The sequence below is a fragment of the Perna viridis genome, chromosome 7 (assembly GCF_037379345.1).
Source record: "Perna viridis isolate PV_CMFRI_1.1 ecotype Kerala chromosome 7, ASM3737934v1, whole genome shotgun sequence".
Lineage (NCBI taxonomy): Eukaryota > Metazoa > Mollusca > Bivalvia > Mytilida > Mytilidae > Perna > Perna viridis.
Window position 1 is genome coordinate 29,420,795 of NC_142451.1, and position 52,356 is coordinate 29,473,150.

The 52,356-nt window shown below is 32.2% G+C and overlaps 4 protein-coding genes across 7 annotated transcripts; 3 read left to right on the top strand and 1 right to left on the bottom strand.

The window, feature by feature from the left end:
- Positions 1-1,213: 1,213 nt before the first annotated feature.
- Positions 1,214-19,484, top strand: LOC148612185 (rab-like protein 6). Of its 2 annotated transcripts, XM_088593415.1 has the most exons (16): positions 1,214-1,350; positions 3,945-4,092; positions 4,634-4,740; positions 5,451-5,576; positions 7,376-7,473; positions 8,141-8,281; positions 9,227-9,332; positions 10,195-10,298; positions 12,502-12,608; positions 13,039-13,296; positions 13,946-14,084; positions 14,830-15,463; positions 15,930-15,959; positions 17,389-17,431; positions 17,774-17,832; positions 18,808-19,484. In XM_088593415.1, exons 2-16 carry the CDS (start codon positions 3,969-3,971, stop codon positions 18,958-18,960), a joined length of 2,229 nt encoding a protein of 742 aa, XP_088449541.1. In that variant the 5' UTR covers positions 1,214-1,350; positions 3,945-3,968; the 3' UTR covers positions 18,961-19,484. The 2 variants fall into 2 exon arrangements, with proteins under 2 accessions (XP_088449541.1, XP_088449542.1); XM_088593416.1 differs by lacking the exon at positions 15,930-15,959.
- A 5,620-nt stretch (positions 19,485-25,104) lies between these two features.
- Positions 25,105-51,555, top strand: LOC148612186 (uncharacterized). Of its 3 annotated transcripts, none has more exons than XM_088593417.1 (7): positions 25,105-25,138; positions 39,529-40,146; positions 42,015-42,095; positions 45,646-45,904; positions 46,271-46,372; positions 47,304-47,444; positions 48,072-51,555. In XM_088593417.1, the coding sequence occupies exons 1-7, from the start codon at positions 25,120-25,122 to the stop codon at positions 48,826-48,828; spliced, it is 1,977 nt and encodes a 658-aa protein (XP_088449543.1). In that variant the 5' UTR covers positions 25,105-25,119; the 3' UTR covers positions 48,829-51,555. The 3 variants fall into 3 exon arrangements, with proteins under 3 accessions (XP_088449543.1, XP_088449544.1, XP_088449545.1); XM_088593418.1 differs by lacking the exon at positions 25,105-25,138 and adding an exon at positions 37,983-38,107; XM_088593419.1 differs by lacking the exon at positions 25,105-25,138 and adding an exon at positions 38,398-38,554.
- LOC148612187 (uncharacterized) lies at positions 26,152-31,039 on the top strand. Its single transcript, XM_088593414.1, has one exon. It carries the CDS (start codon positions 26,281-26,283, stop codon positions 28,693-28,695), a length of 2,415 nt encoding a protein of 804 aa, XP_088449540.1. The 5' UTR covers positions 26,152-26,280; the 3' UTR covers positions 28,696-31,039.
- Positions 31,511-44,864, bottom strand: LOC148612188 (E3 ubiquitin-protein ligase CCNB1IP1-like). Its single transcript, XM_088593421.1, has 11 exons — positions 44,481-44,864; positions 43,239-43,254; positions 42,731-42,790; positions 42,331-42,401; positions 41,816-41,890; positions 40,715-40,829; positions 36,524-36,544; positions 35,530-35,621; positions 34,867-34,978; positions 33,836-33,883; positions 31,511-31,742 (listed from the first exon to the last, which is right to left on the bottom strand). The coding sequence occupies exons 1-11, from the start codon at positions 44,541-44,543 to the stop codon at positions 31,645-31,647; spliced, it is 771 nt and encodes a 256-aa protein (XP_088449547.1). The 5' UTR covers positions 44,544-44,864; the 3' UTR covers positions 31,511-31,644.
- Positions 51,556-52,356: the final 801 nt, after the last annotated feature.

Genomic DNA, 52,356 nt, shown 5'->3' on the forward strand with positions numbered 1-52,356 from the left:
ACTTTATACCTACAGACTTTATCTCAGCTTTGTCGGGCGAGTATTTTTTTAACGATTTTGATCAAGCTGGTGATTAACGGATATTTACATTGTACAAAGCTGAAATATATACAATTACTTTGTTATATAACCAGGAACCAGGTTAATAAAACTAGTATAAGACAGTGTTCAAAACGTCGTGGATTCTATTCATCGGTAACCATATCCCTGCAAACTAAGTTTAGAGGGTATACATGATTGTTTCCTTCTATTCGTCCGTCTGTCCGTTCGCAAGACTGCCCATACATTCTGTAAGCACAACTCCTAACTGCTCTATAGATTTTAAATATGAAATCTTGAAGAAAGAGATGGGCATCATAAGAGGATATGATTATGATAACAATAATTGCCGGATGCTGCAACCAACAGTTGTCAATTCACGTAAAGAATTTTTAAATAACATGTGCATGTACACCTCTTACGAAAACTATTCAACGGATTGGAATAAATCTAAATTTAAAAGAAAGATAAGGTGTCATTTGCTAGATGAAGAAAGATAATTATTGCTGAATACATACAAATTCTATGACAAGCCATTTTAGAACCGACACCCCCCCCCCCCACACACACACACACATTTATAGATATTGGTATACATAATTGAATTATAGATATTGGTATACATAATTGAATTATGCACGTGTTGATAAAAATCTATTCACCAGTTGATAACAATTGATATATGGAGAATTAAGTCCACAATGACCTGCAATAAAGACCTAACTATTTTAGGTGTGCATGTTCTTTTAAAAAGCACAACTCGCAAACCACTCAATGGATTTTAATGAAATCTTATTAGAAGGTTATTTAATCAGTGTCTGTTACACGGAAGATTTTTACCATCATCTTGCATATATAAATCCTTGTATAGACATATATTTTTTCAATTATTTATTAGTGCTTGAAATAATGTAAAAATAACAAATTTAAATCATTTTAACATAATTTTGACATAAGATTTTGTATGGTAAATTACAAACATTATAGATATAGGAATCGTTTGGGTACAGCATGTATAAATAATCAAAATCGTTAAGGGATAATTAATTTGTTCAAGGATGTGGGGATAGTTTCTGTGGGTTTCTGGTAACCAATGCGAGGCTAGCTAGCTGAACACGGAACTTCCACGCAATTAAACGGGAATTTAGTCTATAATTACAAACAAAACTAAGTTTCCGGTATTGATATTTGCCAAGTTGAAACACTGAGAAATCATCCCCTGGAGAAACATATCTGTAATTGTAAGACGAGACTACAATGTCAGCACACGATGATTGAAACTATAATGCAAATATAAGAAGACAATCAATTGTAAGAAATTTCGGCTCTGTATCGTGTTTTAACTAGAGACTAGAGTTATTCGTTGATGTCTAGGATCATCTTCACCACTATAGTTCTTGTTTTTGTACACACCTTTGAACCTTTAGCTTTGCGACTTTGTAGATAAGTCAGTAACTTCTTCTGTTGCCTGTGGTTAAGTAAAGCTAATGTGACTTTTTTTTACCCTTGAACTGGACTGACTAGCTCTTCTGGTCAGAGATGGGTTTCAAATGCGAGGAAGGGAATGGTCGTACACAATGTAAGTGCAAGCAAAGTCAGAAGAAAAAGTATCTGGTTCCCTTTTCAACAAATAAGACTTCATGCCATTAATCATTTCACCAATTTTTTTTAAGGATTTTTTCATCAATAATAAGTGAGAAATGGCAAAGAGCATTCCAAATATTTGTAAAATTATTGGAAGAACTGTTCCAGGTTTGGCTTAGATTGCAGGGTTTTATCAGGATCCTTCCAACCTGAAGTATTTTTGAAACATAACGTAGACTTCTTTTAAACATTTTGTCCAACCTGCATTTATACAATGCTGAAGCTTTAATGTACCCATATGTACATGTAGTGTTTTGCTTGGTCAAAAGGTTCTCATGTGTCAGTATGATGAATTTTTAGACATATTTCAATAAATTTAAGGGTGAGATTTGCTCGCTTATTATTTTCAAAGTAATTGATTAAATTACAATTACTTTACCAAATGTACAATTAAATTAAATCAATTGATTAAATTTATGATTACATTGGTAAAGTAAATATATTTACACTGTGGTTTTTTTTTCACATCTTTAGGCACAGTAAAATAATCCAGAAAGGACATGGTCTTATCCCTGTTATGCACATGAACTATTGCCAAAGTTTTTTTTTCTTTTAAACATATGAATTCTGTTTTGAACTGTGAACATTAAATCAGAATATCCAATTAAGATTTTTTTGTTAAATAAACAATCTACCCCATCATGTGCAAGTGGCTAAAATCAATGTTGAAGACTCCAGAGTTAGAAATAGTAGCCTGCCCGCCTGCCTGAGACTAGCTATTTTTTGGCAGGGCTGGCTGATTTAAGCAAAAATCTATATAACCATATAGTAAATATATTGAAAAATTGTATTCAGTACTGGCTAGAATTTAATTGAGTCTCCTATCCTGTAAGAAGACTTGACAGTCTTGTTAAATCATATTCTGGATTCAGAAACTGATTTACTTGTACCTGATAAAAGAATTTTTCCTATTTCCCAAACAATGTTTATTTCAATCAGGTAGTGACTGAAATACTTTAAAGTGCTAGAATTGACAAATTGACTTTTGTTTACACTTATCCAATTGCCATGTGACTTTTTTGGGGGAAAATTGGTAAATAAATAGAAAAGAAAATTGCTTGTAAAAAAGCATGCATGATAATGAAATACTGACATTGATGTACATGTACACGTGTAAGCATAGTAGACCCAATTGATAATAAAACCATTACTTGTAATGCTCCTTTAAGAAGTGTATAAAAGACTTAAAGCAACCAGCTTCAAACAGAAAAAAATAAGTGATACGCAAAATTATGAAAAATATAATAACTGCTATTAGGTAATAGAAAAAACCATACATCCATCGTACAGTTCAGAGACTTTATACATGTATCTACATGTATCATATTCTTTTAGTACATGTACATTATGTCTACTGACAGCTCTTACTGAACATCAATCTCATCAGAAGTCTGACCAAATATTCAGTCAAGTTGGCACTCATGCTTAGTTCATAACCATTAGCAATGTTTGGTATTTCTTTGGTATAGTGCAGAAAAAACTTGTCACTTGCACCAGGCTGGACTTTATTCCAAAATCCCATATACAGTAACATGTAAGGCAAGTTATTTGGATGGCAGTACCCTTATCTTAGAATGTTCTGATTTGTCTTCATGCATATACATACATGTACAATGTACATGTGAATTATGTAATTAATATGAGTTAGGTGTAACCTGTAAGAGGACGAAGTTGAACATATTGATATTAAAAACAAAATAATGCTGTTTACAGTTTTACAGCTAGGATTTATTTTCTTCATAATTTAACAAAACCTTAAAGTGCAAGTTGAAAACATTTTAATGTTGTTAGTTAAAGATATGAAACTAAAAAAGATCTTTGCTTTGTATTACTCTTGGTATTACAAGTTTAATTTCCTGTCAGACTGTTATTATCGTAACTGTCAATGGACAATTTTTAAAAGTTGTGTTTACCACAGATTTGAAATTATGTAGATTATACATGAATTATTTCTTGTACTTTAAAATTGTATACATTATTTTGATAAGTCTGATTAAAGATAATATCTTCAGCAAAAGACGTTTGTAGTGGTATTGTAAGAGCTAATTTAGTCTAGTGACAAACTGGGAATTTTTCGTGCCGTTTTTTTGCCTCTGTAATAGAGATCAACCTACTTTCACAGTTTTGAACTTATGATTGTTCCACAAATAGAATTAAAATTTTTACGAAAATAATATTCATGACAGTTAAATTTTTTGCATTACAGGTCCAAACGCTGTTTACAGTAGACATGTCTTAGATATTTTCATGTCTACTTTCAGTAATAAATGCAGTGAAAAAAGAAAATGTCAATATTCAAGAAACTCCTTGGGAACCAGGATGCCCCTGCACAGAAAGCAACACCAGCTGGACTCCAAACAATGGGAGCACAGCTTCAAAGGAGGTTTGCAAGAGGTGTCCAGTACAACAGTAAGGATCAATACACATTTAGATTTTTATCTCTGCTTTGTATATACATGTACATTGTATTTATACCTATGAAAGTGTCTGAAATAAAAAAAAAGAGACATGTATTAGAAAAACGTGTACACCCTATAAGTTAAGATGACTGCAGTTTGATTAGTCAAATGAACCTTTTAATCTCCATTCAACATATTGATTAAGATTTACTTAGTGTAGATTAAGTAAATCTGTCAAGAAATAAGTACAAGTTTTGAATGTTGAACTCAGGGAGAATACTGGAAGTTATTTAAAGGGAAATCAAGGGAACCAGGATTTTAACAGTAATCAAAAGGTATATTATCAAAGGATGGACCAGGTGCTTTGGTAGGGTAAGCGTCATTTGGTTTTCGAGAAACACCTGCTGAGTAGTTCATAAAATGTTATGTCTGTGGTAAATGAAGAAGGAGAGGAAACGTGCAAGTTAAACAGAGGTATAAAATCCTTATTAATCTTTAGAACATTCAAAATGTAGTGCTTAAATAATGAATTTTCTATGATTAACTTTCAGTGAAGATAGTTATAAGAGGTGACAGGAACGTGGGGAAGACATGTCTATTTCATCGTCTACAAGGTGAAAAGTTCAAAGAGGAGTATATGCCAACAGATGAAATTCAGGTATGAGCACTCTTTTTTAACATAACAAAACATATTTGGGCTTGCATTAAGGGACATACAATGGTTAGTTTCACTAACTAGTACATATAATAGTTAGTGGATTAGCTTCATTACATAATATTTGTTAACAGATTCACTTGAAATTTTGTAGGTTTTTTTTTTAATTAAAAGAAAAATTTTACTTTGAAGAGTTGTTTACATGTATATGACATTGATAATTTACATAAGCTCTATTAGTACATGTATGCCCTGAGAAGTTTTTTCAAATGTATGACTTTTTTTAATTTTGAAAAAGAAAATGCAGTACCAGTACATATTTTTATATGGACAGAACATCAGTGATGTCCTATATATGTACATTGTAGAGTGTAAGACCAGAACTATGTATGAATGGCTAAAAAATATTTTGACAGAAGTGACAAAATGCTTCTATACGGAAGGAGGCAATTGCGGAAGGGCAGAGACACTGTTTTGTCTTTGACTACTTCAATAGATATGCTTTTATATCTATGTATTTATTCAATAGTAATTTGGAAATTATTGGCTGTGTAGAAGTGTATTAAGCTTTCCCAGAACAAAGTCTCACACATTCTCCTCACTGAATGAGACTTTGCCCATAGCAACATGGCAGTGCACCGTAAACACTGAATGAGTTCTGTCAATCATGGGCATAGCCTAAAATCATATTACAAGTAGATGTATTCTTGTAGGTAGCTAATATCCAGTGGAATTATAAAACAACAGACGATGTAGTAAAAGTGGAAATATGGGATGTCGTGGATAAAGGAAAGAAAAGGAAGAAATCGGAAGGACTCAAACTGGATAATAATGCTAAGGTTTGAATTTAGAAAGATAAATATTACAATGGAACCTGTCTAATCCAACAGCTCAATATTCTGAACTCCTTTTGACTGATACTTTAATGGTATTACAGTTGATCTTTGATGTCATGTCAAATACTACTTCTCAGCTTCAATCAGTTTTACACTAATTCATGTAAGGAAGCATTAGGTATTATATGTCAATAGAATATGTAAGGGTACCACTACAAAAATGACAAGGCACATCAAAAATTCATTTTATCAGAAATTTATACACCATGATTATGTCAGTGTTCATTGTGACTTTTTTTAACTTTTGCTTCATGTCGTTTCTATTCTACAATATGTACTAGAGACACTGTCAGTTGATCATTAAACATGAAATTATGTAGCTCATTGATCAGTAAATATGTAAATAGCTAAAGTATAACAACAATAAAAAAAATAGATTTATCAATTTAAACATGAAAGTCATATATTAAACTGTACACATACGCATTGTCTTTGAAATTTATAATGAACTGTAAATAAGGCAGTTAATGCTTGCATTTACTATGGCTTTTTTATAATTTTTGCAACAGTATTTTAAAAAATATATATATTAATTTTCCTTCATTAAAGAGTAGTTTAAATCATTTTTTACCACTCGATATGGTAGAATTAAAATTCAACATGTGAGCTTTAGCGAGCATGTTGAAATCTTAAATTCATCATTGAGACTGGATAATAATTTAAATCAAGAATAGGCTTAAGGAAAATCAGTTTCTCCTATGAAATCTATAGAAACCTTGGAAAGTGTTAAATGATGGCGGAACTCTCCCTGAAAAAGTCACATGCATTTTTAATCACAGGCTTAGAATTGGAAAATAATTTTCCTTATTCATTATAATGACAAAAATTTATCATTTCACAGTGACTTAGTCATATGCCTTTTGAGTCAACAAGTTGTATTTTTGGATTTTTCATTTATCCAAAAAAATTATGTCACCAGTTCATAACTGGAACTTCCCTACTGTTTCTGAACACTACACAAAAATATAGTCCAAATGTAATTCTTTTATATTATTTATTACATCTTTCATAACCTGTTAATATGTTTCTGGCAATTATTCGGCTCAATAATATTCTATTATTTCTGCAAATAAAATTAAGATCTAGTCTTCAAAATTGAACAGAAGTTTTTAGGGACTCCTTTTTGGATGTTTAGTAATAAATTAGCTTTTACGGAATGAAGTTCTTGTAGTAAAGTGTCAAGAAGCATTATATATACTTAGCATGTTCCATTTAATACAATTATCAGTCCAATCTCCATCTTATCATCAATATTTTATGATAAATAAACAGGAAGTGAAGAGCAGTAATTTTAACCAAGTAAAATTGGCAAGAAGATTTAAATTGATAAAAAGTGTCTAGTTTTAAAAATCATATATTGATTCTTAAGCTGAAATTAGTTCCATTTGAGTATATTAAAGTGTAGGATAATACTCTGTTTAAGTACTTTTGAATGTGATTGCAAATTAATTTTGGACAGGTTTAAAAAAATTGGGAAAAGGGTAAAAAAGAACAAAATTTGTAAATGTGTGGGTGGAGTTGGATACTGTTTAACTTTTGATTACAGTTTTTATGTTAGAAATATGTGATTGACATTCCGTTTATACATATTACAAAAAAAAGCAGTTCTAAATAATATGGGAAATGCAACTGTATGATTGTAGTTGTATTTTACATCACAAAATCTTTTAAAGTTTGTTCATGCTACAGTTTTCACAAGAATCCAAACCCCCTGTGCTGACTGCACTTTGATTTTACCACAGGAGCCACCTCCAGAAGAGCCGTGTTTAGATGCAGAATTTATGGATGTGTACAAAGGTTGTCACGGTGTTATTATGGTGTATGATATTACTAAACAGTGGTATGATGTTGTTCTTATAATGTCTGATATAAGAGAGTCAAGTATTTAATCTGGAAAAAAGTAACGTCTTATAAAGCTGAAAATAGAAAACATTGCATTTTTGTCCTCCAATATAACAAAGATGATGGGATAAGTTTTCCTGAGTTATTTACTTATACATTAAATCCTGGGCATGTATAGACAATTGCAGTGCACTAACTTCTCATAAAATTGATTTATGGATGAGACTTGGAACTGCGGGAAAATGCCAGGCTGTTCATTTTTAATTTTATGTGTGTGTCTTTAATGCAACAAAATTTAAACGGAAAATGAAGCGGACAATGTCCTTGCAACTTCAAAACATTGTAAAGTTTTTAATGTCCCAACAGAAAGTTATATTCAGTCAGTGACTATATATCACTTGTAAATACATGTATATGGTCAATGGATTTTGACTGCTCAAATAGAACAGTTGCAGTATATATTATAATGAGATGGCACAATCCAGTCTCTATGCACTTTCTGGATATTTGAGTATCGTTAATCTTACTCTGATAGTCACTCATTTAATAGGAGAAATAAATAGTGATATAATTGAAGAGGGATGTGCTGGTTAGCAACTTAAAAAAAGATGTTTTTCTTGAAATCAAAATTATATAATTTTTACATTATATCCTTTCTTGCACAGGACCTTTACCTACATTGAAAGAGAGGTAGAGAAAGTTCCAGAGCACATTCCAGTTTTAGTTCTTGGTAACCATAGAGATATGGGACACCATCGGACAGTTGCAGAAGACAAGGCCCGCTATTTCTGTCATCATTATGACAGGTTGGTTAAAATGTTGTATTATTTCAAAGCAATGTCTCTAATGAGTTTTGAAACATTCTACAATGGGCAAACTATTTTTTGTGGGGTTTTTAATTTTTGTGTTTTTTTATGGTTCATTCAACTACAGATTAATAGTCCTATTGCAAACGTGAAATTTCCATTAAAGACAGTAATTACAAGCTCAAAATTTAAATACCCATTAACTAATGCAAACTTCAGAAACCAAGGAGGTTTTCACTAAAGAAAAAAAAAGTCACAGAACTGATACATTGAAATACAACCATTTAGGGAACAAAAACACAATTTGACTTTTTATTATAGAATACTGTAAATTTAAAAATTATTGCAATGTTTTCATTATTGCAAAAATGTGACTTGTTTGTTATTGCAATGACTAAAATTTGCAACAAGGAATTGTTGTTATTTCTGAAACTGGAATTTTATTGGTATGTTAAATATATCATTGAATTTGATCTTTAAAGTCAAAATCCTAATCAGATATGTAGATTTTAGTTTCTAAATTAACATTATCATATCTGGTATTTGTGATATGATGTATAGCAGTACAGGTACCAGGCAATTACATTGCAATAGATATCAATTATTTGACACAAAAAAAAAACACTTCCCTGCAAATGAAAACAAAACTTATCAAGCAAGATCAGCATTTTAATCATGAAATAAGGCCCCTTTGTTCAAACTATTACATACTTTTATGAGTTACTTTGAAGCATGAAGATATCAGATATCAAATTTATTAAAGTACCGGTATGAATATGATAGTGGAGTACATTATGTATAAGATGATAGAAGCTCCTTTTATCCATGAAATCTGATTTCAGTAAACAAGAGACTACGATTTATTAGAAAATTAAAAACATACATGTATAGTGTGGTAGTATTATTTTTCATGCTTTTATCTTAGTACATTTAATATAATTGCAGACCAGAAGGTTCAGCACAGGTTAGATATGCAGAGTCTTCCATGTGTAATGGTTTTGGTCTGAGATATCTTCACAAATTCTTCAATCTTCCATATCTTCAGTTACAGGTACTCCATGTCGTTGCACTATGCAGTATTTTATTAATATCTCACTATATATTAGAATATAGACACCATTGGAAGTTAATCGCTCACAGATATTATCAATTTCATTCTTATATGAATTGTTATGTTTCAGCCATTCCAATGTTCGCAGTATTATGAACTTTTTATGGAATCAAGACTCATCTTTATAACATTTTTATTTCTCTTATCCAACAAAGATTTTCAGATTGATAAATTAACTTAGTGATCTTGAATTGGATAGGTAGGGTAGCAGGAAACAGACATATTATTTTTTGGCCTTACCTGTATTTACTTTGACATACTGTAAACTTTTTGGATGGACTAATTGCCCTTATATGTTAGTTCTTGCTTTGACAAATAGGGAACATTTGTAATGCTACATTTTTATATGCCCTCAGGATCCTGTTTTAAATTTGAAGGTTTTAAGTAGCAGTCTTTATAAAAATCAGACAGGAGGTGATTATGCATGTCGAAAACCCACCAAATTCAGTTTAATTTCTTTTTCAGAATCAGTTACTGACCACTTAACCAGTGATAGTTTTTCATTTGGGTGTTGCGCTTCTGAGATAAAATGCATATAGATTGTACATGAAATTGGCACTCAGAAAGAGTTATCTTTCTTAATTTGGTTCCATTTGGCTGATTTCAGTGAGAGATGAATGTATGATTTTCTAAAATGTGTAGATTTGAATGGAGAAATGATTATCATTATGTGAAAGTATAACATATGTAGACTGAAAAAGCATCATTTGTTTGGTGGGTTCCTCTTCACCATGAATCACTTTACCATTAGCAATGTCTGAATTTTATGTTGACTGGTACTTAATCTGTTTAAATTTTGTAGAGAGAATCTTTGCTCAAACAACTAGAAGTTAATGCTGTGGACATGTCATCAACATTAGAAGAGTTAGATATCCATGAAGAATCAGAGGAACAAAACTATGATGTGTAAGAAAGATTTTTAACAAGAATAAGTTTCTTTTACCATTTAGAGGATTTCCAGTTTTCCAAATCTGGATTTTTCTATGATGATTCTTTTTGACTGTTTATTATATCCCCACTTGAAAAATAGGAGTATATAGTGAACATGGTGTCTGTTCGCCCATTCGTCCATCCCCTGTTCTAATCTGCAACTCCTCTGTAACTGCTGTTTGGAATTTGATTAAACTTTAACAGATTCTTTATTACATAATGCTATTGTGACCTCCTGTTTTGTTTTCCCTTCTGAATGACTTTTGGGGCTTCCTGATGCAAAATATGGACTTTGTCATCTGTTGACAAAAGGGGGAACTCTCTTCTAATCCGCAACTTCTCTGAAACCGCTGAATGAAATTAGATGCAACTTTTAAAGATTTATTATTACATAATGCCATTGTGCACCACATCTTTTTTTTCCCCATCTGAATGACTTTTTGGGTTTCCTGATGCAAGATGTGGACTTGGTCATTTTCAATCAAGGGGGATTCTCTTCTTATTCGCAACTTTTCTGAAAACCGCTAAATGGAATTTGATGAAAATTTCACAGATTCTTTATTTTGTGAAGTCAATGTTCACCTTCAATTTTGTTTTCCCATCTGAATGTTTAAATCACCTGTGGGGTACTCTATATGGTTTCTGGATAGGGAAGCAGGGGGTATCACTAAGTGAGCTTTGCTCACAGTTTTTCTAGTTTACATCTGATTATACCAGTTTCTTTGTAAAATTGTCCTTGTTTTATTAATTATGTAGTTTGTCAATTTAATAGTGGCTCTTTGGTCATTTAATTGTCTAAATATTTTTTTAGGATATTAATGTTTTTCCGACACAGTCGGTATTGAGTTCGCAATGACATCATGTGACATTCATGATGCTTAACCATAGCAACCTAATCAATGTAGCTTACAACCTTGCATTTCATTGGACAACTGTGATTGCAACCATGAAATTTAAGGCTCCATGGGGGGCATCGGTGTCCTTGATATTTTCGATCACTTTTATTTATTGAGTTATCTTTTATAATTTGAATAATTGGAAACAGTTTACTTGTTGAACCAATAAAATATTTGAGTTTTTAATCAGTTTTGGGTATTAAAGCGAGAATATGCATCAGCTATCTTTTTTAAAGATAGTACTTGTTATTTATACACTGTCGTAGTGATCAGCAATATTTTTTTCTTCTAATCAAAATATGATTGGTTAGCGATTGTATTCTGAAGTGACAGTAAATGTAGAAATAACTATTGTCAGATTATTTTTGCTTTGTTTATGATCAAGAAATATCGGTAAAAATATCCTCAATACAAATAGTTATTTTAATTTTTATTTGAGAGAACTTATTGAAAAAGTTCCATTAAAGCAAAACCTCTCCCCCCTCCCCCCCACCGCCATATTTCAAAAATGATACATCACAGATTTTTTTCCATCACTATTGAATGAATAATTTCTCTAGAAAGTCAAGGAACATTTTAAATAATGCAGATACATGTAATTAAGAGTGAAAGATCACACTATGTTTTAGTTAACACTACAGTTGAACCCATAAATATTCAGATTACAGTTATATAAACAGGTTTTTATAGCTTCCGTCCAAAGAATATGATAACTGACTATTGCCACACAAAAATGATGATAGATGTGTGCTTTTTTTATACCCCTGCTCTGAAAGAGTATACCTTTGTCCTTGTTTCGGTAACACCTTTTTCTGTCAGTTTTCTCAGCAACTACTTATCACAGCAGCTTGAAATGTTAACACATTCTTCCTGTAGGTATGCCATATCATGGGATATTTTTTTTTGGAAAAATTGGACAACAAATTCCTGTTTACCAGAGACATCATCAACAAATTCCTGTTTACCAGAGACATCGTTTATTTTTTTACTTTATATTTTTTGCAAGTTTAAATTTTCATCAGACTACTCATCATATAGTGGGATTCATTTTTGGAAAAATTTGACAACAACTTTCTGTTTACCAAGAACTTTGTTTATTTTCTTTATATCGTGAATGAAAGCAAGGGATATCACTAGTGAGCCATCACTCACAGATTTATTGTTTGTTATATTTAATTGATATTGTAATATGGGTAGTTTTAAGAACCTCTGAAAGAAGCAAGGAAGGGTCTGAGAACTAAGTTAAAAACAAGTAATTATTTTAGTTAGTCTTACTTTAACAGGTTCATAGACAACATTAGCAATAAGCGTAAGCAGGAAAAGGGGGATGGAGCTGAGCCATCAACATCTAATCACAAACATGAAGTTGTTGCCGAAAAAGTTGTAAAAGGTAAGTATTTAAATTTCATTTAATTTTGATTTATGAAAGAAATAAAAGGATGCTGTTTGTAGCTTTTATAGTACTGTAAATATGGAAAATGTTGGGTCAGCTTCTTTGTAGGTTATCTACTTTTCAACAGTCTTAACTTTCAATTGTTTGAAGAAAATATTAGCATTACAAGTGTCACCATGAGAATAGCCAAATCAAACTTTGGTGAAAGTTTCTTAGGGTAAAGTCTTAGGTCTATTCTAGTTAGACATGTGAGGGATGGAGGGGTTAAGACACATATATTTTTTATTTAGTTTTGTGCAATATTCCAATATAGAAACTTTATATATATTCAGTTCTGAAAAGGTATTTTATTAACCCCTATCATGGCTAAATTTTCAATGAAAAAAATGGACAGTTTTACTGAAATGAAATGTCCCATCATTTTCAGTGCCAAAATCAATATCTATGCCAGCCCTTCAACATACATCTATACCAGTAACTGCAAGTAAATCAGAATCTAATACACCAGCGATACCCGAAGCTACCCCACCAGCCAGCATACCAAATGAGAAGCTTTCCAAGCCTGTTCAAGAGCCACCAGCTCCAAAGCCAATCCATAAACCTCAGGAACCAGAGCAGAAACAAGGCTTCTTCTCTAGGCTCTTCAAAAGTAAAGAACAACCTGTGGAAAGTAAAGTTGCTAAAGGTACATAAAGAATTTACTGAATGCTTATTTCACAAGGTATACAAAAGTGATAATTGATAAGATGAACATACTGTTGTCTGCACTGTAAATTCTGAGACATGTTTTATTTTGATTATTTGAAAAAAAATTTAGTAGATGATTTTGACTTCATTGCACCATAAATTGTTAAAAAAAAAGTTCTGTTTTGTTTTTGTTTTTGTTTGTTTTTTTTGTAGTTTCCCAATTAATCTGCTTTCATATAGTTTTGAATTCAGGATTGTTAGTAGAACTATATAAATTATTCACAACAACTTTATTTTCACCTAACAGGTCTAACTGAGAACCAAAAAATGAAAAATTGAACTGCTACGAACATTTTACAAAGGGCAGTGTTTAGAAAACAGTCTTTGCCATCTAAATTTCAGATACAAGCCCCTACTATTAATCTGAAAAGGATTTTTTATAAAGGATACATTGGCTTGGAAGCAAAATTTTTGCAAGCCTGCTGCTATTTTTACCAGCATTGGCTGGTGGGCTGGTCCCAGTTTCAAAGACTGAGAAAATGAGAATGTTTTCCCTTCATCACAATGATAAGTTGTATCACATTATAGCTGAAATATTTCTGCTCGGACATTAAACCCCAACAAACAAACAAACAAACATATTTCAGAGGCAGTAAAAGAGGATGTCCCAGTTACAAGTGTGGATGAGTTCATTCCAGATGGAGGGGACATTGATGCTAGTTTTCTGGATGATTCCAAAGATACGAAAGATCCAGGAAAGATAAAAAATACGGAAGACAGTGATAGGTTTATATCTCTTTAACCTGTTATTATCATAGAAAATACACTATTAAAATATCATCTACAAACACCCACCAAGAACTTTATCAGTCATCTAAAAATTGCACAGACTGATACTGTACTGATTAAATGATCAAAATGTGTTCCATTCATTAAGGCACACACCATTTTCTTCTCGAGAGGAGGGGGCTGGGATTTTATGTTGAATTAGAAAAAAAAATATTGCACGAGCTCTAAAGTAATGCTTTTTTTTCCAGCTGCAGCCGAAGTCAGAAATTTTTATTTGAAAATATCTACATTGTGAAGTTATGGGGGAAATACACTGAATCATACTATTTTTCTGTCCATGGCTGAGAAATAAAAAAATCTTTTGCTCAAATTTGGAATCATTTAATTTTATCAACCCCCTCTCTTTATAAAAATGGTCTAGAGATTTAAAAATGCCTTAGAGATTTGAAAAAAAAAACATGCATAACAGAAAACAACTTGTGAAAAAAAATAGATTATGAAAAAATTGTTAAAATTATGGGCTTGGTTAGGATGGTCAATAAGCATGCAGGTCAGTCATAATGATGGTGTACAATCATGTGAAAATAGAGTTGGTTTAAAGTTTGTGGCTAAAATGGTAGTAAAAATGATGTTTGATTAAATTACACAGATCTTAATTTTCACTATTGGGTAAGATTGGGATGACTGTAAGATTCAAATGGTATAATGTTATGCATATATGTATTTGAGTTTCTGTTTCCAGTGAAGAGGAAGGAAACCCTATGGTGGCAGGGTTTCAGGACGATTTTGATTCAGATGATGATTTCACACAAACTCAGCATCCTCAAGTCGCTAGTGATGACAGTGACTTAGACAATGATAGTGATTTAGTACCTTCTAAATCGAATGTTCAAAGGACTGTAAGTTCTGATTCAAGTGGGAAGCTTTCCATTGATTCAGATCAAAAACATTCTACTAACTCAGATTTTAAACATACAACAGAATCAGTCAGCAAGCATTCTAGTGATAAAGAACCAAAAGTTAATGAAATTCAGGATAGTGATTCAGATGATGACATTCCAGTAACTAAAGATGAATCAGATAATAAAGGAGAAACTCAAAACACACAAGTTGCAGTGGCTTTAGACAACTCTGACGTAGATGACAATGAAAATATTGAAGTGGCTGTAATAGCTGATGTTTCTGACATTGAAGAAGATGATGCTCAGCCAACAGTGACTGTTGCCGTGGATGAAGATATCAGTGAAGATGAAGGGACCAATAAGGTTGTTGATAATGTAGTTGAAGATGTTTTGTCTGATCCTGCTGTAAATGGGGAATCCAATATTGCTCAACAGCCTGACTTTGGTGATTGGTTGGATGAGTTAGAAAAAAAGGTCAGTTATTTCCTAGGTTGGTGAAATCGTCACTGGACAACTCATTTGGTTTTCAACGTAGTCAATATTCTTGAGCAAAAGGAATGAAATTTCATTATCATAATCAACTATTCAAGAGTAAGAGGCATTCTAAGGAAATCAAAGCATATTATGGTTCCGAGAAATAGAGAAATGGATTGTTTTGTTTGTAAAGTATTCATTCTGTATTAGATTCTCAATCAATGCAAATTGTAAAAAAAATTGATCATCAACCATATGAACTGATATTCAATTCATTTTATTTATCTGTATGAATGTAGTGTAGACTATTAAATGATAGACGATAACTTAAAAACTATTTAGAGGTACATGTATGGTTTATAGTATAGTTCAAATGACAAAAATATTTTTCAAATCTGTTTAGTCAGAAACATGCAATTCCTTTGTATATGTACTGTATTTTAATAGTTATTATGATTTTAATCAGAAACAACTTGCAAAAATGGAATCAGACTTGGTAAATATGCTAAATGTGGGAAATATGGGACATTGGGAACTAATTAGTTAATTATAATGGGGAAAAAGCAGATAGGGTTAATTACATTGGCATGTAGTTAACTTTATACAGACTTTTCATATTTTCATTAAGTGGACAAATATAATGAAGGAAAAAAATAAATTACAGTAATTTTTGTTTTTGTTTTTTTTTTCCAATCCTATTCGACTTCTCTTTTTTGTTGAAGAAAAGATTTATTGAAATAGAGAGTATGGAAATACTAACTGCATGTATTGTAGCAAAGCCTGGTCGTATCAATTACTAATCAATTCCAACCAATTTTAACAGTTTATTAGTAAATTAGAAAAACACATTAGTTAGATCAAGACATGACTACTGGTCAAAAAGTAGTTCTCACTCTCAGATTTTTCCTTCCAGTAGATTTTTTGTCATCTCCTGTACAAAAAATGTACAAATTTGAATAAAATTAGCTGGCACGTCTGTAAGAATATATTCAGTTATGAAAATGGTGAGGTCTACTTTATGGAGAATAGAGATATGACCAATTAGCTGAAATAAGCACTCCTTTTCATTTACCTCCAAAACTTAATTGATCATGTTAACAGCGAAAGATCTGGTGGTGCCAAATTTGGTTTTGTTATGTTTTGGTTTTTTTTCGGGGGGGGGGGGAAATATTGAAATAAAAGTTAAAACCAAATTTTAAATTCCTAATGACATGTGAATTTTCCCTGCTAATTATAGATATAATCGGATAACTTACTTTAATTCAACATTCAACATTCAATCTATGGTTTTACTGTTGCCAACATATTTTGCAGTACTTAAAGAGTACTTGGTAGGGCTACCAAGTTGTCTATAAAATTTTCTTCTTCTTATAACTTGGAATAATCGAGTGAACCAAACGAAATTTTACTAGTATATTTGAACCATTTGTCAAGACCTTGATGTTATGCCTTTTTCCTTTCCAGCACCATCCATTGCAGTACACTGCTAAACAGTAGTTGGCCAGCTTTAATGAATAATTGTTTACTTCACTGAACATTTTAAAATCATATACTGAATTATCTGTTGAAAATAAGATTAGTTTTAAACTATACACAATGAGATTTAGTTCTTTCACTACCACATAATTTTAAAGCATGTTGTGAGTTGCTTAGGGTTTATGTTATTAATAATATGTAGCGTGCATAATTAGAAGATACATGCATGTTGGTACATGTGTAAATATAGTAATGTAAAAAAAGACAGTAGTGGAAATATTAGAAGGTACATTTTTGTATATATATTTTGATATACTTATATATACTTGTATATTTATTTCCTTTGGTTTCAATTAGATAAAATATCTTATCTTATAATTACACTAATGCATCCCATGTTCTTAATGGTACAGTATGTTAATATTGATGTTTTTTTTTAACCTTTTTAGAGTGCTGTGGATGAGAGCAAAAGTCATAAATCAAAAGTCAAAAGTAAGTACATTTACACTAGTCTGTAGACAGGGGTTAGACAGTAACCTAGGAATGAGGGAATGGAAAGCTGGTTTAAGGGGGGGTCACAATAAGTTAGAATAGATTTCTGACTGTCCCTATTGATCCCTTTCTTATGGAAACAAAATTTATATTGGACTTAAGAATTGACTCTTTTTTCCAATGATGTCAGTCAAATCCAAATGTTATAATTTACACAAAACTAATAATTTATTTAAAGCCATACAGTTTTTAGGGTATTTGATTTTATTCTAGCTCCCACTTGCAAACGTAGGTATTTTATTGCTACTTCAAATAATAAAAAATCAAATGATATTTTGATAGGTGAGATATCAGGCACTGAGTCAACTAAGAAAAAGAAAAAGAAGAAAAAAGAGGACTCGGTAAGTAGTCTTCAGAAGGTGCGACCAGGAAAATGTTCATGAGGTTTTCATATTCATTTTTTTGTCCATCTGTCCGTCTGTCCATCCGTCATCAACACTTCAGACAATAACTCAAAAACACTTTCACCAACTTTTATGAAACTTTGGTGAATTGTTCATATCTATTGTGAGTATTGATGTAAGCTCCCTTTCGATTTTTATCAATTTCAGATTTTTTCGTTTGCATGTTATGAATTTTTGTACTTAAAAAAGGGTGAATTTTCAAGTTTTCGGGCAATAAGTGAATAACTCAAAAACACTTTCACCTACTTAAATGAAACTTTGGTGAATTGTTCATATCTATTGAAGTAAGCTCCCTCTCGATTTGTATAAATGTCAAATTTTACTTTTCCGTGTTACAAAGTTTTACTCTTAAAAAAAAAGGCAAAAACAGCAAAGGAAATTTATTTGTTGAAAAATTGTTGAAAACAGACCTTTTGTTATGATAGTGCCAAATTTTTTGTGCATTTTTTATTTACTTTTTTTTGAGGGGTGGGGGTGGGGGTGGGTATTTGACAGAGCTCACAGTATATTTAGTTGATCATATACATTCATTAAAAGCATAAGGACAATTACCATGCGCTTAAAGCACAGCTCTTTATTTTATGATAAACTATGAAAAGTAGAACATGTAGCATGAAGAATCTTAAACAGTAAGCTCTGTTACAAATTCAGAAAAAAAATATAGATTTATAGTTTAGTGAATGATGTGATTGACCGTCAGTAATTCCAAAATATTAAAAACAGATAATTCTAATAAGCATCATGGCAGTAGTCAACTTCATCTGTATTTCACAAAAAGACTGTTATTATTCAAAACCACTAGATATTGAACATAATTATTGTGGAAGAATTTGTGAACAATGTGGTTATCCTTTATTTTTAAATATCAGTAGTCCTTATGCTCTTTACCTTTCACAAATAGCATAATTTTAGGGTGATGAAGAAAAGAAGAAGACAAAGAAAAAGGACAAAAGTAGAACAAAGAAGGAGAAAAAGAAAAAGAAAAAAGATACAGATGAAGAAGATTTAGAAAACTTTTTAAATGATGTGCCCTCAAAACCAAGTGCTGGCTATGAATCTTTGTGATACAAAAGTTGACATTATTGACATTATCAACAATGAAAACTTCTTTTTGTGTAAACATTGGAAAAGATTTTCATTTGTTCAGGATCAACTTGAAAAACATATGTTGAGGATTAAGAACATTTTACAACAAGCATGAAAAACATAAAAAAGCATTTTATAATTTTTGTTTTTCACTTGTGAAAAGAGTATGTTTTCTTATGATTTTTGAAACCATCTTTCATATGTTTTACATGCTCATAAACATATTTCCATACTGGTCCTAAACATATGTTGCTATTTCTCCAGTATACCTTAGGTAAAGATTGGGATTAATTACAATTTAAGGTACTTACAGTAACCTTGATGTATTTCATATGGTGCAATAGTAATTATTTTATCGTTCAGTAAACTTTTTTTCCAAAATGAATGTGAATATTTAACAAAGAATGAAACATTATTATATAGATAGTAGCAATTTACCAAATGTTCCCAATGTAGTAAAAATTTAAGATAATTCACACTGTAAAATAAAGTCAGTAATTTCACTCTCGGACTTTCTCCTGCAAAAACGTCACAACACAAATATCAACCTGCCATTCACAAACTTTAAAATTCATGTTGAAAGTAGCAATGAATAATGGAGGAAATCTATATAATAAATAGGATAATCAATTGGTTATCGTGAATAACCAAAATATGGTCATGGGTGCAAAAGAACACCCAGATTTAAAGATTGCGGAACTTAATTATTAAACATTTAAGACTACCTACCAGTATGTTTTATGTGCTCGTTTTGTGATGGACACATTATGGTATGCCACTGTCTGTCCAACTGTCCATATATTATACAATTATTATTATTATTATACAACCCTCAAAGTCTTTTGGAGTCTTTATTGAAAAGTTGTTTTTGGTAAAATGTTTATCTTCATGAAAGGAACTTCATTTATTTTTTTTTCTGATTTTTCACTTTAGAGTTGTTTAAGTTTAAATACCAATGACAGGGAGTGGTCATATCATGTACTTAGTGCAGTAGTTTATCATGCAACTGATATGAAAGAAGACAGTATTAGTAACTTGTTACTGTATAGGTATATGATGATGTATAACATATCAATTATCACCAAAACAGAATTGAGAAGACAAGGGTATTTAAATTAGCCATAGTTTTGAACCTGTAATGCCCCAACTGAAATTTAAGAGCTGTATATTATAGTATTATTGCGTGTGATTTTCCATATTGGCTTAGATATTAGTCCTAGGCTAGCAATATTGGATTGAGGCATAGCCAAAGTCCAATATGGCTAGCCGAGGACCAATAACTCAGTCAATATGGAAAACCTTATGCAATTATACCTTTATTGACTAACTAGTCCAAAACCTTGTATTGGCCAAGCCAATATGGATTTTAACTAGTCCAATATGACATATTGGACGGCTATGTCCCATATTGACAGAATTTAGTATATTGTATTGTATTGGCAGTTTTGATCATATTTACGCCAATATTCGAACGTTAGTCAATAAAACATTTTAAAGAATGACCCTTGCAATTTTTTTTTAATTTACTTTTTGGTAACTTCCCAAACCAGTTACACAGTTACCTGGTTTTACGGTTTATTTTCATGTAATATAATAAGGTACGACTTATAAAATATCACCAAAACATTGTGTAATCTTGATCCTTGTTTTGGTATCTTCCAAGCCTTCCGTAACACAGTTACCTGGTCATGTATTTTTTTTTTCATGTTCATTCAAAATTTAATCCATAGATTGATTTATTTTGTCTTTTTGCATGTTTTGTGCAGAAAATAAAGATCCAGGGGAGTGTTCCAGAGTTTGAAAACCCCCTTTTTGAAAAGTTTTGTTAATTTTATGCAAAATGTGGGTAAAAATGAAAAGATTATAGCTTGGTACGACCCTTTATAAATTTTTGAATCACCACTCTTGCCCCTTTTTAGCTCACCTGGCCAAAGGCCACGTGAGCTATTGCCGTCACTTTTTCAATAACTGAAATGATCCATATTATTAGGACTACAAAAGTGTTTAGACTCCTTGTAAGAGTTATTGCCCTTGAAAGGGGAAAAATGACTGTTTTTTTAATAGTTTTCAGTCAATATCTTGAAAATTATGATAGATTAGAAAAAACTTTCAATTGTTGAAAAGATCTTGTGATAGTCCTACCAAAGACTTCTTTAGTCAAAATTGTTGGACAACTTCTTGTTTAATTTATTGCCTTGGAAAGGCAAAATGCAAGAAGGTGAGCGATTCAGGCTCCCTTTTATAAATTGCTAGATTGACAGCAGGGTAACTCTCAGTCATCTCAGCCATTTCATCACTGTTGATGTTTTTTTTACTACTGTCTTCTGTTACAGATTTAATTGTGAGTTCTAGTCAGTCTTGCACTTGGATGTTTTTTTGCCAGGCTAATTTAAGGAGGTAGACCTAGGGTAAGGAACATAACTCTTGAAATCAGCGATATGTGTGTATCATATTCAACTTCACCAAGGCCTATCAGGCATTCATATGAAACAGAATGAAATCAATCCATTACTTTGATGCTTACTTTAGATTCATTTCAAATGCTGAATACAAAAGTTCCCATGATTTGTAAGAGTTGTCTCTCTTTCCCTTGGTATATCTCCTTAAGTAGGCACTCATCATCACTGTTAAATATTTACTACTGATATCTTTTCTTTCATAATCTCCAAAATTTTTGTGATTATATGAATGAATTATCTGTGGATTTTAAAACCTCTGCCAGATTTCTCCCCCAATCTAGTTTTTTTTTATTAGAAAATAATAAGGGCTATTCTAGGAAAAAGTGAATGGGAGGGTTGGACTGCACATTTTATTGTACCTCACCACCTATAGAATTTAAATTAAATGTTCATAACAAAATATTTCCAAGTATGTTTTGAAATACCCCCATCCATGCACTTTTTAAAAGATGCTGTTCAACCCCACCCCAAACATTTTTCCTGAATTAGCCCTTGTCAAATCTTGAATGCGTAGAGAGTTTCTGTAAGTTAGAAAGTGATGAGAATAATTTAGTTAGTGTAATAACAGGGGTAAAAAGGCATATGATGCAGAATGAGGTGTAATGATAGTGTGAAATATTAGGAAATAGTATTGAGAGGAAGGTAAAAAATCTAAGGTATATACTGTACTAGGTAAAGGTTAGTTATAGGACCAAAATTGAAATACTGTTTGTTTTCCCAATCCTGTTTGACCCTGGTGTTAAAATGGAGTGACTCCAAACAAATATTGCCATTACTAAATAAACTAAGTCAATTATTATTTTATTCATTTCCAGTTTTACAGCTTGCCAGAGTGACTGCCATTGTTCCTACTTCCATAAAGCTAAAGTTATTGCTCTACCTGCAGGTATTAGCACTTGGCTAGGTGTGGTGGGATTGGAGAAACAAACAATATATTGATTTTGGCCAAATATGTGATAATTTTAACTTTTTAAAAGTTTTGATGTAGATTATGGGCTACTCATAATGACAATTTTGTTGTTGTTTATGTATGAAGGAAAATGTGTTGTATATATTGCTATCATTTCTTTTGGTGTAATATAATAATTATGATTCACAAAACTTTTCTCATAATTCTGGTCTCAAGATGTGTGTTTTATTAGACTATAGACATAGTAATAGTGTGAATGTGAAATTTCAGAAGGAAAAAGGTTTTTTAAAATTTATGAAATAGATTAGCAAGTGGATGCAAATAGCATATGTGGAGCCTTGTCATTCTAGTAAATGTATGATAGTATGATTTTGCCTATTAGGGACAGAGCTATTTGCATTCATATCACATTTATGCACTGTATATATGTTCATATATGGCTGTCTTGACCAACAGGGTTATGTGAGACTTCCCATAACACATGCTGTGCATCTGCATTAAAAGTTCAAATAATCAAATCCTGGCTGCATGTGTCACCCATGACAAAAAGATTTTGAGCCATTCATCTCGACAGAGGATATATGTCTATAGGATGTCACTGCACTCATTCCTATTATATATTATATCCTGTTAGTGATTTAGTTGACCTGAGTTAGTTGTTTAAAGATGTTTTGAATTTTATAGTGTAAGTTTAGTAAGAATCAGACAAAATGGGAAAAATCAGAAACATGCATGTCAAAATCCCATCGATCAGAAACATGCATGTCAAAACCCCACTTATCTGACACTATAATTTCACTCAAGGATGCTTTCTGTATTTGAAAAGATCATTATTTGATCTCTGCATCATTGGACTTGCATGTAAATTTTTCAGTAGAATGTTAGAAAAATGAGGTTTTGACAGAGTTATCTGTCCTGTAAATGTTCATTTACAGTTCATTTCATTGAAATTATATCTCAATGCACCAACATGATATGGAAAATGTTGTCCCTTTTCCTTGATTCTGATGGTGCAAATAGTCAAATTACACTAACAAATATATGGTTTTTTTTCATACCATGTTTCACTCACTGCCTGATTCTTACAAAGACGGACACTTAATTGGAAGTCATTCTAATTGAAGTGAATGTGCTAATTGTTTTGTATGTCTGTTTGTTTTCTGTTATATTCTTGTTTAAGTACCATTCCTTTTAGGAGACAGACAGAATAAAAAAATGGCATGTAAAATTTTTACACAATATTTTTAAAGAATGTTTCTAATTTTCAAACAGGTATATGAAATAATATGGTCTGCGAGAGTTTATATTTATATAGTGGTTTATAAAAAGTGTAGACTCGCCCAAAACCATGTTAATTCATATAAACTGTTCAAAAATTAGAAACATTCCTTTTAATTTAATTTCTAATGGGTTCAAATACAAATATTAAGCACTTGTCTTTTATCAAGATGTCATTTTTATGGTCATTAATTAAAACAAGGAGGTAGAGCAGTTGACATTAGAATATTTGAATGAAAGATTAACTGTGCCATTTTCTGCCTGTTTCTTATAATGAGTAGTACTTTATTGTTATGGTTGTATGTTGGTTATATATGTGTCAATTATCAGAAGAATATGCTTATTTATTATCATGATGCAACTGATTGAGTATTGCAATAATTAAAATTATAATACTAAAAAAGTGATTGCCTTATATATATATAAAAACAAGCTGGGATTCCCCTTTAATCATTAAAAAATTTGCAAAAGAATACTTGAATTTTCTCTTATCAGACATGGGGGTTCAAATTTACTGTAGAGAATAGGAGGCCCTGGTCCTTTCTAAGTTTGAAATCAATGTCCCAGCTGATGAAATTCAAAAGTTCCCAATGAAATATCAATGAAAATGGCTGAAGTCCAGGAAATAATGGAAATATGAAATTACAAAGGTCGTAGGACAAAAATTGAGGGTCCAAGACCTGCAAATTTGCCATTTCAGATTTTATAAATTAAAAAAAAACAACTTGAAATAGAATTAGAAATCACAGTAAAAAAGAAAGAGACAGGCATATATTAAACGCACATGAAATATTTATCGCAATGCTTATTGGTCATCATCATTATTTTTTTTAATTCTTTAACAGGTTTTTGACATTAGCATAAAAAATAAAAACCATTAAAATAAATTTTCAGTCCATAAATATCGGGAAATGTAGGAAATTAATTAGCAATTAACAGAGAAGATGATCCACTGTTTGATTTTGTAAATTAATGTTGCTAAAATTATTCAAAAGTTATTTCTGTTCGATTCCATGCAGTGATTTCTGAATTGCATGAAACAAATCTTTTGTACCACAAGGCTTTCTAGAGAGAAGAAAACTCACTGCAAGTTTTGTTCAGGATTAATGAGTTCACAAGTGGTAAAACAGCAGTACAACTATTAGACTATTTTCAATGAACTGAAAAGTGTTTTATTGCTTTAAAAAAAACTACCAAATTGTAGCACGATACCCCAACTCAACCATTTCAGTCAAAGCTGGGAAAAGGAGACACAGTGCAAGTCATCATGCAGAAGTAATATACCAAATACTTAAGCATTTCCTGTAATAGAAGCTGAGAAGTCCGTTACAAAAATATCCATCATGCAGCAACTAAAAAACTACAAACTCATTTGGTAAACAGGAAGAAATTGAGCGTCGAACCTGAAAGTCATCATGTAAAACTGAGCAATGTACCTAATATCTAAGCACCCATCCAGTAGAAGCTGAGGATTCTGTTACAAAAAGTGTAATGGACGGACTGACAGAAGGTAAAGGTGATTGCAGTATATAGCCACCACTTGGTATAAAAAGAATACTTGGGGAGTGTGGCAAGCCAGAGTGGACAGAAAGAAGTGTTTTCTATTATAAAAAATGATTTTTTTTAAATATTACAAATTCATTTTTTAATATAACAAATTTGATTTCTGATATTACAAAACCGTTTTTTAATATTATAAAATCATTTTTAAATATTAAAAATTGATTTTCTAATATTAGAAAATGGATTTTTTGTATTAAATTACGATTTTTTTTAATATTAGAAAATCATTTTGTAATATTAAAAAATGTGACTGATATTGCAATACAGCAAAGTGATTTTTTAATAATACAAATTCAATTTGTAATATTACTAAATGTGTGTAATTTTGTAATATTACTAAATCAGGAATTTGTAATATTAGGAAATGAATTTTCAATATTACAAAATGATTTTTAATATCACAAAATGAATTTCTAATACTACAAAATGAATTTCTAATATAAAAAAGTATTTTCTAATATTAAAAAAAAATGATTTTATAATATTAAAAAAATATATATATATATCTTCTAATACTACAAAATATTGATCTTTGTCCACTTTGGCTTGCCATAGGGGAGCGAATATTAGATTAGCTGCGAAACGAAGCTCTAACTATTTTTTTTGTATTTTTGAAACGTTAAATCGCAAAATCAAAGAAAAAATATCAAGAGCTTCGATTTCGCAGCTAATATTAGATGTAATATAAGTCCCTTTATTTATTCATTCAACCTCACCAATCGACGAGTGTCAACCTCACAAAAAAGTTCGCGTAAAAATTTTGTGAAAACTGAGGTAAATAAGCATATGTGGCAAGAAATGTTTGAACGAAATTATCTGGACTATCATAAGTAATGATTAGTTTATTGGGCTGCCAGAGGTTGATTCTGGTTGATAAAACAGGCTTTGAAAAAGGGTTCCTTTATTTTTTAATCTATTTATTTTCGGATTTATTTTCCGCGTTGTGTTTGGATATTATCGTAGTTGTATTTACTTCCTACTCGGGGGTTTCCCAAGTTGCTCAGCTCTTACTAATCGTATCGGAAATAGAAGTTGATCCCACTTATTTTCAAACATGTAAACAAATTAGAACGTAATACTGTGAAAAGGATGAATTTATTCTTAAAGAATGGTAAGAAACTTTCGTCCTTATCAAATATACATCTGAAGGACTTTTTAATACCATCAGTTGGTTGTATCGAAATAGATCATGAAGTAGAACCTGCCATTTGGTTTAAAACATTGATTATCGATTCTCTTTTGATTGATTGTGACATTAGAAATGTGTATTGGAGAGAAAAGTCTGCTTCGAATTCCTTTTCAAATGAAAGTAGCTCTGAACTTGAAATTGAATCTACAAGAATTGTCCCTCGGATGACGAGGGCGGTGTACGACGAGGGCGACTGTGAGGATTTCGAACTGTTTGATGCTGTGATCAAGTTATTATCAAGATTTGAAAGTAAGTCTTCGAGTGAAACGGAGAGGGCACAGGAAATTCTGCGTATTCTCCACTTGTATGTTCTCCCTGAAGTCGTTTTGAAAATCAGCGACGTTGCTTTACTTCATGATGCCTTGGACGATGTTGAAATTCGTTTAAGTAAGTTGTCGGAGGAAATTCAAAGCAAAGACCGTGGCATTTATTTAACTGAAACTTCACTCAGGAACCAACGGGACAAGCTATTTATATCTGAAGATTTTGAAAGTGAAATTCATCTAAGTATGTGTAACGTCGACTTCTTGCATGAAGTTTTGTGCGATGTCGAAAAAGATATCGAATCTTTTAACTATGAACTCGAGTCCAAACAGGCTGAGGTTGAACGACTAAGGAATGCTGTAACAGAAGAAGGGAAGCGAAATCTTCAAATGATGCGTAAATCAAGAGATACATTATTTGATGAAATAGAAAAATATCAATGTGTGCGCGAAGCTATTAAAAACGTTACAACCAGGATTCCAATTGGTAGATCCAAAAGAAAAAAGAAAGCGAAACCAAATGTTTTCCACGAGATCTATTTAGAACTGAAAGGGAGATTAGCAAAAGAGAAGCAACTTGTCAAAACGTGTTGTGATCAGAAATTGAAGATAACTTCAGTTCGAGAAGCTATTTCTCAAGTTTGTGAAGAACTTTTACATACTGGAGAAAGTTGTGGTTTTGTACGTTCCCTCGAAGGCAATGGCACGTCCACAGATGTCCTTGGACAGGAGCCGAAAACTAAACCATCAAATTGGCAAACATTAGAAGATAAGATAAAAGCATTACTGTATGATGGTCTTTCTGGTCCATCTGATACTTTCAGGTCATTTAGCGATTCAATCAAGACTAAGATCAGTGCGTTCATCTTGGAAAACGAACTCTTTACCAAATCAAAAGATCAAGAGGAAACTCGTCTGAAGGGTGGAGACGACATTGATGAATTCGTCAACATATCATATCTTGAAAGTATATCCCTTCAGCACGAAGCAAGCGGAGACTCAGTAGATGTAAGCTGTAGGATTTCTAGTGGGTATAGGCCCTTCACGCATGCTATCAAGGACGACATTCTCAATCATATTGCTGATCAAAGCAAATGGTTGCTTGAGTCGATCGAAATGGACTCTCACAAGGAGAAAGGAAAGGTTGTGAATGTAGAATTACCCCATAAGATTTGGATGTGTTATGAATCTCACTTGTATAACCAAATTTTCAAACCACTATCGGATTTGTATTATATGTCTTATGTTGATGTTGCCAAAAGGTTGTACGATTTCGTTTCGACACAGGAGCTTCAAGATTTAGAGATTGACGAACCCTGGCTAAATGATGACTATACGCCGACTCAAAAGGGACGCATAGCAAATGGCGCCAAACATGACTTTGCTAAAAAGGCAGCATCTTTAAAATCTTTGAAATCCGGTTTAAGTATTACTTTAGGTCGTATGACATTAGACGAATTATACCAGTCTGCGAAGAGAGATTGTGATGATATTCCATCTTTTCTTGACTGTCCGTTCGACACAGACGATACAGACAGCGACGAATCAAATGATGGATACCATGCTGCATCGTTGACCACTTCACCCCCGCACGTTAATGGCGAGGTGGGGTCAAGTCTTTCCGACGTTCATGTCGACGTTAGTGTTGACTTAACTAACGAACTTCCAAAAGTGAAGGAAGTTTTGCAGCCGGCATGTCTAGAGTTAGAAAATTGTATTCAGACAGCCCCCGTTGTAGAAAAAATGAAACACTTGACGAAAACATATAAATTGGTTAATCGAACTGTAGGGAAACTAAAGAAAAGGCGGCGCAATTCTTCAATAGAGAGCATGGTTTGCTGTGATGAAATATTGTCGGCTTCCATAGTGTTACTTACCTTGATCAATGGTGATCAATTTATACAGTTATATGCACATATGAATTTGATGATAGACCTGATGCCATCATTTTTGACCGGAAGTTTGCAAGACTGTTCTTTGACAAACTTTTACAGTGCTTTTCAGTACTTACTTGATAAGCAAACGATGTCTGTTAACAGGGTCAGTCGGTAGAAAACAGGTTTTAATAGTTTATCTTTATAGAATTCCTATTCTAATTAAGAACTTTATTAGATTTGGAAACTTATTTATTCAAAAATCTTTCTGTAAATTATGACGAGGCGTGAGAACAAGAGGGCACATGTCCCACATTTTCGGTTTCACTTAAATAATTTGCTTTTCATTCTTTTTATTGTACAATCTTTTCTTCGCCTTCTGTCAGAAATATACAATGTACATGTTTCAGAGCATGATGTGGGTATTTAGACCTTTCATGAAATGTGTAATGTACGGTCGGGCCACAACGATCTGCCGACTAACTGTTTTATCATATCAGTACCTAGACCACAAATGCGTATATTTTGACGAAATTTGTAATTGATTCAAAATTACGTGTTAAGAATATTTTTTATCTTTACTTGAAGTAGAGAATAAATTAACAATTTATATGAAAAATGAAGTAGCGTAATATTTAGGGGTGGACAGGGGTATATTTGTCCTTTTTACTGGCCCTTTACCCTTTCCACCGTCCGAAAATTCAATGTTAAGACGTGTTCAAGTTTGGCGTTGATTGCTGGACAATCTTATGGTCTTCCTAGTAAATGTAGAATTTAAAAAAAAAAGATTATTGTATGGTAATTTATTGTTTGAAGGATATTGATTTTATTGATCTGATCGATTCTCAGACATACATTTTAATCATGCGAGTTTTATGGGAAAAGACGTGTATGGTTTTTTCCAAAATCTGTATAGTCTGGAACATGCATGCATACATGTATATAAATTTTACTTTTAGTACTCCGTCTAATTTCCATAAACTATGATAGTATGTGTACACAGGTTTATTTTTCAGTGATGAATCTTGATCTTCATTGTACAACACAAATAATTTGGTTTATATGTTTACTTAGGTAACAAAGTATTCAGATTACATAACTGACAAGTATTAATGGGACACAGTTTAAGTATATTTATTGATTATAAATTCTGTAGAACGTTCAAAGTCTCACTTCGCGTACAACATATAACGAAAATGGTTAACTACGAGCCACATATAAAGTGTCACGATTGCACTGAAATTAATAGGAAATTAAGTTAATGCACTTGTACTAAGGAAATAGCCTGTTAAGTTTCATTTAATCACAATAACAAGCGATTCGCTGACCCGATCCAATCATGTACACGGTTGTACATGTATGAAAGCATTGGTTTGGATCATATGAACGGAATCTTCTTCCCTAGCTTATGATATCCGTTTTCATACAACGAAGGTTGAGATAGGTATCAGTTTTATAGCTACTATCACTCATGTTCTTCCTGGTAAAAAGGAAATGGACATAATGTTTATTTTATACATGTATTTGTATGATACATTTACATTGTAAGTACGTCAAGTTAAAAAATAACTTCCCGTGTATCAGGTTCTGTTTGATTTGTTGGTATGTTTGTGTACATTGACACTTTCAGTCTAAGAATTTAGACCTGATACGTTGATCCACAGTATGGTGTTGTTTCACCACCCTAAGGTTTTGCGCTAGTCATTATGGTACACCAGTGTCCGTCTGTTCGTTTTTACATCGTTCGATGATCCTATCAATGCTGCGAGGTTTTTTTTCTGATTTTTTGTTAGAAAAAAAGTCTGAATGGAATATAATTACTTTTTATTGTCCTTTTCTTCAGGTACATGTACATGTACGTGTATGGAAAACACGATATTTTTGGGTGGGCGTCTCGCTGTTAACCCTAACATGGAATACAAAAAAATGTAATTCTAGTCAGATACTCCGAGCTCGATAGTTCTGTTAATCCTAAATGTATTTCTTGATAATACCCGGTATACTTCGTGCTGTTTGCTACATAATTGTACCTGCCATTTGAAGAAAATTATAATTCTGGGGAGTGGTTTTAAGTTTTAATTACGGTCATTCAAAGTGTTTGTGATTAGACGTCCACTTACTAAAATTTTGTAAAGAATGAAAAGTGACTGTTACGGCATTGTGTTTTCTCTCTCATGGTCCAAGGCATTCCAGTATTAGTCTCAAGGAAAGACTTAATTTTTAAGGCATTTAACCCTTAAATGTTGCTTTCTATACAGATGAAGAAAACCTGTTGTTGATTTTTCACAGTGACTGATATGTACATGTATATGACATTAACCTTTGTGGTTATAGACACTTTTTTTGTGGGTGCAATTGTTGATTGTTAAGAACAAATTTGTCAAATAGTTAATAAGAAAATGTTTATAGATATTTATTTTGTTAAAAATTTGTAGTGTAATAGAGAATTCCTTTTTACATTTTTGTTATTTGACTGGTTCAGCAGACGAATGTTGTTGAAACAATAAAAGTATCGCTATGGTTGTATTGATTTCTGTCGATGGCATGGCTTCATCTGCTTCTTTTTTTTCGAAATATTTTCATGGGTACCTATCACGTTACCATGCAGTACACCATTGAACATTACAAAAAAAAGGTAATTGAAGTTAGGGCCTAACATAATATGTTAGTTTGACTTTCCCCTACTCAGAACTCAGAAGTAGGCATAAATCTTATTTTATGGACAGACACCAAAACCTATTATAGTCACATAAAACACTACCATTTGTGAATACTAGATATTTAAATCAAAGGAAGAAAATAAACTAATGAAATAAAATTTTGTTGTTAAAGTACGGGACAGGAAACAAGTGTTTTTTTTTATTTAGGCCTACCAAACAGTGGCACATCATGGATGCTCTAAAACTGAGTTAAGTTCTCTGTATCCACAGAAAGATTCCAATTGTAAAAGACAACGCGAAGTGTTTTCACGATAAAGCTGAAAGAAATGAAAATTGGAAAGCATCTAGTATGTATTTGTAAAATGTTGGCATCAATCCTTAAAAATGTTAAGTCAGCAAATTTACTGCAGTCTTGTGTTTGGTGACTTCTGATAGGTCCATAGTAAAATGTCTCTATTTCTGTAAATTCACTTGCTAGGAGTTCCAAGAAGCAGTGTAAATTTACTTTGCAGAACTCTGTCAGGAGTTGCCGATGGACAGTTGGTAGGACGCATCACAAAGTTTTCTATACAAAAAATCATGAAAACTGATGGTGAAGACAGTTCCATAATAGTTCTTTAAAAAAACTTAATATTGCATAGAAAGCTATGGGAAAACAAAACAAGAGGCTCCTGGAAGCCTGAATCGCTCAACTGATTCAAAGGCAATAACTCTTAACAAGAATTCGTCCTACAGCTTCGACCCAATAGATTTGTATAGGCCCTATTGTTAAGATCATTTCTTCATCGATTTTTTTTATATCTATTATGGTTTTCAAGATAGTGGTTAAAAAATTGCAAAAAGCGTCAAGGGCAATAACTGTAACAAGCAGCCGTCCTACAAATTCAACTCGACGGAGACTTTTGTGGGTCTTACCACGTATTTCTATTGATGAAATGTAAGGGTCATTATATCAATAGAAATAACTGTACACTCAAAATTGACTTAATGGAGAAAACTGTAGGTCTTGTAATTCTGCGTCTGGACAGAGACCTATAGTTACATGTCTATGGTCTGGAGTATGTTTTTAAATTCATACTATATCTCTTTGAGTTTTTTAAGATATAGACAAAGTAAAGCAATTCACCCCATGTTCTTTGTATAACTATGACGACCATTTTATTTTGACTCCGAGACTATCAGCATGTAGGATACATTTTAGATACCAAATACTCTTATAAAGATGGTGACTGTGATTACAGAAGAGACTATTTTATCTTAGTTTCCGCTATATAGATGACGTACTATCGTTAAACAATCCTAGTTTCGAGGACTTGATACATCGCACCTACCCCCAAAGAGCTTGAGATAAAGATACTACAGACACTGTGAAGTCAGCCTCATATCTTGACCTACACTTAGAGATAGATGGTAAAAGAAAGCTATTGACCAAACTTTACGACAAACGTGATGACTTTTCTTTCAGCATTGTCAACTTTCCTTTCATCTGTGGCAACATCCCTTCAGCACCTGCGTATGGAGTTTTCATATCACAATTCATACCTTATACTAGAGCTTGTCGTAGCTACGCAGATTTTTTGTATCGCGCTAGACTTCTTACAGTTAAGCTTCTGGAACAGGGCCATGTTGCTACAAAATTGAAGTCATCACTACAGAAGTTTTATGGTCGCCATCATGAACTCGTGGATCGTTATGATGTATCCATCTGAATCATGAAAACTGATTTGTTCATCCTGTCATAGTTTTACTTTCGTCTACCCCGAACTTGACTTTTTTATGAGCAACTCGACCGATGTTTCTAGAAAAGCAGAGAACGCTTACCTTACCGGTGCACCTGGTCCATACTCCCAGTTTTTAGTGAAGTCCGAGTTGCTCATTTGCTTTTTTTTTACTTTGTATGTATTATTTTAGTTACTTAATGTTCTTTGTTGTGTATGTCTGTTTTCCATGTTTGGTCTTTGTCCCTGGATTGCTTTCCTTTGATTTTCGCTAGAACCTTGGTTCCCTTGATTACTCTTTTAAAGGTCAAGTGACGACATAAGCTATGTGGACCATTGGTCAAAATTAGCTAAAAGTTGACTCATTCATGGCAGTATACTGTATGTATAAAAAGTTTCATCATCAACCTAGCACTTGGGGGAACGGAATTCCAACCTCTTACGTTGTAGGAGTAAATGTAAATGTGTACAAATGGGATTTTGCCATTGTCATACAAACGAATACTAATTATAAACTATTGTACAAACATTGTAAGTAGATGTTAAGTGAAAAAAACTCTATGAATATCCGTGTGGTGTCGTATAGATGGGTAAAGGTCAGAGATTTACAGCGAAAACTGTCTAAAACAAATCCTTATTGAACTGTAAATTTTGTTTGATTTAGACAGGTGTTCTGTTTACCAAGGTTCAAAGTTCATTTGAACAAGGTTCAAAGTTCATTTGAACTGATATGGAAAGACTAGGTTTATTCAGGACTTGATTTAAACTGAGTTCACTCTATATGCATGTTTGCCCTGAAGTATTTTCAGTATATAAGTTAAAGAAACAAAACTGAAATGCAGTTAACACTGAGGTGAATATATAAAATGCTGGTAAAGTGACTATAATAGATGGGATTCTTCTTTGACATTATATCGAGGCTTGACCAATTAGAACTTACTCTGAACAGGAGATGAAGACCTGCTGTTTGGTCCTTTTTGGAAGACCCCTGAAAGAAAAAAAAAGACAAAACTTTTTAATCTCGGATGTTTGTAAGTCGCTAATACTGTTGGCGAGTTCTTGCACACGTCATTTCAGAACTTTACATTTGCACATGATTTGCATAATTTTATATTTCTATACCGCATTATGCTGCTAATCGGTGCCGTAAAACCATCAATTCTAGCTTCATACGAGATCAAAATGTACATGTGTTCTACTGTGTTTTTGCTTGTATGAGAACGGGAAGTTTATATTAAAAGATGAATTGATGGCTTAGCATGAACTTAATGTACTATTACTCAGTCTCCGATTCAGACACAGAGGCTCGTTAAAGGTTAAAACATTATTAGGGCCCGATATCTATATATAAGCGATCCAAAGATCGCAAAAATTTGACAGAAACTTGTGGAACGAAAAATCCAGGTAACCAGTTGTTTTGATCGAGAAACTTTCGGGTCATCAGAATAAGGAAAGAGTAATTATATCAAGAGAACCAAGATTCTAGCAGTAGTCACCCGCTTTGAGAGCATATCGCATCGGTGCCATTTTGGATGTTGAAAGCCAGCAAAAATCAGGCATTGAATATTTGACGATTAGCGACCCTGAAGACCTGTCTTTGCTTTTTCTTTACTGTCATTATACTTATTTAAATGGATTTTGTATTCAATCTTTTTTTTTAAGGAATGGATATTGCTATTGTACTGCTACATAAATGATGACAACTTGTTTTACCCATCAAAATGTCCTGAATAAAACACACGTCTTACGAAACTCACGTTTCAAAAATGTACAACACCAATAATAGCTTTTACAAACAAATCAAACCTTCATGTAAGAGTGTGTGTTACTATGAAAATTTGTTATCTTCTAGACTAATCAACTTCGCGAAGCAAGTGCTTTAGAATCTGTAATTATGTGAAAAGCGTAGTTTGCAGTTAAGCTTTAATAAAAGTGCTTTCGGGACTTCACGACCGAGCTCTCCAAGCTTACCATCTCCTGAAGATAGAGGCAGAGTAAAATTTCTAGGAATGTCTTGTCTTCCATCCCCATTTTCAAAAACGAAAGATGATATACTGCGTCTCCTTAAAGTCTCATAATTGGTCTGAAAAAAAAATTTACCTTATAGCCTGATTAACTTTATCTTTTAAAAAATGTCACATATTTTGTCTTAATTAAGTTCAATTTTACAAAATATACAAAATACATATCATTTAATGATACATTTTATACAGCTAAACTGATGCTAATTGGCAAGTCACGTGAATGAATTTTTTATAAGATCAATACAATTTGAACTAAGTATTTTCATATATTCCAATATAGTTTCTCCCGTAAAAAATCTACATGCCAATTAAAATATTACACATTTGCCATCCTGCCCAGCAATCTGATTTTTTTTTATAAATAAAAGTTATCCTAAAGAGAATATATATAATAACATAAAGAGCCTTGAAAGCTTTCGGAAAGCTTAGGAAAAAGTATGTCAGAAAAGGGGAAGGTGGACCTTAAATAGAAAAATGTGTAAGACTACCATTACCATATCAACAAAAAATTGAAACAAACAAATAACCATCGTTTATTACCCCATCTTTGCATCTCATGAAAAAAACAACAGAAAAATTAATGTGAAAGAAAGCGGTATAGAGTAATTACCTGAAGTTTCTGATACTGTCTACTCTTTTGGACTAGCTTTTCCGATACTTCGTGATATTTCTTTGATGTAGATTCTAAGCTCTTCTTGGAATCTATACAAAAACCATAATATTTGGTGACTTCTTGAATATTTCAATAAAATTTAAATAAAAGAGACCCTATCAGTAGGTGTGCTTGGTGGACGCATTTATCTCCTAAATTAGTATTTCAAAATATTTAACTTAATCGTGTATAGTTTTACAAGTATATGGGATCATGGTATATATATATTTTCACTTTATATTTATTTTAACCGATAGTTGATATCTATTCTTCTTTAACTGTCTGAAACTACAAGCAACTGATGTCACCTCAACATCGGACATCGAATGTCATCCTAGTAATGTAAATACATGAACTAGTAAATATATATGTACTTTACTCCAGTTACTTAGCTAAAGTTATCTCAGTACAAAACTAGAGCCCTATGTATTAAACACAGTTCGTGTCATGTAAAAACATAGACTATATTCCCTTACACAACATTAAAAACTACTTCACTGACTACAAATAAAAAAAAATCAGATACCTTTTTCCACTTGGACTCGGCGCATACATTTTAAGTTCCCCTATTTTCACAAGAAACATCTTTTTGGTCAAAGGCGCATATTAGTATTTTGGACCGGCACGAATTGGAATATTTTTTTTTGCAGCGCACGCGGTGATTCTATGAGCGCGACAAATTGTTTACGTAGTCATGCCCAACTAATTACCGTTAAATATCATGTTCTATTTTATCGTTCTATGAAGTGCCTTTTAAAGAACGGTTAGCGTTCGCGCGGTACGTCTAATCTGCGAACCTTAGCTAAAAACGCACATTTTTGAAATACAGAAACTTTTTGTTTTTATATTATATTATATATATACCCATTGCTCGCCACATAATTATATAGAGAGAATATCCGTTCTCTGGTCTAATAATTCAGTTTGCGCTAGTAAAATTACGCATACGTACCTGAGTAGAGCTTCTTCAGCGCTGTGTAATTTAGTTAAAGATATATTTTACGAATATTGAACTAGACGTCAGACCCAACATCCACCCACCCCATGGCCAATCATGAAGAGTAGTATCTCATCTATAGACATTATATCACAGTTTCGCCGCGGATTTCTATGTAAATAAAATGCCAAAAGGTGAAAAGTTGACAGTAGTGCGCTCCCGGGAAGAGAGTTACTCCGCTAAAAAGAGTATATATGTTTCCATTACGTTGGTCAAACCCGAACTTGTTCAAGACCCTGAAATTAATAAAATAATCCCTAGATAGTGACATTCAATGTTTTAAGGTCGGTGACATTCAATGGTAAATTAGTGTTATTTACAGAAGGTGATTTGTAAGTGATCCTGAGCATGACAAGTGATTTATTACATGAACAACGAACAGTTTATCATATTACGGAGAACCACTATTTTTAGAATACATTCCCACCTGCTTAATTAAATTTATATATTTGTATATTTGCAGTTTTCTAAAATCATTGTAATCACTGTATTTTTTTTTTCTATCCGAGAGGGTCTGTGATTGGTAAATAAAACTAACTTATCTCAACTTATACATTGGCGAGTCTAGAGGGGTTCAGGACCCCCACACTGCCTTTTAATTGGAAAATTTGTCATTTTCATGTGTAAAATCAACAAAAAATGGCAAATAATGACCTAACACTCTCCTTTTTCTAATGAACCTCGGCTGGTAGCCCCCTTTTCAAAGTGTCTGGATCGGGCCCTGCGTAAATACTCCACCATGGTAAAGCAATCGTGTTCTAGACAAGAGTAAAAATTGCAATCATGACAGGTAATTTGGGAAAAATGGGCCACGTGATATGGGCCCTGCTTTGGCATATACTTTGAACTACCCTTTTCTGATGGAAGTTATACTAAAGTTATACTAAACCCCCTCTACCCTGTGAGTTAGCCTCTGTTCCGCATACACTTGTTCTATCAATGATGGGGCTTAACTATCCACAAGTACCCCTAAAAATCTTTTTTAGGAAGTAAAGCCCGTCATTGGTAGAAATCTGTTCCCCCTTTTTTTCACCTCGCTACAACGGAAGTTCAACGGTCTATTTCACCCACGTGAATTGTATTTTTGATGAAGGTTAATCGTTATCATATCCGATCAACTATGTACACTGTTAATACATGTCTTCTCTAACAATGACATACAGTGTGGTAGGCACTTAATCATTGTGTGACAGATCTATTTTTAGCATATGCCAACTTATCACATATCTCTGACAAGACCATGTGACTCAGAAGGGGTAATCAGTGGGGTAAGCGTCTAGTTCAAGAAATGGTGACTCCTTAGGCCAAATACAAAAACGGCTCTAAAATATTTTAGTATAACATTTAAAATGTTCAATTTCATATATGAAAGTAAAAGTTATTTCACTTCATCATTTTAAGTTCTTCTACGGTAAATTGAATTAAGTTTATTGAAGATGAACTATGGAGAACCTCAAATTATCTATAGCACAGTTATTTCACTTGTCAACAAGAAAAAAATCATATTTGCTATAATTCAAGGTTATATTACTTGAAAAGGTAAGAAAGTAAGATTTTTAACTGTTTAGAAATAGTCAATATGATGAGCTTTCAATATATTAAACTAAAAACGGAAGTAATTTATTGTTTCCTGAGGTGATTGTACATGAAATCTATACATGTCCATAATCACTGTGGTCACGGCACAATGAATTCTATAAACAATTTGCAAAATGTGTCATGTTTCCATTTTGTATAGCTATTTAATAATTATACATTTTTTTTATATGGTTGCTAATTGTATTTTTTATTACAGTTTAGTAATGGAGAAATATGTAGTTCTGTTTTTGAGGATCTAGAAGGGGGAAATTCTAATACACTTGACCGACTAAAAGATTATTGCAAAAATCCGAACTCCTGAAATAAAATTCCTAGTCTTCTTTTAGGAAGCTACTATATTTTCAATGATTTTGGAGTGGCAGATCCAAAATTGAAACAGGGAAGAGGGTAATTTGCAGTTTTTTTTCTACTTCTCAAATTGTAATCTATTTCATGATTTTTTTTCTTCAATAATAAATAATTGCTTTAAAACGCTCATGTCTCATTGTTCTTTAAACTTTTACAGTGTAAATTGCTGTATTGTCATTATATGGAAGGAATGACTAATATTTTTTGGTCTATGAAAATTGACCTCAATTACATGGTGTGCACACTAAATAACCTGTATGGCAGTTTATTTTCAAGTGTGCATCACAGGCATTGAGATTATTTCAAATAGACCAAGAAAACAGTCATTCCATATAATTTAATTTTAGTATCAAAATTTAATGTGAAAATGATCAAAAAAGCTTGACTATCTCACAGTCACATATTAATTTGGGTCAATAAGATCAAGGACCAATTTTTTTTGTTATTCAATCAGAAATTAAATCATCACATTATAACTCAACCTTATTTTATAAAAAAAAATGCTAAAATTCAATATAAACAGAACTCTTCATTCTTAAGCACCCTCTCTAGCCTTCTTGATTAAAAACAAAACGAAACGCTAGTGTTCAGTGCTCTTAAAGTTGATTACATTTTAATCAAGTGCATAACAATTTAATTTATTTCTATATTTAGAGTACATGTAATAATCACTTCTAAGAAAAGTAATGTAAATGCATTATTAAAGAATACTACAAAATATAATGCAATACAAAGTTAGAAATAAAAATCATTTTAGTTGGCTAGTTTTTGTTGGTAAATTAATGACTAATAAAAAAAAACATAAAAAAACCTTGACTGCAACCCCCTTAAAGGAGAATATACCAAAGAATTTCAATTCTCGTTTTTTTTTTTACTGCATTTTCATGTAACATGTACATGTATATCCCTTTCCACTTAGATAATCAGGTATTATCAATCATATGTAACAGTAGTGTTCTATGTTAATACAGTCATTATGTATATGTAAAAAAATCACCATTTGTATATTTCAGGGACAAAAAAAATAACAGCAAAAATGAACAAAGATCTTCACAAATCACCCATTAGAAGCCAGGAAAAAAATTATGTTACCATTCAACCAAAAGCCACAAAATCAGAAATGTATGTGAACTCAACAGGACAAATAGTCCAGAATGCAATTAAAGCCTATCCTGTTGGGTTATATCAGCATAAAGATCCAGAAGAAAGCATCATTCGAAGGACAAGGTCTTTAATACCACAATCAGTAAAATGTCAAATTGTTCAGATGGCACAAGACAATCCTAGAATAACTCAGGGTGATATAGCACAAATGTTTGGCATTGATAGAACCACAGTCTCCAAAATTTTAAAAAGAAGACACAAGTTTTTGGAGGAATCTAAAGAGGGAATACAAGAAACAGAGACCATACCACCTAAGATTACAAAATTGGATGACGTTTTGAACCAACACATATGCAGTTACATGGAGACATGGTATGTTGATGCTAAGAAAAGGAACAAGTTTATCACACAATCAATGGTAAAAGATGAGGCAAATACAGTAGCCAGAGGATATGGAGCAACAAGTCTTTCCCTTAGCGATGATTGGTTTAGAGACTTCTTTAACCGACATGGTGTAAGAGAACCAGGTACTATTTTTTTTAACACATCACTACTGAAAAATTTACACAATGCCTCCCAAAAGGCAAACATTGAATGTATCTTTGAATGTCAGAAGATATTATATAAAAAAAAAATGCAAAGAAGGACTTATGATCTAAATGATACTTTTTTTACAATATGCATTGAATCTTTGTATCATCTTGGGTAGCAATAGCATATGTACAGTTTGGATAGACAAATAGCTAAAATATATTTACCATTAAGATGCAGTTGATATCCTCAGTTTACAGACTTCTTGAAACACTGCTTAAATCTCTGACAGTCTGATATTTGGACCAAAAGGCTTAAAATATCAGACAGACAAAAATATTTGGTCACACAAGGGACACTGTTCATATATGCCTTTATTTTTGTGACATAATTAAAAGAAAATTTTAAACTGGCCTTCATACTAACCATCAATTCTCCAGATGTCAGTCCATTCCAAATATTTATATGCCAGGATTGATTGACTGGCTTACAGTTTCAAGAAGTCTTGTTTTCGCCACATACCAACCCTTATTGCTCTTTCCTTACTACAGCACAAAAGGATACAAGATATTTCTGATTGTGTTTGTGACACTATTTGCTCATAGTACTGTTCCAACTGTGCACATCTGTCCTTCACCTTTTCTGCAACATGTTCCAAGTAGGTGTTCTCTTGATGAGTCTGTATTAAAAAGAAATCAATAAGTAATTGTTGAAGGCTAAAAACCACGAATTCCACTTCCCATAGGCTTCTATGCTAATTTCACAATATTCAATGGCTTCTCTGGACTTTACCTTAACTTTAACCTGCAGAGGACTATATATCAGCATGATTCTACATATGTCAGCTCACAATCCTCAGAATGGCATTTTGGGTTAGCAGACTTGCAGTGCAGTACTGGTCACCGGAAGTGAAGTGTCTATAAATAGCATGGGAAATCCCAGTGTTTTCACAAGATAGGGGTATATTTAGAAATCATTATGGAGATTAGGCTTCACATCACAAGAAGCAAAATGCACCTATAAAATGTACAGAAATGTTTTTCCTTTCAGAAACTGTTTAAATTTTTTAAATGAGCTGAGAACTTTTTTCACAGCATTATGAGGAACAGGGGTAATTTCTGCGTAGGACTATTTTTGCCTACGTTCCAAATGCTCATTGGTTGAATTGGTGGTCTGTAACCTGAAGTAAACTTCAGAATATATCATATCTTGTATATTGTAACTGTGGGCTATTTCTGACAAACTGCTGCAATCAGCATTTCAAAGTGCCATTCACCATTATTTTGAAAATGATCTGATTTTCATGCATCCTTCAAAACCCTCCCGACAGAAAACCTACACCTGGCTTGTTTAATGCAGGATCTGACATCAAAGGTTGTCCTATTTGCCGGGACGAGTAAAATTACCAATTGATTGAACAAGTTCAATTTAACTATACTTGCCCATTGGACAACCAAATTTTATGCATTTACTTAGCTTCTAAATTAGGAGAATAGAATTTCACCATTATGTCGGATATGATAAGGCTCACAAAATGTTACAGTAATGTCATACTTCGCTTTGTTGTATACTTTTTGTCCTCTTTTATCAATTGTAACAACATAACATATCAAGGGAAATAGAAAATACATGTACAATATACCTTTTTGTTTATACCTTGCATACCTGATAAGTCCAAAACGACAAAGATCTACTACATATTTCCATGATAACCTCAGGTTTTTGACCAGCAATAACCATCTGAAAGCAAGTGTTATTTATAAGTAATGTCAAGTATAATACTCTTTTAAGTTTCGATTTACTTAGTGTACTTCTTGAAAGGATATATTTAAAAATGAACAAAATTATGTTTATATTTTTGTAGACATAGAAGACCTTGTGAAGAAAGAGTTTGAGGATCCAAGCTCTTCTGATGATCTAATATTAATAGAACCACAAACTGATGGTAAGCATCCAATCTGATTGGTCAAAGAGAGACAACTCTACTTTTGTAGTTGTTTCCTTAATAGGTTGTGCAAACTGATCATACTAGTACACTGTACTACAGGGACATTTTTAAAAGTGTTTTGAGGTGTAATTTTCGGGTGGTATTGTTAGTTAAAAACTATACTTTCATCACAGAGAGTGATGGATCAATTGAATATCATTTTTTTAATATGACTGATTATATATTGGCTTACAGACTTGTACTGTTCAGATGGTTGGAGGTCAATTCTTATAATGTCTAAACTTGTGGAAAGCTTTGTTTCACCTAAAACAAAAACATATTTCTGCGTGGTTTTAAAAACCTGCCCTATCCATTAAAAATTGATAAAAATGCTAACAGAAAATGTAAAGATTTTTTTGAATGTATAAAAGAAAAATGTTGAAATTTATGGTTTAAGCCTATAGATGAAAAAGGTTTTGGCACCAACTGAAAATACAAGATAAAATGTCTATATGTGAGTTGTTTAAAAAAAATGTGTTCAGGTTTTTCATGTAATGGAAATTTGGTTTCAATTTTGAGACAAATTATTTCATTTCAACAGTGTGATAAATTGTTCACGACTAATGATGGTCCTTATATTTACATGTACTTACATGCAGGACATTTGTAGCATTTATTGAATTCTCTTGTACCATCATCATCACAAAATATATCTGTATGGATTTAAGGAAAACAGCAATGCATGCTTTAATGATGAGGACAGAATATTATTTTTTTTACATGCTAGAACTTGTTAATGTTTTAAGAAAGGGTACTGGTAATTATACCCAATGCAACAAATGCTTTTGTGATCAAGCCATTAAAGATTTGTTTTGGTAACTTAGTATGCAATCAATTACACCTTAACATTAAGTACAAGCTAATTTATTCTCTATCCATATTTTTCCCTGTTGCACATATTTAACAAAGTATGATTATATTCTACCAGTAAACACCAAAGGATTATGACAGCAATTTTGTTCCTCTATCCACAAACAGAGTTTGTTCCTAAAGACCCCCGGCAGAAAAAAATATACCCTATCCACAAAAAAAAAAATAGAATCCACTTTCACTCTGGTATTCTAAGTGACAAGTTTTTCTCTTTACCATCATATAGGATACGTGAACATGATGTAACCTAAAAAATGGGAAAAAAATGCTTGATCATTTATACAATGTTATATACTTAATGATGTTAATCTAATGCATCCAGATGCTGACACTAACTAAAATTACTTTAAACAGTGAGTAGTTTAAAAACCACAGGCTACATGGTTATTGTGCTAATATTGACCCAGGATATTGCATATTAGCAAGAGAAGTCAGAATTTTTTTTTTTGTTTAGACAAAATAAAATGAAAAAAAAAAATCTTTTTCACTGTAATTGATTCAAATTTTCCTTAATGTTTCAAAATGACAGATGATTGAAATCTTGCAAAGTGATTCAAGTTTGATTTTCATTTTGGCTTAACCCCTTAAACATCTATTTTTACAAAAAAGTTGTGTTAGGGGGTTGATGACAATACTTGCAAATCTTAGCATCTCATTCAAGATTGTGGATTACAAACTTTTGACAATGATGTAATCTAAACTAGTTGATTTGAAACTTACCTGAATTAGAATGAAAAATAATTTCACATTTTAAAAATATATTATTACAGTACATGTATCACAGGAATGCATACTTTATCATAACAACTGTACATGTAGTTGCTAGTAAATATTATTTCTTCTATATAAGCAGTCAAAAACTTCCAATTCTGTCTGACCAACTGAATTTTGTCTGACATGTCTGTTGGTCAAATTGTACTGTGAAAGTACTATTGTTCGTGGGGTACCAATTTTCGTGGATTTCGTGGGTAAGGCAAACCACAAATTTTAGTTCACAACAAAAAGGAGATTTCCTTTGATGTGTACACTGAAAACCTCCAAACCACCGATTCAAGAATCTATGAACTTGTGTTTCTTACCTAATCCATGCAAATTGTTATCCACGAATTAAAGTACTTTCACAGTATTTCAAAATGACTGTATTACTGCATAGTCAAAATGATTTATGTTGGACTTGTAGCACATCCAGTACAAATTTCCCCAACTGTTAAAGGTTCTATCTATCTTCATATTTCCAAACTCTGTCATTATGCTGACTTATACGTCCCGTTTGCATGCGTGGCTACCACATAAATTTAAAAAGAACTTTTACTGTAAGTGACGAAAAAATATTAATACAGTGAAATTATATATATTTTTTTTTTAAAAAGAAGATTTTAAAGCATTACTTATATTTCAATACTTGTACTTCAGCAGACAACTACACATTTTTATACGTGATTTTCATAGTACATTGTCATTGATATAGCTTACCCAGGCAAATGTGTTCAATCTTTTTCTGCACTTCTTAAAGTTACAAATTAAGTCACTATCCATTTATTTGGGTAAAAAATTCACTTGCATTAACAAACTGTTACAGTGCTTGACTTAACTGAAAAAAAGCTTTTGCAGAGACTTTACGTCTGTTACAATTACATTCACAGCTGGTTTTAGTTCAGTAAGAAATCTTTCCTCCAAGAATTTTATAGTTGTTTTGTGAAAACTTGACAATACATTTTTAAAAAAAGGAAAAAAGGAGTGCGAGGTAAAATTTAAATGAAACAATTACAGTACAGCTGTATTGTAAGTTGTTTAAGAATCTTTATGGTCATGAGAAGATATCGTCTGCTATTTTGTAAAATCTTGGTGGGATGTAATCTTAATCTTTGACATGGAGGTCGTTAGTGTAAAACGCTAAGGTGATAAAGACAAACATCTTGCGAAAGGTGAAGGTCAAGTAAACATGTCGGGGTGGGCAGGTTTCACTGATGAGGATTTGAAACGTGTCAGAAAATTAAAAGTAGACAAAAACGATGAAAATGTTACAAAGAAGAGTAAGTCTCTGATTCGCAAATGACATTCTACCAGTACCATCCTGAGTACCGACAGTGCACCAATGAATGAGATTAACGCGAATCAAATTGCACTCATTTCTACTTTTCAGAAGATTTGGTTTGCATGTTTGTTTGAAATACAGGTTAATAAATGCAAAACTGTGTGTTTTCTTAAAAATAATTTCATAATTAAATGTGTGTTATAAAAATGATGCGAATTTACTTCCACTAGTAATTCTATTCCCAGTTCCACAGGCACCCGTTTCTATAAATCTATCAGTGACTGAGCTGTACTATTTACACATACATGTATCCCTAGAAAGATGTGTGGATAATAAAGCCCTGTCATTGATAGAAACAAAAGCCTGTACCCAGTTCATCTATTAAGTTCTGTAACAAACTACATAAACTTAAAAACCGACTAGTAATGAAACACATTTCTGTGGCTGAACTTGAACCAACCACACAATTTAAAGCACCTAAAATTACAATCTTATTAAATGGAAAGAAAATATTATTTCTGTTATTGGTCAGGTTCACACTGGTAGTCAGTCTTATTATTTCAGCTGTTTCAACATTCTTGAGAGTCTCTTTTATGTTTTCAGACTACAGAGAATCTCCTCCTAAAGCTGTCAACTTGAATAGGGGTAAACTTGGTACTCGAGTCAGTCACACTGTTACATCACAAGATGCTACATTACCTAAGCCAACTTCATCTGCCTCTCCTTCTCTCAGTTGCCCAATACCAAGGCATCAGGGAAACAAAATTCCTAAAGTTCAGACAGAAACAGCTGACACGACAAGAGATGATTTAGTGGATATACAGAAAGATATTGAGGAATTAGAAACCAACGAGGCATTGAAGTAAGAACAGTAGTTCTGTTTAGTTTTATTATACAGCTATATTCCTTAAATTGATTGGTCCATCATGATAACTGGATCATGATATGGAGCATAACAAACGCTTGAAATTAGGACAAAGCCAATTATTCAAAATGTAAGCAGTTATTTGTACATATACATGTAGTTTTAATTATATGTGATGTACTTCATAAAATATAGGTGTACAATCACATAATTAAGTTTTACAGTTTCTGCATGAAGTAGATACTGTTTTTGTTCCATGAATATGTATAATTTTATCAGAATTGGGAATATTTTTTTCTATTATTATCATGATCTATTTTGTTCATGACAAATAAAAACTGCCTATCCATTTGTCCTTTATAGAAGAGAGATGGGAAATTTAGAAAAATTCAGAGAACAACAAAAGATGATTGAAGAGGCTAATAAGCAAAAGAAAGCATTGTTGTCCAAGACTTTATCAGAGAGGTAAGATCATGTATGTTTATTACTGTTGGAATCTTTAGTACATAGTTGTATAGTAGTAAAATGGCTAACATTCTTGTTTTTATTATCTAAGGCTTTGATTTTGATGATGATATAAATAGCATTGATATAAAGTTATTGAAAAGTTAAAAAAAAAACAGGTCCTGATCTAAGAAGGGACGAATAATTTCTTAGTGGAAAATTGTGAATTTAAAATTGAGAGTTTGAATTTCATATATATTTTAAAGGGTGAAAAAATTATGGTTAAAATTTAAGTTTTGATGTAGATTATTTTAGTACCATGTGATCACCATTTATGTTAAATGGTGTTAAGTGTTATAGAAGTCAAAAGTCTAGTTGAAAAAAGAAACATTTTTACAGCATTAGGGAATTTAATTCCTAAAAAGTCTCCATCTTAATTTTAAAGCACTATAAACATGAATATATTATTTATATATGTAATGTATGTATATTCTCTTTATACTAGTAGTAAAAAATCTATTTACTGTAAAATCAGAAATTAATTGTGCAATACTTCTAACTTCACCAAAATGTATTATTGAATTTAGATTAGATCACATCTTATTTTGGGCATTAATATGGTACATGTATCACAAGTATAAGAACACATTTTCAACTAAGGGACTAATGGTAATAATAAATGCTTAAAATGATTTTTGAAATATATGTAATTTACCAACATTTTATTTATCGTTCCTGAAAAAGTAAGTGATAAATGGGAGTTACATGGTCTGTCAGTCCTTCAAAATTCCATCTTAATTATTTTGGCCACTATCTACCGGGTATAAAATTTTGATCTCAAATTTGGTATGTCCCTTTACAGTGGTGGGGCAAACTTGTATTAAAGTCATATATTTACTTAGCTCAAATTTGTTCTTTGTCTATTTTGAAAAATAGTTATGACTTATTTCAGACAAAGGAAAGCCCAAGAGGAAGCCAGAAAATTATCACATATTCAGAGAGAAGTTGCTATACTGGACAACTTACTGACTGCTGATGTAAATGTGATAAGATCCCGCATAGAGCTTGCTAGCAGGGAGTTCCTAGATGCACAGTATGTTATATCATTAAGTATTGATTAAAGTTCAAATAACAAATGTCCATTACAAGTTACAAAATGTTTTTTGTTGTGGTTTTAGAGATTTAATAAATGTTTTACTATTGCAAATCTGGTGTGTATGACAATATGCAAGTTTAATAGAAAAAATATTTTTGTGTTTTAAAATTTGTATGCTCCATTGGAAAGGTTCAGGATAAAATGTTGGACTTCACACAGAATATTTATTTATTCATAATGAGTGTAAATTTTATTGCCAATAAACATTTCCCTAAAGTTTTGCGCTCAATTTCACATAGTGAAAATCGAGTTATAGTATGGTGAATTTTGGGCAGGCCACCCTGGAAATTATTTTTGTAACATTTTTCTTAGCAACTACTAATCATAACCATTTGATATTTGGTATCCAGCATCAGGTGCAGGTCCCATATTGTTGGATCAGATTTGCCTGTTTGGGCATCTACCACAGTACTTCCTGTTGAACAATAATCTGCCATTTCTGTCTTTGATCTATTTTTTTTACAATAGATTAAACACAGAACTTAAGTTCTACACGTAGCTAAATTTTTCCACTAATATATAGCAGTACATTTTGTTGAAGATTATTATTATTATGCTTTTTAGGAGAAGATACGATAGAGCTGAAAAAGAATTTGTGGAATCAAAACTTGACCTCCAGAAAAAATCTGAACTGAAAGAACACCTTACTGAACATTTATATACTATCATCCATCAAAATGAAGTGAGGAAGGCAGAAAAACTGTCAGAACTGATGAAAGAACTTGATATGGAGCAACCCTCTGATTCTCCAATACTTCAGTCATTACCTCCCTTGTCTTCATTCAATACTATGTCATCAGCAGATACGTTACACTCCCCTACTAAATCACATCCTCCAGAAACAAAACATTTAGAACCTTCACACAAACCTGACACTGAATCAGGAAGTTCAAATTCAACTTCAAGTTCAAAGGATGTGGACAGTGTTCAAGAATCCACTGATACAACTGCTGCAAATGTGACCAAAAGCAGTCAGAACAATGTCGATGAATCATCTTCAAAACCAGAAGTGCCTACACAACAGACTAGTGTCTCTGTCGTTAAAACATCAACTGGGACAGATTCTGAAAAATCAAGTGCCATAGCTAAACAAACCAGTAATAGTTCTGTTGTAAATCTAACAGAATCTAAAGAAAATCCTGAATCTCAACCAATGTCTTCCACTACAAGTGACTCTAGTGCTACAAAGAAGAATCTCATTTCAATTCAACCAATCACAATTGAAGATGATGAGGGGTCATTATCACCAGCTAATCAGGAAAATGCCTCATCTGAAAACATGCCAAGTGCTTGGACATTAGAAGTTGTGAAAAATAGCTAGGGGCTTTATGATATATGTTAAGAAGTTGTTACTTTTAATTTTAGTGCTACATGTTTATCTTGAATAGGTCTTTTTCAGATTTACTGCCTCTTTAAACCACACCAACTATTTTATATATGAGGGTAATTAATCAGTCATTGTAAGTTGTGGTTGTGGGCATTATTTTATCACTTTACGGTATTACTTGATTAAACATCTTGGTGCAGTTGCATATGTTTTAGTTTCAAGTCTCTCATAAATATCAAACTGTGAACAGTGATATTGAAATTCTTGTTAAAATGTTTTTTGGTTCTTGCATTTTTCTAAATTTGTAGGAACTTGAGTTCCTGCGTTTTACTTCTGTCAGTACAATGTAATAACGAAATTGGCTTGTGTAAATGTCTAAGTGACTGTCCAGGGATCACTTTGGGAGGGGGCATCGGCCATTGACTCTAAAAAATGCAGAAATGACCCTGAAAGATAGGGAGGCATTGGTCAATGGCCATTTTTGTGTAATGATAATGCATTATTTATATTATTGTCTCGTGGTAATATTTGAAAGCAACCACTTCATGCCACAAGAATGGGTCATTGACCCAATATGAGAAAAAATCAAGAGTTTTCTCTGCTGATTAAAGAGAGACAAAAAAGTTCAACAGTATAAAAAATATGCTGTTCAGTTGGAAATGATTTAATTTGTTTCTTTAACAGTTTAATCTTTCAAAAGAATGGATGAAGAACAATAAATTTCTGTGTGACAGTTCCATAAAAAATTATTTGACTCAAATGTTCAGGGACTGCTATTCCATTTATCATTAACAATTGATACCATTCCATCCATATCTTTGTGAGAAGTTGATTTTTTTTTTATTTTTGTACTCGGTGAGATCCATTTAAGAAGGTAGACCTAGGCTAAGTGACATAACTCTTAAAATCAGTGATATCTTTGTATGTTTGTATCACAAGCCTATCAAGCAACAATTGAAACAGAATGAAATCAATCCAAGTTAGTTTGGTGCTTACATGACAATTATGTTAAATGCTTTACACAAACGTACAATGATTTTTAAGATTATGCTAATTAGCCTCTGCTTCCTTAAAAGCATGTTAATGCCATTTTTATTGCCATAGTGTGGTACAGCACTTAAAAATGTGACAACTTCAAACTGGTACTGATTGATATGTACTGAGGACAAAATCACATGTATTTCTACCTTTTATGTGAATATGGTAGGAATATGTAACAAAATTTTTTTTATTTATTTTTTTTATTTAACCATTATGTCCAAGAACTATGAAGATCGCCAATTTCAAATAGAACATCTGTCTACTTTCTAAACTTTAGACACTTTTATGCTGATGAAATGTTTAAGGAATAAGAATGGCAGCAAAAATAAGCTGTGACAAAAAAAAATTTTTTTTTTTTTTTGGCATGAGACATGAATAATCATGGTATTACATGTATTTTCAAATAAACATGATTATCTTTTTTGCTTCAAGGCTAAGGTCAAAGCAAAATATGTTTTCCTGTTTCCCACCTACCAATTGAAATAGTCAACTATTACTGTCTGGATATTATGTCTTTAATTACATGTACTTATTACATACATGGAGCTTGTTACTTACATGTACATGTACTTACAGTATGATACATGTAGGAACCAAAATAAGGTACATGTATGATGTAATTTAAAGTACATGTAACTACTTATTACATGCATGGAGTTTGCTACTTACATGTACAAAAAATGTACATGTACTTACCATACCATACATGTAGGAACCATAAGTAGGTACAAGTATGGTGTATTTTAAAGTACATGTAACTAAAAATGTTGTACTATCATAATAACTGACCTGTTCATGGTGGAAATAGGCATCTGTATTTGTATTGTGTAAGAAATAATAATCATGCATCTGTCACAACTGCCTTTAGCATTCTAGTCTTATTGAGAATTTATTGTATACAACTTATATGGTGAAATTTTTTGTAATTGACATCAGAACATGACTGTGATAAGATGTTGTAAGTTGTAGGTAATCATTGTTAAATTTTATAGAACACTTTAATTAAGTTTTGTGATAATTTTTTTTAGGAAATTGATTTTATATGCAGATACATTGCAGTGTAAATGTATTAATTTTGACCAGGAGCTTCTAATATGAACATTGTATTGGATGTCTCTGTTTTGATAGTTGCCAGTTAAGCTTATTCTGTAAATGACTATACTGGTAGATCATCTTAATATCTGCTGACCCTGCAACCCTACAATTTTTAATTGAACTTTTGTGTGTCAGTAGTTTGTGTTTAAGGGTTAAAGAAAATTTGGATTGACTAGAGCCGTAATGCACCACATAAATTTCTCAGTTTTTGAATGGATATTTTTCTTATTACAAGTAACTAATATTTTTTCACGTATTTTTTTTGTCTACTTTGAAAGTAGTGAAAATTGGATCAATGTTGAATATATAACCACACAAGTTTCTCAGTTTTTGAATGGTTATTTTTCTTATTACAAGTAGCTAATATTTTTTCACCTATTTTTTTTTGTCTACTTTGAAAGTAGTGAAAATTGGATCAATGTTAAATATACATGTACCTGTACTTCATTTATAGTATTTAGTTATGCCTAGAACACACTTGGCTCTTTGAGCTAAATGTTATTTCAATATGTGGGTTAAACCAAATCAGCTTGTTTAATTATAGAAAACCTTGGTATAATTGAATTAAAAAAACTTTTTATATTATCTCTGACTTTGTTGAACTACTTTATATTTTATAATAGATTTTGTAAGTCTCTTTCTAGATTCATTTTCCTTTCCAGAGCTTCTGATGTAGAACATATTGAAATCCAAAGACCAATCCGCATTTTATTGTTTACTTCCAGTATCTCAATACACTGCATTATACTTCAAAATCTTCTATTTTATGTTTATCATGTAGAACTAGTTACTTGTCATTTTATATTGGTATTTTTTTTTACCAAAAAGATGTTTTGCTTTTTGATGAATCTATATGCATTTTAGAGGAAGACAAGGACCCATTTTTTTCGTTCACCATGTGAGCTATTGCCATACTTGCTGTCTGTCGTCATTAACAATTTTTCAGAACTCTTCTTCTCTGACACTACTTGACCAATTGGAACCAAACTTGCTATGAATGTTCCTTGAGGTATCCTGGATAGAACTGGTGTTTTTGATTCGTCAAAAAACATGGCCGCCATTACTAAAAATAGAACATAGGGGTCAAACAGTAGTTTTTAAGTCTAGCTAAATTCAGACATGGGTGAAAGCGTTCAGCATGATGAGGTCTATCTCTGGTCAAATTTTGGTTTTATTCCATTGGGCCATGTTGGAGTGATTGCCCTTTTTCAGTGATTTTTGCTATTTGTAATGTTATTTCTTTAAAAAAAAAATCTTCTCCTTTGACACTACTTGACCAATTGAAACCGAACTTGGTACCAATATTCCTTGGGATATCCTGCATAGAACTGACGTAGGGATTTTTGACCTGTTGAAAAACACAACCCTTACTAAAAATAGAACATA

Coding starts and splice junctions, on each gene's coding strand:
- LOC148612185 (XM_088593415.1), top strand. CDS start 3,969: ATGTCAATATTCAAGAAACTCCTTGGGAACCAGGATGCCCCTGCACAG. Junction 4,093..4,633: donor AAGAGGTGTCCAGTACAACA/GTAAGGATCAAT, acceptor ATTAACTTTCAG/TGAAGATAGTTATAAGAGGT. Junction 15,464..15,929: donor TGGATGAGTTAGAAAAAAAG/GTCAGTTATTTC, acceptor GATTTTAATCAG/AAACAACTTGCAAAAATGGA.
- LOC148612186 (XM_088593417.1), top strand. Junction 40,147..42,014: donor ACATGGTGTAAGAGAACCAG/GTACTATTTTTT, acceptor ATATTTTTGTAG/ACATAGAAGACCTTGTGAAG. Junction 42,096..45,645: donor AATAGAACCACAAACTGATG/GTAAGCATCCAA, acceptor TTATGTTTTCAG/ACTACAGAGAATCTCCTCCT.
- LOC148612187 (XM_088593414.1), top strand. CDS start 26,281: ATGAATTTATTCTTAAAGAATGGTAAGAAACTTTCGTCCTTATCAAAT.
- LOC148612188 (XM_088593421.1), bottom strand. CDS start 44,543: ATGGATAGTGACTTAATTTGTAACTTTAAGAAGTGCAGAAAAAGATTG. Junction 40,830..41,815: donor TGTCGTTTTGGACTTATCAG/GTATGCAAGGTA, acceptor TTTTTAATACAG/ACTCATCAAGAGAACACCTA. Junction 34,979..35,529: donor GACAGTATCAGAAACTTCAG/GTAATTACTCTA, acceptor TTTTTTTTTCAG/ACCAATTATGAGACTTTAAG.